This window comes from Elephantulus edwardii, unplaced genomic scaffold (assembly GCF_000299155.1).
Source record: "Elephantulus edwardii isolate Elephantulus edwardi_28Jun2011 unplaced genomic scaffold, EleEdw1.0 scaffold00076, whole genome shotgun sequence".
Classification (NCBI taxonomy): Eukaryota; Metazoa; Chordata; class Mammalia; order Macroscelidea; family Macroscelididae; genus Elephantulus; species Elephantulus edwardii.
Genome location: NW_006399826.1, coordinates 5,680,881 through 5,752,969, shown reverse-complemented (window position 1 = coordinate 5,752,969; position 72,089 = coordinate 5,680,881).

Sequence of the window (72,089 nt, the reverse complement as noted above, 5' to 3'; positions counted from 1 at the left end):
AGACGTTGCCAAGTTGACTACGACTCAGCAATCCCATGAATAATCGACCTTGTCCCATCCTATACTCAATCCCTCTTTTTTTAGGGTCGTTCTCTCTTTTGCTGACCCTCCAACTTCACAAACATGACATCTTTATCCAAGGATTGGTGTCTCCTAATAACATGTCCAAGTTATGTAGGATGGAGTTTCACCATCTCTGCCCTTAACAAGCTTCCCAATTGCACTTTCTCCTCGACATATTTGTTCTTTGGACAGTCCATGGGATATTCAGCACTCTTCTCCAACATCACAAATGAAAGGCATTGATTCTCCATCACTCTGAAAACTCTTCTCCTAAAATAATACTCTAGCCTCAGTGGACCAAAGCTTTTGTGCTGTGCAAGCTCAACTTAATTGATTGATTTGATGCACACAATCTCCAATGTTTATTCAGTTGTCAGGATGGCTTTTAAGTTTGTTCTTGTCAGGCCTGGATGCCTGTGGGCTCCCCAGAGGCAGGCATCTTGCCTTTTATGTCACCTTATAGCAAGCCCAAATAGAGAGATGAGATGAGATGAGATAGAAATAGTGGATTTTCTCTCAAGCACTATGCAAATTCAGATTATTAACGCCATCATTATTAACAGATAGTGCTGATTGTAATGGCACTGATGATGATTATAATAATCCCTTAGAAAACATTCTTCCCTTTCTCCCCTTGGAATGAACACACTGGTCCTCTCAGTGGTTGATTGCAAAATGTGCACTCGAGGAATCCTAGGTTAAAGCTCATTTGATTTCTCTGAGCTTCTAGTACAAGTGCACAAAATGAGTGCGTGTGTGTGTGCGCCTGCAAGTGTGTACACGTACACACTACTCTGTGGAGGCATGTAGTCTGATTGCCTTATGCTTCCAGCAGGAAATGACTCCAAGGTAGGGCACAGGGGGAGACTTTGCAGGTTGCAAGCTCCTGGGGTACAGCCATAACCATAAGGGCTGAGGGTTCGGGGAGAAATAGTTTGCAGTGTGGGAGATGTTTCTGCATTTGAGGGGGAGCATTTCTTCAGGCCATTGTGGACCAATAAACAGTTCAATTTTTTCATTGTTCTAATTAATTTAATTAAGTTAACTTCCAAGGTGTGTTAAGAAGCAATGCCTTGGGTGATTAACTGTTCCCATATCAAGGTGTTTTCACAAACACATTTACCCTGATTAGTGTACACATTATTATGTAATTAAATACCTCACACAGAGGAATTTATTAGTGCCTCCTTGTCTCCTAACAAATAAAGCAGCCTTCAGAATCTCTTTGAAAAAATGATTCCAGTTTCTTGGAGAGAGGGACAGGTAAATGCGAAGGTGCACAGGGACCTAGACCCAGAGAGGTTTCCTCAGTTCCATGCGGTGTACCGTGTCAGGACGCTGATGCCCTTCCCAGGAGAATACCACCTTCCAGAGATGTGCAAAGTGCCTGCTCCTGAACATGATCTCCTTCCTCTGTCTCCCCTCCCCATCCCACTACAGAAAGCTGGGATTAGGAGAGATAGGTTCTACCTTCCATCCTGTATATCTCTCTGAATTGTTGCTGTTGTTATATGCCATTGAGTCGCTTGCAACTCATAGTGACCCTATGTACAACAGCCCTATACTCTGCTCTATCCTGTGCCCATCTTATTGTCTCCTATACACCTATCCCCCAGTCATTGAATCGATCCATCTCACCGAGGGTCTTCCTCTCCTGCACTGTCCCTCCACTCTCAAGCATGGCGTCCCTCTCCAAGGACTGGTTCCTCCTTGCAACATGTCCAAAGTATGTCAGACAAAGCTTCAGAATCCTTGCCTCCAAGGAGCAGCCGGGTTTCCCTCTCTCCAGGATGAGTCTGTTTGTTCTCCTAGCAGTCCGTGGTATAATCAATACTTTTTCTCCAGCATCACAGGTCAAAAGCATCAATTATCCTTCTATCCCTAGTCATTGTCCAGCTTTCTGTTGCATAGCAAGTAATTACAAAGACCATAGCCTGTATTAGTCACACCTTAGTCTCCAGACTGACATCATTGCTCTTAAGTACTTCAGAGAGGTCTCTGTCAAGATGACTTTCCTATTGCAATTTGTCTTTTAATTTCCTGGCTACTTGTACCAAAAGTGTTGATTGCGGAGCCAAGCAAACTGAAGCTTTTAACAATCTCAGTTGTTTCATCTTTCATCATGATGCTGCCAAACAGCCCAGTGGTGAGAACCTTTGTGTTCTTGATATTGAGCTTCAATCCATATTTAAGGCTGCAGTCCTTGACCTTCTGCAGCAAGCAGAAGTTTCTCAAAGTTTCATTCTCTTTTCTTCCACTTCCTATGCCACCCACAACAGACCACATACTGTTAACACAGAATTTGTATAAGGCCACTTTTTTTGTCTCGCCGAAGGGGAGGGTTTCATGTATTGAAACAAATGAGTTATGTGGAAAACTAGTTGTGTAGTTTTTTGGTCTGGCCACTTTCTTATGACCCTTCCCCTCAAGACTGCCTATTTTGGTATATGTACATTGGGTAGGGATTGGGTTATATTCCACTCAAAAATCTATATTGTAAACCCTAACCTTCAGCCTGGGACATATCCATCTTTGATCTTTAACCAAAGATTTTCCAGTCATTTACTCCTTTCATTAAAATGCTTGTCTGTTAGATATTGTTCCAAAGCTAAGAATCCAAATTAAAACAGACTAGGAAGAAGGACTGGACATCCACTTCTGAAATATAACAGCCCTTTGAAAACCCTGAACAATAGAGCGCATATAGAGTAGAATAACAGATACGGCAACTGAGGCTGAACCCTCAGATTTGGAAACACAAAAGAGGAGAAACAGCCGTAAACATAAGCTAATGATTGGAACATGGAATGTGAGAAACATGAATGTAGGAAAACTGGACATTGTTAAAGGCGGAGGGACAGCACAGCAGAGAAGGACCACTGGATAAATAAAACAATAGTCCCACCCTAAAAATCACCTCAAAACTAATTGCCATTGAGTCAGAACCAACTCAAAGCTGACCTTCCGGTGAAGTTTTAGAGACTTTAAATTGCATGTGTGGAGATGGTACATCTTTTTCCCATGGAACAGCTTGTGGATTCGAACTACTTCCCTCTGAATTGGCAGCACACCTTCTTACTCATTAGCCCACCAGAGTTCACAATCCTGTTGTTGTTATTGTTATGTTGAGTCGCCTGCAACCTGTAATGTCTCTATGTACAGCAGCTCTGAAAGCTGCCCTGTTCTGAGCCAGTCTCATTAATTCCCACACACCAGCACCCACTGCCCTAGTTACTGCATCAATGCATCTCATCTGGGTTCTTCCTCTCCTGCACTGTCCCTCCACCCTTCCGAACATCACAATCATAGTTGTGTCTTAATAACTGCAATAGTAATACCACATATTTACTGACTCTTGATTCCTGTAACACTGCTGAGCTCTTACTTTGTAAACCTAGTTCAACTCTACAACACCTCTATGAAGTAGATGTTATTACCACTATGAATCATATGAGGAAACTGAGCTAAAAAGGAGTGAACCAGCCTGTTCGAGGCCATCAAATAGACCCTTGACATCAACCCCGGGATATTTTACTCAAAAGCCCCAGGTCCTGGCCTCTGTAATCTACCCAGGCTCTTAGTATCTCAGATGAGTATAGGGGTTTAAAAGTAGAGTCCTGATTTTCAGGTTTACTAGCACTGGGGCCAGTGCCTGTGGTGTGAGAAGTGACACGTGGCCATGTTTGCCTGGCCCTTTTTATGCAGTGAAGCCCAGGCAACTTAGCCACCTCAGTGAGGATAAATTAAGTGACATTTCTGGAGAATGTAGAAAATACTACTGAAGGCCAAGTGAATCAATGCTGAACGCAGAACAAAACAGTTCCCACCACTGGGATCAGACTGTTCAGGTTGGTGGCAGAGAGAGAGAATTATGTGAGCCGGGGGCCAGCTCCTGAGGGAGCCGAGATTGATTCTGTATGATTGATGACTCGGGGACAGAATGCCAAGTCATCAATTGCCTCGGCTCATGCCACGAACAGCATCAAGATCACTTTTCCCTGGTGCCCAGCTTGAAAGATTTCTCTTCTGTTTGTTTGTTTGGCCTGGGGCAGGCGCCTGCCAGGCTCAGCTGTGTAACTGTGCCAAGGCCTTCTGAGAAAAGACAGGTGACAACATCTGGCAGGAAGGCACAGGACGTGAAGTAGAAGCCACTGAGCTGGGAGTGGGGTGGAGACTGGGTGTTTGTGAGCGAGACAGAGAGGTGACAACTGTTCTATACTCAGAATCCTGAATTCTAATTCCACGTGTACTGTTGAATAATTCTTTGCACACTATGATGTATTGTCAGTGACTAAGTCTTTCCATGAAATGGACAGGAACAAGCAAAGCTATGTGTTCTGTCTCATCAGTATACTACAAAAATACACTCTCAACTTCAAAGCTCACACATTTGGTCTTGATATTTAATATTTGCTTCTGCGACCTTTCTCCTGCTTTCCAGGGAAAACTTAGAGTTTGATTCAAACAACCTCACACTTAAATGCACACTGTTAGATGCCCCATTCTAGCTCCCCATGGGTAGAAGTCCTATTAGACAGTTAAAATGGATGTTTCTTGAGGTTAGAGACTACAACTTTGCCCTTTTTCTCAAAGCAGGAAGTTTAATAATGGTGGAAACAATTAAAGTACTCAGTAATGGGAAGGTTGGGTTTTTTTTTCAGTTCATTCAGAGGAACCTTGCAAGAAAGGTTGACAGTCTATTTCTGGGGGGAAAAAATCAGCCATTGAAACCTTTTGGAGAAGAGTTCTTCTTTGTTATACATAGAATCACTAAGAGCTGAAATAGACTCAACAATTGTCGTTTGATGTTATTTTGGGGTGTCATTGAGGTGAATATGATTCTTAGCAACCCTAGGAACAACAGAACTGAACCCTGTCCTATTCTGTGTCATCGCCTCTAATACACTTGAGCCCACTGCTGCAGTCACTTTGCCAGTCCATCTCGTTGTGGGGGTTTCTTCCTCTCTTTTGCTGACCATCCACCTTTCCAAGCACAGTGTCCATTTGCAAGCACTCGCCCCTCTTAGCAATATGCCCTAAATAGTAGAGATGAAACTTTGCCATCTTTGTTTTCAAGGAGTACTCTGACTGCACTTTTTCTAAGACATATATGTTTGTTCATTTGGCAGTCCACGGGCTATTCAGTACTCTTTTCTAACACTACAGTTTAAAGGCATCAATTCTTCTATGATCCTTATTCACTGTCCACCTATCACATACATAACAAGTGATTGAAAAGACCATGACTTGAGTCAGGTACACCTTAGTCTTCAAACTGACATCATTCCTCTTCAGTATTTTGGAAAATGCTGGCAATGATTATAAACCTGGAACTATAACTATTACTCCTGACCAGTTCAATATATGTATATATTTGTTGTTGTTGATATATACCATCAAGTCAGAACCAACACATAGCTCACCCTCCAGTGGGTTTTCAGAGACTGCAAATCACACGAGACTGCCCATCTTTCTCCACCAGAGGAGATGATGAATTTTAGCTGTTTGCCTTCAAGAAGGCTACAGCTTTTAAGACATAAAAATTTTCCAGAAAATCAGCAAGTGTTATTTTGAAAACAGTAACTCATTTTTTATCAAATCAGTTCCAACTCATAGCTGACTCACCACTGGGTTCTGAAGGCTATAAATCACACATAAGGAGACTTGCAACCTTTCTGGGCAGACTCCAGATTCGAACTCAGAGAAGCACAGCTTTTGAGTCAGCAGCATAATTCTGTACAGACTAAACCTTTGAAAGACAGTGGTGTGGGGAAATAATAAACCTGTTGTTTGGGAAAGATAAGAGGTTAGGAGACAATCATGAGAAATGTCAGTCCTTCACTTTCTACTTTGCTCTATATCCTCTGACAATTTTAACAAACTCAAACTTGAAAGACTGAACATGGTTAAAAGAGAGTCATGGTTTAATATAAGGGAAAAGATGGTGAAAGCATTGTCCACATTGTATAAACCCCTACATTTAGTTATAAAATATCAAATTTGTATGCATGTGTGAATGGGGGAAAAGATGACAGAAAGAAGATTGAAACAAACATCCGCATCTCACCCGTCATTACGAAATATTATTAAGTACCAACCCCGTTTTTTTCCTCCGCTTCTATCATTCTCTGTGCGCATTCACCTGTATGGGTGTGGGTGTGTGTATCTAGTTAATTGGAATTTTAATATGCAGCACCTTTAAATTAGTTCAGGCCTTTGACTCAGACTTAAACTCTACCTCGGGGTGGAGAAAGCAGTTGGAATCTCTTACATAAGAAAGTAATCACAGAGTTTCAGCATGAGTTAATCAAGAAAAATGAAAAAATAGTCTCCTTTTTTCTTAACTAAACTACATTTAATTTTTATAAACTACTTAGCCCAGTGGTTTAGAATATTCTCAAAGATAAGGTCGCTAAAGTTGGCATGGCATGGAACCCTGTTATGGAAGCGGATTCACGGCTTAGTGTGTTGACCAAAGGTGCCCCACAATGAACTTCCCTGACGTCTTCATTGATTGACTACTGTATTCCCTGGTTCAATAATTTACTTACTTGGGGCTGTTCTGAACTGAAAACTTCTCTAGAGATCCAGCATGTAGCAAACAGAGTGAATCCAAAGGAGTAGACTCCTTAGGCCTTGGCCTGAAATGAATCCAGAGAGGTGAAGGAAAGGTTAAGTGACAAGATCTTAAATCACAGATACTGACCACTAATTCACAATTCTAAAATTAGCAGGTAAAAATACATCGGCTCCCATTTCAGTTTTCAAAACCATCTAGGCAAGAGGAATGAGGGAAACTAATTAAAGAGGCTATTGACTGAAGGAAAGACTTTTTTCTTTTCTTTAACATATGAGCCAAACAAAAGTTGGATGCAGACACTAGAGAAGTTAGCAAAGCATAACTGTTGAGATCGTTCCTGGAGATGTATATCCCAGTGTTCCCTGTACTAAGCCAACCTCTTATAGAGTATCTTGTTCAATTCTAGGTCTGGCACTTCAGAAGGGTCATTTACAACCTGGGATGAGAGGATCCAGACAGGTGAAGCTAGGCAGGTGAGAGATGTGGGAGTCTGGCCAAGAGAAGAAAATAGAAGTGTTTAACTAGAGTAGAAAATCCACATGGTGGGGCTTAGGGAGTAAGGGTGTATAGAATAAGGGGGAGGGCATGATAGAGATTTCTCTTAAATCCCTTGAAAACCTGGTTTTAGACAAGTGGAAAATTTATCCTGCATAGCTCCTAGGATAAAGGGTAGGAATTACTGAGATACTGAAAGTTTTAAGTCTATAAGGCTAAAGTTTCTTCTCTTAGAATGTGCTATAAATAGCTAAGTTTTGGTTGTGAGATGGTGTATCTATTTCTACCTGGAATGTATGCAGTACAAGGTTCATCATATATCAGGAAAATATAGAAAATCCTCCAAGTTAGTAAGATAGAGAGGATGCTTCAAAGGACATTTACTCTGGACATTCCAAATTCTGTGATCACTGTAATTTCACGTATTATCAAGAGCCAATAAAACTGTGAACATGCCATTTGGGCATTTTTTCATTCCTCTCCCTAGCCCCATGATATTTCCTGGCTCAAGCACTCCTGAAAAATCATGTTGTTAGTTTCAATATAACTTAAAAAAGAGGAAATACAGTTTTTATTTTCTAGATGACTACCATATAGCCTTTCCTGATAAATTCAGTGCTATTGATACAATCCAGAATACTCGTTGGAGCCAAGCATGTCAACACATCATCTTGCATACTTTCGGCATGTTGCCAGGAGAGGTATTCCTTCGAGAAGGACATCATGCTCAGAAAGCTGGAGGGACAGCAAGGGAGAGGAAGGATACATTAACAGGTGGATCAACACAGTGATTTCAGTAAGAGGCTAGAGTGTGTCAGAGATTGTGAGGTTGGCACAGGATAGGACAGGACTCATATCAGTTGTTCATAGGGTCACTATGAGTTCTATACAACTTGACAGCACCTAAGAACAACAATAATATATTCCCCTGAGTTAAAACAAAATCCATACGCCTAACTCCTACCAATAGAATGCTGACCATAGAGATACATGGTCAGTGTCAAGAGATTCATGGGAACAGTAATGGACTTCTTGAAATCACTAATATCACACAAGTTGTACTTGTGCTTTATGGGTAATGATGTTTCACACCGCATAGTTACATCTCTCTCTCTTCAGTAAGGATCTCTAAGACTGCTCCAAATCCTGATGCTTCCTCCTCAAGTCTAGCCTTACATACCACCACATGGGTTTTGCCAATGAACTCAGTTGAGGAGTGATGTCCACTTCCAAAATAGCTTGCCTCCGGAAACCCAGTGAACATGAAGAAATGATGAAAAGTTATACAAATGTTCAGGTTTTCCATTCATAGGGTCACTATGAATTGTCTACGACTCAATGGTACTTACCAACAACATAGAGAGAGAGCTCTGTTGGCCTAGTGGAGAGAAAGTTATGATACCAAGCCAAAGGTGGGTGATTTTAATCTTCTAGGTGGTATAGCACTGGTCTACACATTGCTGTACAAAGGTAATTTGTGACTGTTGTGATACAAAACACTGTGACACTGATGTCAAATGTAATAATGGTTACCCATGATGGACAGTGTTTAGTGGAGCTTCCTGATTAAAACAAGCTTGGATGCAGGAGTAACATCAGGTTCTAAAACAGCTTGCCTCTGAAAACTCTATGAACTTGGAGAAATGATGAAAGTTATACAAGTGTTCAAGTCTTTCATTCATAGGGTCACTGAGTCGTCTATGACTTGATGGCACTAACAACACAACATCTCAGAAAAGTGGTAGATCTAAGTGTCTTAGAGTTTGAAGATTTCATTGGACGGAGTAAAAGAATAGAGCAATGGGCTCAACTCTGACAGTTGTGATGAGGATGGCACAGAATTAGGACAGGGTTCAGATCGGTTGTTCATAGGGTCGCTGTGAGGTGTGGTGGGTTGGATGGCACTCAACAAAAACAATAATGAATTGTTAGCAGCACAAACAAGTCTGTGGTAGAAGAAGAGCAAGGACAATAACAAGAAGAATGGAAAATGTTAACTGTTATTGCATCATCTCTATGTAAAATGGAATTAAATTCTGCCTGGTTCTATACCATTCCCAGGATCAGTTGAGAATCAGACACTTTTGATCCTTCACTACCACTGGCTGATCTGGAAGGTGCCAATTTACAATATTTTCTTCAAATGAAATCTTAGCAAAAAGCATAATGTAATAAAACGTAAGAAAGCAAGTTTTTGCCTGAGACGGTGATTGGAGATGAAGGAGGCTCGAAGTTCCGTTCACAGAAGCCTTGTATTCTGCCCACTGTCCTCATGAAGGCATCTATGGAGGCTCTCGAATGCTTAGTTTGAAAAGCACAGCGGTCATGTTCTAGGCAAGATCAGCTGCCTACATTACCAAGCTAAGAATGACCTACCCTCAACCCAAAATGAAGAAGCACTTGCTTAACTTCTAAATGTAACTTAATTGAATCTAGAATTAGTTATATATTTTCCCCCAAGGAATGCGGCCTGTTGTGGTAAAAATGGTGGAAGGGGAAGGGAGGAAGCAGAGGAAGAGAGGAGAGAAAGCCCTGCTTTGGCAACAAAAATGTATATATTTTTTCTTTTTTTGCAAATTTGCTTCCAGGCATAAATTTGGCTCTTTTTCCCCCACACGCCGTGAAATGTCAGCATTTTCAGTCTCAAAAACAGCTTTCTCAGCAAAACAAGAGTTTTGGTCCAAAGAAGTTGCCCTTTGCTTTTGCAAAAACAGATTTCAAAAGCCAGTGAAAAATGGAGCATTAATCCCACCTCCTCCCACATTCCTGGAATTCATGACCCCAGGTGAATTGTCTTTATAATGTTTGGGGCTTCATCCAAGAGACCTTTAAGGAGACAAGAGTCTCCTCTGTACAGTCTAATCAATTGGTGTACAGGGTGAATGCCTGTCTGCCTTTGTGTTGTGTGTAATCACCAGATGTGAGTACTGGACAGACAGGTCAGACTCCTCCCTCAGGAGCTGCACTGTTCAACAACTAAGGGATGCTGCCTTGATCATTGGAGTCCTTCACTTTATTTTATCACAGTCAGGATAAAAGGAAGTTAAGTCTGGATCTTTCTGGGATCCAAAGTTCTTGCCCATCACCCAAGCGTGCAGAAGGGAGTTGAGGAGTCTAAGAAGTGGGTCCTGTGATTTGATTATGGTAGGCAAAGAGCTAGTCTTTTCTCTACCATATATAGTTTGGTTTTGACTTAACCTGGTTTGAGCTCAGTTTACCAGGAAGAGTGCACAAGACCAGGGCCATTTTGCTGCTGGATATCCACATTTATTTTGATAACACTTCCTACACAAGCCAATTCTAAGTGTGTGTCTACCCTCACAATACCTTGGAGAATACCCTGTGCCTTTTATACTCTGATTTGGAATGTGCTCAACTATCTTATGGTCAAAGGCCCATTAGCACTTTAAATTTGTAAGAGAAGTTCCAGGTCATTTTAAACAAGCTTGCTCAAAGCAAGAATCCCTGCTCTAGCATCTTTGATAAAAGGTCATTTATTCCTATCTGGCATTCCACAGGGACAAGAAGCTTATACGTTGGTGAGAAAACACTAACAAGTAACTTGGTTGTCTAGCTGCTAAAAGCTTCTCACTTCACTCTTGTTTCTTTTTAAAACTTTGTATTGCTGATCCATCCACTAGAGCTCTTTGTCCAAATTGAGATATGTTTGAGGGAATCATTTTGTTTGGATTCCTACCATCCAGATCTGGTGGATATGATTAATATTTTGACATAATAACCTCAGAGCTTTCTTTTTCCGAGAAACAGACAATGGCAAATACAACTGATGTTCCCTATGTCCCTCCCTCCCATCACATTTACCTGAATGTGTCTCCAGATGCAGCCACATCACGCGTTCCCTATGATTTTAGTTTTACTACCTAGCAATAGTCATAAAAACAGACGCATGGTTTGCAAGCTTTTCATCAGTACACCCTGCATTCTTCACAAAGCAGAAAGGTTTTTAGATGGTGTTCAGGTTGCCTAGTCTATTTGTTGTAATAATTGTGCAGGTGCTTAGCTGACATAGAAATTTAATTCTGTAATTTCTCTACTTTCACATCCCTAGACATATACATTGTCTCCAACTATTTTCTATCCCAAATTATTGGGGAAGCGAAGTTAACCTCTGTTCCCAGGGCATGAATTTGTCCAGATTATAATTAAATGGCAGATGTTTGAGATCACAAAGTATTAGTATCCTTAACTTTCATACAATTATATTTCATATTGTGAAGATGGCCAACAAAATCTTTGTTATCTATTTAAAGCCCCACCAGCATTCTATAAAGATCTTACTTCTTCAAATCTTCATCAAGACTTGGAATTTTAAAATATTTTAAATATTCAGATTATGAAAAATGTTACCTCTCAGAAATCTGACAGGTGAGAAAGGAAAGCTTATTTTAAAATTAGTTTTGTTCATTAGCAATTTGTTTGAGTTCCTTTTGATGTACATACTGGATATATGAGTTTCCTCTTCTCCTATTAGGTTGGCCACCTATTTTCATTAGCTAATTTTATTAAATTGCTTAGCTTTCTGTATTGGTTTGTAGGGCTTTTTCCACATTCTGGCAACTATAATTTTGTTGATTAAAAGTATTGCAAACATCTCCCTTCACCATAGGAATATTGCCATAAAAACATACACCCAGCCAGCAAGTGCTTCTTCCTAGGTCATCCAGTATCTGGCTTATCTTTGAACTCTCTGTGGTATCTTCACTCAGACAGAAGAGTTTAGAGTCAATGGAAGATGATGATAAGACTGTTTTTCTTTATGATGTATATGTATGAAGAAAATGTTGAGGAATCTCTCTCTGCCACAATATCATAAATCAGGGAGCTCTGGAGACCAACTTGTAAGAAGTTACACTGCCAATCCAAAGGTACGTCATTTAAATCCACTAGCAGCTTCAAAGGAGAAAGATGGATAATCTTCTCCCTTACAGTTTACAATCTCTAAAAACCCTCTGGAAGGTCAGAAATTATTTACTTCCAACTCAGTGGAACATAGCAACAACAATGCGTCATAAATCTATACTTCTATGTTCTCTGCCATAAGAATTAGCCTATTCTTTTTCATATGACTTGTAATCTATGTGAATTTGTGTGTGTGTGTGTGTGTGTGTGTGTGTGTGTGTGTGTGTGAAATTTCCATGTATTTCTATGTGGAAAAACAATTGTAACAGCTCAATTGCTTGAATAGTCTACACTTTGTTATCTATTTGATAATCTCATACACAAAATTTCCATATAAATGTATACCTTATGAGTTTTGTTTTTATTTGATCTATTTTTCAGCTCTACGTCAAATCCATGTTATTTTAATTGCTATAAATTGGCAATTTTTTTTAATATCTTGAGGGAAAGACTTGTATTTACTCCTAAAATAATCTTGATTATTATCATGTAAATTTCTATATGATTTTGAGAACACACACAGGGAAATAAGCACCAACAGTTTTTATTTGTCTCATTTAATGACATTGATCACATTTTTTTATTTAAGTAATCATTCTCACCCTTATGAGATTTTCCTCTTCTCAACATAAAGACACACCCTTTGGAAGGTTCCTATCTATCTCATCTTTTGAATGATTACTGTTAATTTTTGGAGTGCTCTTAGCCCCAGGAGGGAGCTCTGGTGGCCTAATGAGAAGCTGTGCTGCAATCCAGATGGCATGTGGTTCAAATCCACCAGTTGTTCCACAGGAGAAAGGTGGACAGTCTCCTCCTATGTGATTACCTGCCTCTGAAAACCCGCTGAATGGTCACTATTGGTTGGTTCCAGCTCGATGGTAAACAGCAACAACACTGGCCGAGAGGGTAGGGAAATGTGCTGTCAACCCTAAGGCAGCTTGAATCACCAGGTCTCTGCTGGGGAAGATGAATAATCTCCTCCCCTGTGATTTACAGCCTCAAAAATCCCACTAAAATGTCAGCTGTGAGTCAGTTGCCACTGAATGGCACTGACAACAATATAGTCAATATTATCCCATAGAGATAAATCTTTTAAAAAGTACAAAGTTCAAGGTAAACATCTACTTCTAATCTAATCTACTGTTACATTTTAAGAAGATTTCAGGAGATATTTTTGGTTGGAAGTTTAAAGATTATTCACAGGGCAATAGTTTCAAGGATTGATCCAGCATCCATGGCTCCAAAAACACTGGATTCTTCAAACATGTAAAGTAGTGGTCTGAATTTTCCAGCCTTTGTCCAGGATTATTGTACACACTCTGATCAAAGTACTTTGTAATTTACCCAGGCACCATTCATTTCTGATCTTATGCAAAAAGGGTAATGATTCATGGAGACAATAGATTCTATTAACTCCTCCTATTCCTTAATCATTGCTAATGTCCGGTGAATCTTAGATGGAAGCAAAGAATACTAGAATGAGGTTTATTGGACTCTGTGGGCGATATAAATTATGGATAACATTGAGAAGGACTGGAATTTCAGAACACTTCATTGTACTTAGAGAATCATTATAAACAAACAGATGTCAAAAAAGCACAATGGGGTACTGCATAGCTTAAAAAAAATCAGGAAAGCTGCATGTTGGGATTGTATTCTTTAATCATATCTATTCAATCTGCTTGCTGAGCAAATCATCAGAGAAGCTGGGCTGTATAAAGAATATGGCATCAAGATTGGAGGAAAATCTAAAAAAGTCATATCAACCACCTATAACGCACAGATGATACAACTGTTTTTTTTGAAAGTGAAGAAGACTTGAAACACTAAAGAATACCAAAGACATAAAAAAGTTAGTCTTCAATATGTTGTTGTTGTTGTTATTATTATTGTTGAGTACCATGAGGTTGGAACCAGTTCATAACTGACCCTCCAGTGGGAAGGAGATTGCCTTTCTTTCTCTTATAGAATAGCTGGCAATTGAAACCACAAACCTTTGGGTTGGCAGCATAATTCCTTACCACTAAATTGCCAGATCTCCCTAGCCTTCGGTAGACATTACATTAAAGCATCAATAAAAACAAAAATAGAACTGGAGCAATAAAAACATGATAAATAGAGAAAAGATTGACATTGTCTAAAAATTCCTTTTACTTGGATGCACAATTAACATCCATGGAAGCAGCAGTTAGAAAATGAAAACACTAATTCATTGAGTCACTCTGCTACCAAGGACCTCTTTTTGATGCCAAAGAGCAAGGGTTGTTGTTCTTGTTATGTGCCGTCGAGTCGTTTGCGACTCATAGCGACCCTATGCACAACAGCCCTAAACCCTGCTCTACCCTGCACCAACCACACCGCCTCTGACACACCCATCCCAATTACCCCAGTCACCGAATCAATCCACCTCATAGAGGGTCTTCCCCTCCTGCGCTGTCCCTCCACCCTCCCAAGCAAGGACCTGTCCCTCCTGGCAACATGTCCAAAGTATGTCAGACGAAGCCCCAGAATCCTTGCCTCCAAGGAGTAGCTTGGTTTAATCCTCTCCAAGATGAATCTGTTTGTTTTCCTGGCAGTCCATGGTACATTCAGTACCCTTCTCCAGCACCACAGCTCAAAAGCATCCACTCTCCTTCTGTCCTCCCTAGTCATTGTCCAACTCTCTGATGCATAACAAGCGATTGCAAAGACCATGGCCTGTATCAGGCGCACCTTAGTCTCCAGAGAGACACCGTTGCTCCTGAGTACTTTAGGGAGGTCCCAAACAGCAGACTTTCCCATCGCGATATGCTTTTTTTATTTCCTGGCTGCTGGTGCCAAGAGTGTTAACTGTGGAGCCGAGCAAACTGAAGCTGTGAACAATCTCAATCTCTTCGCCATCCATCCTGACGCTGCCAATTGGTCCAGTGGCGAGAATCTTTGTCTTCTTGACATTGAGCCTCAGTCCATATTGTAGGCTGCAGTCCTTGACCCTTTGCAGCAGGTGCTTGAGGTCCTCCTCAGTTTCAGCAAGCAGGGTTGTGTCATCTGCATAACGCAGATCTTCCACCAATCCTGTTACTACAATTCTCCTCTGCTCTGCATACATGTTGAAAAGGTATGGAGACAGGATGCATCCCTGGCGTACACCCTTCCCAATTTTGAACCATGCAGTGTTACCCTGCTCTGTTCTGACTACTGCCTCTTGGTCCAAGTATAGGTTTCGCATTAGCACAATTAAATGTTCTGGGATTCCCATTCTTCTCAGAGTCAGCCACAGTTTGTTATGATCCACACAGTCAAATGCCTTTGCATAATCAATGAAACACAGATAGACATTCTTCTGGTATTCTCTGCTTTCAGCCAAGATCCATCTAACATCAGCAACAATATCCCTAGTACCACGACCCCTTCTAAACCCAGCCTGAACTTCCAGCAGTTCTCTGCTGATGTGCTGTTCTAATAGTTTTTGGACAAGGGTATCAAGGTAAAAATTAAGGTGCACTTGACCTAAACCACAAGTATGTGAAAGTTGGACAATAAATAGGGAAGACAGAGAAATCGTGTTGTTGGTGAAGAAGAATATTGATTATGGACTACATTGAAGCTCCAGCAGCCTATTGGCAAGAAGCAGTGATCCAATCCCAATGCAGAAGGTTCGAGCTCACCAGCCGCTCTGTGGAAAAAGGATGGGCAATCTCTTCCCATGTGATTAAACTCTGAAAAACTGCAGGAGGGTCACTGTGTTTTGGTTCCGACTCTACAGCATACAAAACCACAGACTACTAACTGAACAAACAAATCTATCATGGAAGAATAGCAGAAATGCTACTTACTTACAGGTGAGATGGGGAGACTTTGTCATATACATTGAGCATGTTGCCTCCAGGAGGGACCAGTCTCCTAGAAAAGAGCATCATATTTGGAAAATTGGAAGGTCAGCAGAAGATAAGATCCTTGACAGGACCGCCACAGTGATTGCGACATTGGGTTTAAGCACAGTGGGGATTACGAGGATGCCTCAGGATCTGTCACGATTTTGTTCTCATGTACACAGGGGGCTATGAGTGGCAGCCAACTGTAGGACACCTAACAAAAACAACATTCCTGACTCTCCTTCCTGTTTTGTTCCAGGCAAAGAGAGATCAATTACTGTACCTTGAACAACTGCTTACAAGTGTTTTAAGGCCCCAGGCAATATTAAAAAAAAATAGGAGACATAATAAAAGCACTAACATATTACTAGGCCAATTAACTGGTACATCCTATGAAACTATGACCCTGAGCCTCTAACCCAAGGAATTAAATCTCCTGAGGTTTTGCTTGGACACCTTCAACAGAATAAACAATAGAGAAAATCAACAAACCTAGAAGTTGGTTTCCTGAAGAGATCAATAAAATTGACAAACTGTTAGTTAGATTGAAAAAAAGAAAAGAAAAATAAAAGGAGATGCACGTAACAAAAAGAACACATGAAAGGGAACACTACAACTGGCCTGACAGAAAAAGAAGAGATTCATAAAAAAAAAAAACAGTATGAACAATTATATGGCAGTAAACTGGATAACATAGATAAAATTAACAAATTCTTAGAAGCATGGAACCTACCCAAACTATCTTAAGAGGAAATAAAAGCATTGAGAGATCCCTAAAAAGTAAAGAGATTGAACCAGGAATCAAAAGCCAGACATTTGTTGACTTCTACAAAAAATATGTCTTATTACAGTTAAAATTGATTAAATTTATGGCATATCAGTGGGAATATTGACATCCTTTGATATACAGAGTTTCTTATTCAAGCATATTTCATTTCTCTATATTTATTTTCTTCAAATACAATTTCATAACTGCTTTTGTAAAGGTTCAAATTAGTATTTGTTTTAAATTCCCTCTTAATTGACTCAATATAAAAATTATGTTATTTACTTAAAGTTTGTTATTTAAATGAAGATATTCTCTGGAATATTATTTCTTTTTAATTTTTTCTTTAATTTTATTGTCTCTTTTAATAATTAGCTGCTACATCCAAAATACCTTGCCTCTGGAAATTCTTTTAACTTGGAGAAATGATGAAAGTTATACAAGTGTTTAGGTCTTTTGTTCGTAGAATTGCTATGAGACATCTACAACGTGATGGTACTTAACAACAATAACAACGAGAGAGAGCACGCTGTTGGCCTAGTGGATAGAAAGTGCTGCTACCAAGCCAAAGGTGGGTGATCTTAATCTGTGGCCTTCAAACCTGGTTTTAATGGGCTTTGGCCAAACATTCTTCTAAGTGATAACTTGTGGTTGCTGTGATGCTAAACACGGTGACACTGATATGTCAAATGTGATAATGGTTATCCATGGTGGACAGGGTTAGGGTTAGGGTTAGGGTTAGGGTTAGTAGTATACAATCCTGTAGTCCAGACAACTTCTCATCCTTCAGTAGGCTTGGGCTAAGTCAACAAGTCACCCTGCTGCTCCTGTGTTGGTCTCTCCTCTTTCGTTGAGGATAATTTGCTCTTACATAGCTCTTTGTCTGAGGCTCACACACCCAGCTGATGATGTTAGTGGACCCATCAAGTAAAGGTGAGGCAGCTGAATTAGATTAATGTGCTTGTAGAACAGATGGTTGAGGCAGCCAGCTAACCAAAGCTCTTAGGAAAGCCATCTTAAGCAACAGACCAATTACACCACATTAGTATGCTTTCCTTTGCATTCATCTTAAATTTGTTCTTTTAAACTGCATAATATAGAGGAGTTCTGGTGGCCTAGTGGGAAAAATAATGTGCTGCGAACACATTGGTATGCGGTTTGGACCAGCCAATTGTTCCAAGGGAGAAAGATGAACAATCTTCTCCTGTGTGATAAATAGCATCTGAAAACCTGCTAGAGGGTCAGGTATAAAAGAGTTCTGACTAGGCAGTACACACCAACAACATACATAATTACTGACAAGTTTTAGTTTATTTCTATAATTCTTATTTTTGGTTTTTTCTGTGTAACACCTGTTTTCTTTATTAATTTGGTGAGGACTTTAAAAAAATCCTCTTTTCCTACTTCTCATTTCACACTACTTATTTAAAGAATCATCTGACTTCTGTGTCCTTAAAACTGTTAGTACAAAAATCATACAATTTTATTGGTCAGGGTTTTAGGTGTTAAATAAATCTTTAATTTCTCTGATAAGCTACACTTGATCATAATGGATCATCTTTTATATGTTTTTCCATATGTCTTTTGTTAATATTTGGTCAATAATTTTTTGCATTAAGAATAATAGTTTGTAATTTCTATTTTTCTTAAGATAATAAAATTTGAAGTACTTACTGAATAAGATTAAAAAATGTAGTCTTCACTATAAATTGCATCTCAGCATCAAGAAAATAAATGTACTTACCATTTGGCCAATAGTCAATATCATGATAGATAAAGATTGAAGCTATCAAGGATTTCATTTTACTAGCATCCACCATCAACACTCTTGGTACCAGCAATCAAGAAGTCAAAAGATGTGTTGCACTGGGAAAATCTGCCATCAAGAACTTCTCCAAAGTACTGCAGAGCAGTGGTGTTGGTTTAAAGACTAGGTGCACCTGATCCAAGCAATGGTCTTTTCAATTGCTTCCTTTGCATCTGAATGTTGAACAATGAATCAGTATAAAAGAAGTAGAGTTGATCCATTTGCATTGTGGTGTTGAAAAACTGGAATTTAATAGATCATGAACTTGAAAAAAAGCAAACAAATCTGTCTTAGAGGAAATACAACCAGAGTGTTCCTTTGAGGCAAGGATGGTGAAATTTCCATTCACATACTTTGAGCATATTGTCAAGAGGAGTCAATCCTTAGAAAAAGATATTATGCAGAGAAAGGCAGAAGGTTAGAAAAAAAAAAAAAGTAAAAAACAAAAAAAACCCATGAAGACTTTTAACTAGATAGTTTGGCAGGTAACTGCAACAATAGGCTTGAATATGTCTAAGATCATGAGGTTAGTATAGGATAGGTCAATGTTCAGATCTGTCATTCATTGGGTAGCTACAAATCATCATTGACTTGATGGCACCTTACAACAACAATAAAGTTATTTCATTGGTCTTTTACCCCAATCCCATGGCTGAATGGTGTCCAAATACTAGTGCATTCTTAATTTCTATTTCCACTGTAGACTTTATCACTGAATTTTTATGTCATTCATTCCAATAACTCCTTGACATCTTTGCTGCTTAAAATATATCTTAAAACTAAATGTCTAAAACGGAATAATCTCATAAAATGTATTTTAAAATTTTCCTCAGTTAAAGATAACTTCATTGTTTTTTTATTGACCAAGTCAGAAATTTTGAGCTTATTCTTATTCATCTTTTTCCACTCACAATTTACATACAATCAGATCTTATTGCATCTACCTTCTAAGTATATATAGAACATCTTTGATTTTTTTTCATTGTTACTACCCTGGTCAATTCCACAATCTTCCCTCAATATCAGTCTCCAAACTTTCATATATTTACATTTTTTCTCTATTCTCAAAGGAAAAAAAAAAGTCTGAGTGATCTTGTTAGATTACATCACTTATTTGACTCCAGTGATTTCCCAATTACTCAGAGTAAAAGTTGATTGGTGGCCTATGAAGTCCTATCCAACCCCCAATGAGGACACTAAGCACCAGAAAGTCGACCCTTAGATTTTAGTAATTAGACAGGGTTCAAATACACGATAGCCAAACTCCAAATCCCTATATCTACTGTTGGTTTTAGATAACATCAAGTCGACCATGACTCATAACAATTCTATGAACAACAGATCTAAACCTACTCTGTTCTGTGCTGTCAAGATCTCTAAAATACTCAAGTTCATTGTGTTAGTGATTCTGTCAATGTATCTTGTTGAGGATCTTCCTTTCTTTCTCTGGCCTTCCATCTTTCCCAGCATGATGTCTTTCTCCAAAGACTGTTACCTCCTGAGAGCTTGCCCAAAATAAGTGAGTTAAAAACCTTTATTTACTAGTCTCCAAAAAAAGTCTACACATTTTTCAATCCTTGTGTGGCCTTTCTGTGCAGTGCTAGCATGTTTAGCCTCTACCAGGACAATCACTTAGCATAGTCCTGAAGTTAAAAAATAATCTTTTCTCCCCCCCCCTTTACTCCCATCCCTATCATTCTCCTACATTTCTCATTTCCTTCAGCTGTCAAACCAATACCTACTCCCTGAGGTCCTTTATTCTCCCTGATGTGCAAGGATTGATAACAGCAGAAAATTCAAACCCTCCCTTGAGAAGTATTTGACATCCATCAGAAAGTTAAGTTAGGACTAAACATATTAATGATGGACTTTCACTTCTTTTTCTCCAGTTGAATGGGAAATGTTGATGCATTTGAGCACTCCCAGGGGTACCTAAAATCACCCTCAAGGGAAATTTGGTACTGAGATGGCTCAAGAGAAGCTGTAAAAGGGCTCTCTGGTTGAGATACAGAGAGGAGAACAATGTGAGGGACAGAATATCAAGATTCTCCACTCTGTGGTTCCCAAAAGTGGCCACTTGATTGTGACACAAGGGTACTGGATATCAGACCATAAGCTTTAGTGTCAGCATCTTGGTTTCCAACTCTGATGTCGTTTAGCAGATCATTGTGAGGATTTGAAGGCAATTTCTGACACATAGTAGGCGCTCAAGAAATAGCAGCAGTAGTTAGTGGATTTTTTTTTTCTCTACATTCCCTAACTAGAATTTTTAACCCGGTAGTCCTTCCTGGTTAATAAAGTGGAGAAGCCCTTTGAATAAAAACGGTGATGGAGTATATTGCCTAATTAACTGTGCTGGTAATTAAGTTGCAACAGAAATGGCCTATATGTACTTAACTAGGCATTTATTATAGCTTAATAAGGTAACGATTGTATGATAAATATATACTGCTTGATTAGAGGAAATAAATTTTCTGAGCATTAACAGATGCTGTTGACAGGCTAAAAATATTACACTTTGTAGAGCCTCTTTGATATAAGAAAGATAAATTTACTTTCTCATAGAGACCTTTTTTTTTTTTTATCAAAGACATTCATTGGGTTAGACACTTACCTGCGTGTTCCTCTTTGCCATGATGCACCTCATTTACTAGCCTTGTGGTTAAACAGGTTGTTTTTTTGGCTAGGTGTCTTTGAGTTGAGTAAGACTCACAGTAACCCTATGAACCAGAGATCTGAACCTTGTCCTAACCTATGCTACCCTAATCGTATCTGACACACTTGAGTCCATTGCTACAGTTGCTTTGTCAATCCATCTATGTGAGGGTCCTCCTTTCCTCCACTAACCCTCCATCTATCCAACAATAATGGCCCTTTCTAAGAAATATTCCCTGCTAACAACATGCCCAAAAGTATACAAGATTCATCCTTCTTGCCTCTAAGTAGCACTCTGGATACATTTTCTTGAAGACTTACCTGTTATTCATAGGATGAGAACATGTCAGAGTTGAGTGAGTTCTTGAAAGACTAATGATTAACTCCTTCATGAGACACCTAGAACAAGAGAAGCTGTCTTACTCAAGATAACATAGGTCAGAACAAAAACCCAGCCTTCCTGATTCCTTCTCCCATGTTCTTCTAATCACACAACATGCAGATGAGGTATTGGAAGCTAGTCTCCTGAGCTTCCCTGGCATACTCTCACTGCTTATCATTGACAGGGAAAGACCCATTTCTCTTCTAGAGTGGCAAGTTAACACTTTTTGAGACAAAGGGTAATGGGTTAAAATTCATACTAAGGTACTAATGGCTGATATAAAGTTGTATTAATATGAGGAGTTTTGACAGATAAAGAATAGGACAAACTGAACATTAGGGCCAACGGTGAGTAAAAGCCATCTCTACCAGGTAGAAATGTAATATTTGATTTTGCATATCCTCGGGCTCCACAGTCACATTGTGGTCATAGCTTGAAATTACTCATGGTGAAACTATTACTACCTTGGAAATCAGTAAATGGCATATAAATAGGGTTCTTTTTCTCTCTCACTACTGGTCAGGGCTTTGTGGTTCTGAAGGGAATGATTATTACGCAATGAGTGTGTACAGTGTTAAATTCTGTTGAGTTTGATGAATGTCAATAGGATCCTTTTTCCCATTTTTGTCAAGACTTGTTCCTGGCTACAGCTTCCCTCCGTACAATCTTTATGATCCAAAGCCATGTTCAGAGATATTTTTTTTAATTAAAAAAAGGCATACAGGGCTTCGGGAGAAGATTGTTCAGAACATACTTGCTTGATTAATGTTGGTTAGCATTAAAAAAAAAAAAGTCTAAAAGATTCCCCATTGGCTGGGTATGAAATTTAATGCTTATCAAAAAAGGATTGTACGTTTTTTAAGCTTTATAAAGCTGAAGAATAGAATTTCACTAATTATGATTCTCATAATCACCTGTCACTTTATTAAAACCCAACAATTTGCCTTATTAGGTAAAAAATAAATCTTTGCAGGATGCATGCAATTGAGGAGGAGAAAGAAGCAGAAATTATAATCTTTTATTAAAATTGTGCTATTTTGTTCCTTAATATGTATTTATAAATGACTAAGGGACAACAATAATGATATTGTCCCAGGCATATGAACCAGGCCTATAAGATGGGAATTAGAAATTAAAGGGATACCGTATGAAGTGAAAAATGATAGGCTTAAGCAAATGTCTTACTGCCTTTATTACTAACAAGCCCAAAAGTCTAGACTATTCAGAGGTACCCAATCTTGTTTCTCCTTCACACTATGTTTAACCGTTTTTTAAAGTTATAGCTCTACGAGGTTGCAGCAGCCTCTACATTTTGCAATTTTACAATGAGTTTTACTTCCAATGCTGAGCTGAGACTCCGACCTTTCCCTTCTAAGGTGTGAGAGATTGTAAACAGCTATTCCAGGATCAGGGTCTTCCAGCAGGAACTCTCTGAAGAAGGTAGGTGGATGAGCAACTCCACAGATAACCTTGAACTTCCAGGTGACTTCATTATATCATCATATATACCTAAGGCTAAAGTCCACTGTTCCGGACCTTGTCAGTCCCGTTGCTTTGTGTTCTTTCTTTCAAGGTCCCACGTTTCTCCCCTTGATAATTCAATATGTGCTTATGGCCTACCCCTTTCCTCCCACAATATGCAACTGTTAAGAGTAATGACTTTTATTATTATGCCATGCTGTTATCTTCTATAATCCTCAAAGCCATTCTTCCGTGTCCAAATAAGAAAAGGAAAGCAAAAGACCCCAAACTGAGTCTATGGCTGCTAGGTTGATTTTGATGAATGGCGACTCATGTGTTACAGAGCTAAATTACTCCCCAGGGTTTCCTTTGCTGGACTCTTTATGGAAATAGATCCCTAAGCCTTTCTTCCACTTTGCCGCTCAGTGAGTGTAAGCTGTCAACCTGTTGGTTGGTAGTCAACAGAAAAGTTTGTGTCACCCAAGGTTATTTCTTAGAGATAGGTCTGGTTAAGGGACATCAACTTCATTTTTTGTTTGTTTGTTTTAACTTCATTTAACAGCAGAGAATTTCTGGAGTGGCTGGTAGATTCCAGGCATTTTCACATGATAACAGTTCCAGCAAAGGTGCTCAGATGCAACCAGTGTTGAGAGCCATTAAAGGAGTGTGTAGTTAAACTCCTGGTCACTAAAACCAAACGTGAGTGTAACAAGAGAATTCGTGGGAGAAGCAGGTGCCTAAATGCAGATCCTAGAGTTCCACCTTAAGAGATTGCAGCTCAGCAAGGATGTCACCGGTTTTAAGAAGTGGCATTTTAACATGCACACCAAGGTTATAGGGAAAGGATGTGCAATCTTCTCCTGTAAAATTAACTGTCTCTGAAAACCCACAGGAGGGTCAGCTCTGACTCGATGGTACACAACAACAACAACGCCAAGGCTAATTCAAAAGCCAGTGGTCCCAGGATGTCTTAGCCAGGGTTCATGGGAGCAGCAGATTTTAACTGCCAGGATTTAGAATGTGGATGAGAAAATCCTCTAAATGTAACTGTTTCCCTAAAGTTGACCCTCACTTCCCACCTCCTGCCTAATCTCTCAATCAGAAGGCAGCGGAGGTTCAGTGTTGGTTTAGAGTCCTTGCCTTCCATGGAGGAGATCCATGCTTGTTTGTCAGTCTATTCATTTCACATGTAGTTAATATCATCGTGGAGGCTTGCATGTTGCTGTTATGCTGTCAGGTTTCAGTGTTGCTTCCAGGCTAAGACAGACTGTTGTGTTGTTGTTATGTGTCATCGAGTCATTTGTGACTCATAGTGACCCTATGTACAACAGCCCTAAACGCTGTTCTATCCTGTGTCAACCTCGCCGTCTCAAACACACTCATTCCCACCACTCCACTCACAGAATCGATTCATCTCATCAAGGGTCCTCCTTTCCTGCACCTTCCCTCCACTCTGCCAAACATGATGTCCCTCTCCAAGGACCAGTCCCTCTTTGCAACATGCCCAAAGTATGTCAGACAAAGCTTCAGAATCCTTGACTCCAGGGAACATTCTGGCTTCACCCTCTCCAGGACAAACCTGTTTGTTCTCTTAGCAGTCCATGGCATATTCAACACTCTTCTCCAGCACCACAACTCAAAAGCATTAATTCTCCTTCTATCATCCCTATTTATTGTCCAACTCTCTGATACATAGCATGTAATTGCAAAGACTATAGCCTGGATCAGGTGCACCTTAGTCTTCAGCCTGACATCGTTGCACTTCAGTACTCTTGAGAGGTCCCTCACAGCTGACTTTCCCAATACAATTCATCTCCTGATTTCCTGGCTGCTGTTACCAAGAATGTTGACTGTGAAGCCAAGCAAACTAAAACTGTAAACGGTTTCAATCTCTTCACTATCCATACTGATGCTGCCAACTGGCCCACTGGTGAGAACCTTTGTTTTCTTGATATTGAGCTTCAATCCGTATTGAAAACTGTAGTCCTTGACCTTCTGCAGCAGGTGCTTCAGGTCCTCCTCAGTTGCAGCGAGCAGGGTTGTGTCATCTGCAAAACGCAGGTTGTTGACAATTCTTCCACAAATCCTGATGCCACATTCTTTCTCATACAGCCCAGCGTCTCGGATGAGCTGTTCTGCATACAGATTGAAAAGGCATGGATACAAAATACATCCCTGACAGACCCCTTTCTTGATTTTGAACCATCCAATGTCTCCTTGCTCTGTTCTGACGACTGCCTCTTGGTCCAAGTATAGGTTTCACATTAGCACCATCAAATGTTCTGGGACAGACTAGGAAGACAATTTTGACGATCTGCTTCCAAAAATCAGCTAGTGAATATCTTACTGACCACAAAGGTCTTGATGGCCTTGGCCATGGGATAACAGTTGAGTCAGGGACAGACCAAGGGGGGCCAACAACCATATCAATTAGAAAGTGTTCACTGATCTTCTCCTTAAAGACTCATCTCCATTCACTTGACCTCACCCCCAGGTGTCTCTTGCAGATCATTTCACTTAAGCTTCTTTGAGTCAGTTCAAAACTTAAGGCAAGGACTACCCAACTGTGTCATAGACTTCGTTTGTAAACTCCATATGGTGCTAATTGTCACAAGATTTGGTGTGAGGACTTGGTGATTTTAAAGCCGTTGAACAAACGGGTGTGCTGCTGATGTGGATACATTGAATCCTTCCCTAGATATGGACCCCAAAGAACTTTTCATTTTCATTTAGGAAGAGAGATGAAATAACCAAGCAGTAGATCAACTGAAGAAACAACCTCTTGCTTGCTGTTTTGTCAGATTTGGTTTAGCACAGGTGGGAGGTTTAAAAAAAGCTTGGAAGAAATGTAGAAGTCCTAATCCACAACATAGACAGTCTTCCAAGTGTGCTGAAAAACCTACAACCAGGAGAGGATAAAATAAATGAATGGGATCTTCTAAGAATCAAATCCCTATGCACATCCAAAAACTTCTCCAACAGGGTTAAAAGGGAAGCCACAGATTGGAAAAAAATATTTGGTAATGATATTTAAAATAAGGGACTTATATCTAGAATTTATAAAATCCTTGAGCACCACAATAAGATAAAGGTAAACAAGCCAACTGAAAAATGGGCACAGGATATGAACAGACACTTCACCAAAGAAAACATTCAGATGGCAAACAAACACATGAAAAAAAACGTTCAAAATTCTTAGCTCTAAGAAAGATGCAAATCAAAACAACTATGAGATATCATCTCACTCCAGTAAGAATAGCAAAATTTAACAGAACAACAAACAAGAAATGAAATGCCGGTGAGGTTGTGGAGGAACTGGAACACTTATTCACTGTTGGTGGGAGTGTAAAATGGTGCAACCACTATGGTAGGCAATACGGCACTTTTTCAAAAAGTTGGAAATAGAAATATCATTTAATCCAGCAATTCCAGTACTTGGGAATACACCCTAAAGAAGCCATAACTGCCATGCAAGCAGATAGATGCACACCCATGTTTATAGTGGCTTTGTTCACAATAGCAAAGTGTTGTAAACAACGCAAGGGACCATCAACAAACAAATGGGTAGAGAAGCTCTGGTATATTCACACAATATAATGCTATGCTGCATTGAAAAACAAGGAACTCATGAAATATTATACAAAGTGGATGACCCTGAGGACATTATGCTGAGTGAAATATCTCAGTCACAAAAAGACAAATACTGCATAATGCCACTGTTGTAAAGCGGGTCTGACATTGCAGTGGAGGGAAGACTGAGAAAGAGGGGATAAATAATGTATACTGCATTGAAACAGATAAGGGAGAGAACTGTTTAAAAGGGATATATGATTAGGTATTATTGTCATGACAAGAGTCCACAATGAAAGCAGCATAGTGGAGTGGACTTGCGGGAGGCAGGGATTATATGACAATGAAGGCATTTTTCTTTTACTTTTCAAAGAGAAGAGTGAATTGTGGGGGAGGGGTGGACAGGGAGAAAAGTGCAACAATGAATGAATGGAAATCTAAAGTCTCTGTAAACTTTCACTAAAATTAATTTTAAAAAAAGAAGAGAGAGTGTCAGACTGAGCCCATGGTTTATCACATGCATGTACTCTGTGCACTTGGAGTCTACATCATCTCAGACTGGAGGCTTTTTATAGATGAAAGATCATTTTTCTATTGAATTTCCTAAAAAACAAAAAATCCTCCCGTGGATTTGAAACACCAGAGAGGTGTCTCCTCTGGATTAGCAGTATAACTCCCTATCCATTTGTTGTTCTTGTTCGGTACCGTCAAGTCAAATATAGCTCACAGTGACCCCATAAACAATATATCTGAACCCTGTCCTATCCTGTGCCAACCTCACAATCTCTGACGCACTCTAACCCGTTGCTGCAATGACCATGTCAATCTACTTCCTTGAGAGTCTATCTCTCCTTCGCTGTCCTTCTACCTTTCCAAGCATGATGTCCTCAGAGAAGGAGCCCTCCAAGGAACACTCTGGCTGCATCTTCTCCAAGACATACCTGTTCTTTTGGCCGTCCATGAGATCTTCAGTACTCTTCTCCAACACATCAGTCTTCAGAGACATCAATCTTTCTTCTCTCATCCTTATTCACTGTGCAACACTCAGCAGCAGAGTAAGTGGCTGAAAACACCAAGGTCTGGATCAAGTGTACCTTAGCCATCAAACTAACATCACTACTCCTCAGTAATCTGAAGAGGTCCCTGACTGAAGACTTTCCCTATTCAAGGTGTCTCCTGATCTCCTGACTGCTGGTACCAAGTATATTGATTGTTGACAGTTTTAGTCTTTATCTATCACGATGTTATGGTAAGAATGTTTGTTTTCTTGATATTGAGATGAAACCCATATTGAAGGCTGCAGTGTTTGATCTTCTTCAGCAAGTATTTCAAGTCCAGAAAAGTGGTGCAACACAATGTGGAAATCATTGAAGAGTATTATTAATATGACATGCAAACTCTGTCCACAAGGGCCATCAGAATTCCTACATGGAATTTCCAAGACTTTAAAAATAAGGAATGGGTCTGGATTGTAGTTTGCTTTAGTGCACTTCATGTGGCATTGACTCTCCACTAGTTCAGGCAAAACCCAAAGATGGCATTATTGAGTTAAATACATGAGTGCAAAATGAAAGGTTAAAGCTTCAAATTGACCTCGAGACACCTCAGCAGAAAAGCCTGGCAATCTTCCAAAAGGTCACAGTGATGAAAACAGCGTGTGGGGTATGCCCTTCTGTCATATGACGCAGGGGCCTGCCAGGCGTCCAAGTCTAATGGTGCCCGTAACCAGACACAAGACTAAGTACGTAGCCATGGGAATTCCACAGGCTTTTCCATCCAAGGGCAAAAGTCTGTGATGGTAAAAGATTTTCCAGCCTCTGCGAAGATCTGTTGTTGTTATGTGCCGTCGAGTCGCCTGCGACTCATAGCGACCCTATGTACAAAAGCCCTAAACTCCGCTCTGTCCTGTGCCAATCGCACTGTCTCTGATACTCCCATCCCAATTATCCCAGTCACTGAATCAATCCACCTCATAGAGGGCCTTCCTCTCCTGCGCCGTCCCTCCACCCTCCCAAGCATGATGTCCCTCTCCAAGGACCGGTCTCTCCTCACTACATGTCCAAAGTAAGTTAGACGGAGCCTCAGAATCCTTGCCACCCGGTTTAACCCTCTCCAGGACAAATCTATTTGTTTTCCTAGCAGTCCATGGTATTCTCAGTACTCTTCTCCAGCACCACAGCTCAAAGGCATCAATTCTCCTTCTATCCTCCTTGGTCATTGTCCAACTCTCTGATGCATAACAGGTGATTGCGAAGACCATGTCCTGTATCAGATGCACCTTAGTCTCCAGAGAGACACCACTGCTCTTCAGCACTTTGGAGAGGTCCCTAACAGCAGACTTTCCTATGGCAATGCGCCTTTTAATTTCCTGGCTGCTGGTGCCAAGACTGTTGACTGTGGAGCCAAGCAAACTAAAGCTGTGTACAATCTCAATCTCTTCACCATCCATCCTGATGCTGCCGATTGGTCCAGTGGTGAGAATCTTTGTCTTCTTGACATTGAGCCTCAATCCATATTGTAGGCTGCAGTCCTTGACACTCTGCAGCAGGCGCTTCAGGTCCTCCTCAGTTTCAGCAAGCAGGGTTGTGTCATCCGCATAACGCAGATTGTTGATAAATCGTCCACCAATCCTGACCCCACATTTCTCCTCATAGAGCCCAGCCTCCCGGATAATCTGTTCTGCATATAGGTTGAAAAGGTATGGAGATAGGATGCATCCCTGGCGTACGCCCTTCCCAATTTTGAACCATGCAGTACTCTGTTCTGACGACTGCCTCCTGGTCCAAGTATAAGTTTCGCATTAGAACGATCAAGTGTTCTGGGAAGATCTAGCTTCTTAAATTTTAACTTCTAAAAACCCAGACAGAGAAAGCCTCACAGAATTCTTCTAAAACTTCCCTTAAAAGAGACATTAAAAAGTGCATGGTAGTCCCCAGATAAAGCAGATTGGGGCCAAGTCCTGAGCTGCAGCTTTTAAGGGTTGAACAGCCCATAATCAGACTCATAAAAGCTCGGGCCTCAGTTTCCCCTCAGACTTTAGCATGTTTACCTCAGAAACCAGTAAGTTGGTACATCATTAGACAACATTTATGCCATGAAAGTACTTTAAAAAAAAATAAAAGGCAAATGTACTGCACAAACATAAAATGTTTCCACAATTGCACTGCTTCTGTGGCTTTTCAATCCGGGCACCGCATCTCTCCTGGGGGCGGGGACGTGAGGAGTGGCATGTGGCATTTGGCAACACTTTACATCACGGTTAAATACACCCACCTTGACATTTTCAAAGCCTGGCTCAGAAAAATAGGTCCCCTTTTCCATGGAGCATTAAGAGAAAATGTGCACGATTATCATCTATCTTAAAAAAAATGGGGAAAGGAAGAGGGAGGGGGAAAGGAATACAGCTGAACTGACACCGAGAAACTCACCATTTTATTCTGCACAATTGAACTTCATTAATCATAGAAAATCAGAGATGGAAAAGACCTATTAGGTCACCCCATCTATCCCTCTGAAAGCATTAAAAGCTTTCAAATGAGACAGAAATCGGAGGTCCTGATTGCTGCTGGTCATTAAAGATGTTTTTTGCGAAGAAAAATGTTAACCTTCGTGTCCCTGACAAATTACACTCTGGGTGGTTACAGGCTGCCTTCGCCAGCGCGCCCCAGCTCTGGGGTTGGAGGTCACCACCCCTTAGCAAGAGTGCTGCTAAGTGGCTCCGTGAGGCACCCGATTAGATAACCACCCCTGGCTGACTGAGAGGTCCCAGGAGGAGGGGCCCCAGTCTAGTTCCCCTCTCTCCCTGCAGGAGAAGAAGAATATAGAGTTTCCCTCCACAGCCACCTTCCTTTCTGGTCCCATTTCTCACAGGGTGCACACTTCCCTGCTTCTCCCAAAGCTAACCGTGCTCCTCCCATGTTAAATAATTTGGGCCTCCCAGTGCACCCCTGGCCCACGGGAGAGACCACTCACCTGTTGTTTCAGGCCCTCCCTCCTCCCTCTTTCTCTTTATCTCACAAGAATGTCTACCCCATTAATTTTAGGAATTGTCTATCCCCGAGACCACGTGGCTCGGGTGGAACACACTTTCTAGTTCCTGCGAGCAGCCACACGTCCCAGGCTTGCTCATCGTTAGCCCTGTGACCAGGAATTAGCATATGACTCAAGTCAGTCCAACTCCAGAACAGAACAGCTTTCTCTTTTCTCTGACATCACCAAGACAGCGTTATGTAATCTTGAAACTGCAGAGAAGGAACTCATCTGGCCAGAGGAAAATAACAGACAGGGCGAGGCAAACAGGAAAATGTGCCTCTTAGCAGTCCTCAGGGCAACCTCCCTGTTTCTCCCAGTTACACAGACAGTGAGTTTTTTAAGTTTCACTGAGTTTTCATTTCTATCCCTGGGAATGCATGTGACCCTCACTACTAACACCCACCAGGTTGTTCTTGTTCAATGCTTTTGCATGCACGAGACTCCTGATTCCTCAGCTGCACTGACAGCGCCAAAACAGGGGGCATGCATCTGTCCTTCTTTTCAACGCCACAGCCTAAAAAGATCATTACCGAATATCAGTTCGGCAGATTGAAGCCAAGTTCTTGCTTTTACTTTTCCTTCCTGTAGTGGGCGCTAGTACCTGGCAAGTATTGTGAATCAGCCCTTAGACACTGGTGGATGCCGCACAAGAGGAACAACTGGCTCCTTCTAGAACATGACCCCTCCACCGAAGATGCGATAAGCACTCTGAGCTGGCCCACCCCCTCCTAGGACTGGCCAGGTCACGCTGGTCACACTCCGGGTCACACTGGTCTCCTTTCCTTCTGGGAACCTCAAGGCTTTGCCAAGGATTCTCTTTTTCATTTTAGGCATCTTGTGTGAACCTATTAGTCTGAGTTTTCTAGAGGTGCAATAATAAACTAACACACACACACACACACACACACACACACACACACACACAAACAGACTTTAAAAAAAAGCAGATATTTATTGTCTTGTAGTTCTACTATCTAGAGGTCCAAATTCAGGGAGCCGTTAGTAACTTACTCTCTCAATTTGTTCTAAGAAGTGACCCTTCTTTGATCTTCTAACTTCTGGTAACCAGGGTGTTTCTGGGTGTTTCTTGACTTTTAGAGGCATCTTCACATGACATTCGTCTTTCCCATGTGACTGTCTCCCTATCTATTCTGCCCTTTAATTAGACCTACACTCTTCCAATATGACATCATTAACTGATAGCATCTTCAAAGAAAGACATTATTTCCAAACAAGGTCACATTCACCAGAACTGAGGTGGCATATTTTATCGAAGGACATACTTCAATCCACAACAGTGCTCATGCCAACCAAAGACTGATCCTTTCATTTCCTTCCTATTGTATCTTCTTGGCACTGTGGTTGTCAATCAGGCCCAGTGTGGGATATTGCCCTTCGAGGCTGCAGATACAATTTGTCAAGAAGAACTTTCAATAAAAGCAAAAGAGGCAACCAGCATCAGCCACCCATCAGGCCAAAGGCTCAAGGTGACAAGAAAAATTAGTCTCACTGACACAGAGGAAGTGACTCCAGTTAAGACCTTAAACAAAATCATAAAACTTGGATGCCCTCTCTCTCCACTGCAACATCAACCCTTGACCTCACCCCTTTTCTATTACCCATTTTCCAAAGTCACTCTCAGGACTCCTTATCTCCTTGTCAGGACTCTGAGAACTTTCTGGAAGTTACTCTCAGATAGTTGTTAAGAGATTATCTAATCAAGACCAATTTCTATAAAGCATTTTGGGGCTAACTTATGTAATTTATGGAGTTTTTCTTAAAGAAATGACTGAGTGTAGTAATAACAATAATACTAGCAATGAACTCTTAGAACCTCATAGAATGGGCACTGGACATTATTCTGTTCATTTTGTTTTATCTTTGCTTTTTCAGAATCAACTTATTTATGGCACAAATCTTGAAAGAGAAGGTAAATGGTGGACTTTGCTCAATGATGATTAATTTTATAAAACACAATGAATGGGAGTGAGTGCATAAAATCTAATGCATATGAACTTTGTAAGCAAAATCAACCCATTTAATCTTTATAATAAAACTTGTAGAGAGATCTAACAGAACCATCACTATCAAGGTTCAGTAGCTCACTTATACCTACATAACCAGTAAATTAGTCCTTACTAAGGAAATAGCTAAGTTCAACACAATTGGAAAAGGGGAAGTGTGGACCAGTTGGGGTATAGCCTGCTTGTGCATAAACTAGGTAGGAGAAATGCAAAATGGATGTTGGAAGAATAAGCCAGAACTGCAGGTGGTTGAGGCCATACTTGTTTAAGTGAAGAGTAAGAGGTCCTTTGGATAGGAAGTCAGATACTGATAAGTCTACATGTTGATGTTTATAGGACCTTAGCTTTCACCATGCCTCTTAGTGAATGTACAGCCAGTAGGTGCTGCTCTAGGGAGCATCATAGATGTCAGGGGCTTCTCACAAATGGCCCTGCCTGACCACAGGTAGCTTCATGGTGTGATGGCCCCTGTGAAAAACGTTCATAAGTTCTTTGAGCAGAGATTCAGTTGACTCTACTCAGTTTCTCCTGCTCTGTGACTTTGTTCCTATAGAGAAATGTAGTTGGAGTTTAAATGATAGTTCATCTAATGATTTGTAACAATGCTTGTTTGTAACACAAGGAACTGTATATTACAATAATAAATTATCTTGATAATTTTAATTATATTCAGTAAAACAGATTATTTATATTTAATTGCTTTACTACAATAAAATAAAGTGGTTATAACTGTAATTATCACATGTAATATAGAAAGCACACTATAAAATAAAACAGCTCAATTATAATAAATAAATGCATAATTTAGTGAACAAGTATACATCCCAGATATTTCAATCTGAGTATTTGTTTTATCTGCATTTGGTTTGACCTCTAGGTTGAATCTATAGTTTCTCAGACAAAGATCTATTTGTATGAAGTTCCATAGGTTATTGCCAACTCAAGAAGTACATGTCACGTGCCTGAATGAGAATCAAAAAGAAGTTATCTCATCCCTGAGAAGGTCTTGAGAAAGGTTTACCTCTATTTTTTTTCCACGTACACCACGTAATTTATATATATGCTTATATATAGGCTTATATATATGCTTATGTATATATACTTATATATATGCTTATATATATATAGAGAGAGATTTAACTCCTATAAAAGCTGTAGTCTTTTATCTTCTTCAGTAAGTGCTTGAAATCGTCTTCACTTTCTGCAAGCAAGGTTGTATCATCTGCAAAATGAGGTTGTTGATGAGTCTTCCTCCAATCATGAAACCACATTCTTCTTCTTCACTAAGTCCACCTTCTCAAATTATTTGCTCTGCATATAGCTTGAAGAGGAATGGAGAAAAGAAGCAACCCTGTTGTGCACGTTTCCTCATTTTACACTATTTTAAACCATCAAGAAAACAAAAATCCTCACCACTGAATCAATGGGCAATCTCCATCATGATACATGGAGAGAAGGTTGGAGTTGTCAATCATTACATTTTCTTGGATCTACACTCAACACCCATGGTAACTGCAGTAAAGAAAACAAAAGGCATGCTATTTTGAGAAAAATCAACTGTCAAGGACCTCTTTAAAAGTACAAAAGATCAAGGATGCCAGTTTAAAAACTAGGGATGCTGGATACAAGCCGTAGTATTTCCAGTTGTTTCCAAGTCATCTACAAGTTGACCTATTAATAAAGAAAAATGAAGAAAAAAGTTATGTCCTTGAAGAGTATTGAATATACCATGGACTTCCAAAAATCAAATCTGTCTTGAAGAAAGTGCAAATAGAATGCTCCTTAGAGGTGAGGATCATAGAACTTTATCTCATATACTTGGGGCAAACAGCCAGGAGGAGCCAGTCCTTGGAAAGACACATCATGTTGGCAAAGGTAGAGGGTCAGAGAAAGAACAAAATGTCCTCAATGAGATGGATTGACCACTACAACAATAGTGTTGAAATCATGAGATCTCAGCAAAGTTGAGATCTGTTGGTCATAAGGTCACTATTAATCTTAGTCAACTTGATGGCATCTAACAACAAGAATAATCATATACCAGTTGTTGTTGATTCCAACTCATAATAACTCCTTGTGCCAGAATGGACCTAGGCTCCACACAATTTTCAGTAACTGATTTTTATAAGCATATCATCAGGTCTTTCTTTTGATATGCTTCTGTGTGAACTTGAATGGCCAAGTCCTCTTAGTAGTTGGTGTTTTAGTAGACCTAGACTCATAGTAACTCTATGAAAAATAGATGGGAACATCTCCCTATCTTACACCATCTCCATGATCCCTACCATGTCAAGCCCATTGTTGCAGTCATTGTGTAAATCCGTCTCCCTGAGCATCCTCATCTCTTTCACTAACACTATCTTTCTCAGTATGATGTCTTTTCCAAGGACAGGCCCTGCTGACAAATAATTCAAAGTGTATTAAGATAAAGTTAAACCTTTCCCTTTCTTGCTTCTATTGATTGTTCCAGTTAGCCTTCCTCCAAGACAAATATGTTTGCTTTATTGACAATTTGTGGTATAGTCAATGCCCTTCACCAAAACAATAGTTAGTAGTCGATTAAGTTAATCTTTTGCATTATCCAGAGATGTCAATTGTCATTTCATCTATACAGATAAATGAATGTTGATTTAAAAAGTATACCCATTTAACCACTACAACAGTGAATAAAATTTGAATTGGAGATAAACAGATTCAAACATGGATAATGTAGACAACGCAAAACCATAATGATAACCAACCAAGTTTCTTGAGAAAGAAACTCAAACCAAATCACCACAGAGATTTTCTAGATTAAAAATACTTATTACAACAACTAATGGATTCAACTTGAAGTTACTTTGTGTAAAAAGTGAAATCTCTGCTGTATGTTAGACTCTCTAAGTGTTGTGCCACAAAATTGCTTTGTTAACAGTTAGAATGGTGTTGTTGTTGCTGTTATATGCCATCCAGTCACTCGCAACTCATCGTGATCCTATGTATGATAGCTTTGAACCCTTGCCTATCCTGAGCCAGTCTCACTGACTCTGACCTATCTAAGACTATTGCCCCAGTTACCATGTCAATCCATCTCATCTGGATCTTCCTCTTTTGCATGGTCCCTCCACACTTCCAAGCATGATGTCCTTCTCCAAGAACTGCTCCCTCCTGGTCACATGTCCAAAGAACATGAGACAGAGCTTCAAAATCCTTGCTTCCAAGGAGGAACTTGGTTTCATCCTCTCGCATTATTGTAGAAATTTAAAAAAGACAAGACAAAATCTACATGAAGAAAACAGAAATAATTCCTGCTTGTATACAAGATGAGATTAGATAAATGAGCTAGCTAAAATGTAGGAATTACAATGATGGGAACAGCCCATACAAGGAATTATTTTATTCCACCAAAATCCCAAAAGTCCAATAACTTCATTTGTGTTCATTTTCTCACAAGTATATAGACATAGAAAATAGCTAATCATTAACCAATTCGCAAAGTTCTTAATTTCTGGAAGTGAGATTTTCTTTAGAAAAATAAATATACTTTTAAAATATTTCCTCCCTGATCTATATTCTCTGGTTCTTTTTTAGCTCTTCTGTGTTCTCTGAGTCCCTAAATGTGATTTTCTTTAATCTTCTGTCCTGACATGCATCTTTATTTTGCTTGTTCTTTCCTTCAATTCTTAAATACCCCTAATAGTTATAGAATGACAAAATCATTTACAATCTGATGGATATTATGCGAGGTCATACTATATTCTAGGCATTAAACTAAGACTAAAGATACTTGACTCTCTGAGATCATACCACACGTTGTTTGTTTGTGAGACTAGTAATAATACTTCTGCGAATAGTGGAAAAATAAAACTAAAATACTTGATGTAGATAACTTTCCCTTGAATTGATTGAGTAGTAACAACTCAATGCTCTAGTCTTATGCTGTGCTAAGCAAGATTAGTCTAATGATTGATGAATATATGTTTTCTGTTAAAAGTATTCTGGAATTTCTCCCCCGATTATATATGGTCAAAACCACTAAGAATAGACTTTGTGGAGTTATTTTACTAACCAGATAACCCCTTGGAGGCAGACATGTTAATAGCCCATCGTGTTAAACATAAATCTTTTCTTTCTTTTACCAGTAAATTAATAGGTCTAATCTATTTGTCAAATGACAGGAAAATGTATGTCTCTCAGATTTTCTTTCCTTCTTATTTTCCCCTCACAGATTTGCGCAAGATAGGATCTGAGATTACCCGAAAATCTTCTTAATCAGGTAGCGCCCATTCTCCCAGAACACTGTTGGCTTCATCAACAATCAGAATTTTGGGCCAGGACATTCAGTCCAAGCCCAGGTATGACCAAATATCTTGAGGCTGAATAGGAAACTCATGATTGGTGCTCATAAATGTCAACAAAAAAATGATGGCATGACTATCAGAACTGGTCATTTTATTCGTGTTGCACTAATAATTCACTGACCACATAGCCTTCAACAATGCACTCAGGATAACAATTTTATTCATTATCAAACACAAGTAAAACACACCATCTTCCCACCTGAGTGTTCTTTATAAACCAACTAGGAGAATACACATGTTTATACTTGTAAATGCTATGTCCCTTTATTTATTTGTCTTCCATCACGACAAATGTTATGCATTTCGACATTCAAGCCATAAAAACTGAACTTCAGCTTAGGATAAACAAACTTACTGAGCCAGCACAATCAAATTATTCTACTTCCCTTAGTCCTTTGTGGAATCTTTCTCATCGTTATCATTTTTCTCTATGTTAAACTTTTATCATACCTCTTATGCATGCATTACTACTAGTGTCTCCATTTGGCCCCGGGACTTCCCTGCCTCTCATTTACATTATTACCAGAGTGTCCTATCTAAAACTTATGCTATCACCCTGTACTTAACATCTTTCAATTTGTTTTCATAAAAACATTCTTAATCTTGGCTAATATCAAAAGACTCTGCTATTCCCATCCTTATTTCCATACAGTTTCCTTTGCCTGAAGCGTCTCTTTTTTTGTTTCTCTTTCCTCCTCCGACATTATCCCAACTCTGCCCACGTGCAGACTCAATTTTCCTAACATTCTCCATCCCACAATATCACTGCCACTTTACTAGCTAGGGAGCTCTGGTGGTCTAGAGGCAAGAATCTGTGCTGCAATCCTGAAGGCTTGTGGTTTGAATCCACCGACTGCTTTGCAGGAGAAGAATGTACAACCTCTTCCCATGAGGTTAGCTGCCTCTGAAAACCCTCTGAAGGGTCAGCTGTAGGTTGGTTCCAACTTGACAGTACACAACACAATGATACTAATGTAGGTGGCCCCTTTCTTCATCTTCTCATGGCAGTCTCTGAAAAGAACTCTAAAGAAATGACAGCATAGAAACATGAACAACCAGTGTCTCAGCTGCAAGACACACAGAAACTTAATATATTGACTCACACAAGAATTATTCCCCAGTATCCTAAACATCTTGTAATTGTAAGATTTATAACACCGTGTTCTTATAACTCCTTTAACTATATCTCTCTCTCACACACAGTAGACTTTTAACACTTTGAAATTGAGAATAAATATTATTTACTCTGGACTTTATATAGTGTAAGGATTCCTAGTTATGCAGTGGATTAAGTATTGGTCTGCCAATCAAATTGTTAGTGGCTCACATTCAATAACTCTTCTGGGAGGAAAATGTTGAAACAGTCTATTTCTGTAAATCTTTACAGCCATGGCGACTCTATGAGACAGTTCGACTCTCTCCTGTCAGGTCACGATGAATTAAGATCAATTTGACTGACATCCAAGCAGATATATGCACACCCATGTTTATTGCAGCTTTGTTCACAATAGCAAGGAGTTGGAAACAACCTAAGTGCCCATCAACAAACGAATGGCTAGAGAAGCTGTGGTATATTTGCACAATGGAATACTATGCTGCATTAAAAAACAAGGAACTCATGCAATATTATTCAAAATGGTTGACTCTGGAAAACATTATGCTGAGTGAAATATCCCAGTCACAAAAGGAAAAATATTACATGATGCCACTGTTGTAGAATGGGACTGTCCTTGGTGTTGGGGAGAGACTGATCAAATTTGTGTCTTCTAGGTTGCTACACCCCCATGATACATCTTCAAGGATATGAACATGTACGGCCAAGCACAATCAATAAGAGTGCATCTAAATCCCAAAATCAATCTCCATAATAGTCTATGTGTTTCCTACTGCCAAAGGGGCCCTTTAGAGTAGTGAGAGAAGATCTTCACCCTGAAACCCACAACGTCCCTTTTCAGCAGGAAGTAGCTAAGAGAATACGCCATCCCCTTTTCCTTATGAATCAGGGTGAAGTCTCTCTCAGGGAGGAGTGATAGGGAATGGCAAAGGGCACACCGACAAAGGAGATTAATCAGAACTGACTTTGACAAGCACTGTGGCAATTGGACAATTAAAACAGACATTCGGATGGCGGGGAAGAAGAACAAACTGGGGAGGAAGGTGGAGAGAATGGTGCGGCAATGAAGGAGTGAAAGCCCAGAATCCCTGTGAATGTTCATTGAAACTAATAAAATTTAATAATAATAATAAAAAAAGATATAAAAAAAAGTTTTACATGAGCACACACAAAAAAAAGATCAATTTGATAACTGTGCACTTGTTTGTTTGGCTTTTTGTTTACGGAGTGCAAGACCGATTGTTCACGTTTCAAATTTATTTGTTGAATAGGAAAGTAATAATTAATCTAGGAAAAATATTAAATAAACAAAAGAATGTGCATCTAACAGATTTCATGTAGCTGATTGGATAAAGGAATCCTGATGGTACAGTGGTTGATGCTCCCAGCTAGTAACTAAAAGTTGATAAATCTATCCAATAGTTGCTAAGTGAGTAAAAAATGTGATAATCTGCTTCCATAAAGATCTGTAGCTTTGGAAATTCTGTGAGGCAGCTCCAATCCGCCCTAGAATGTCACTGTGACTTCCAATCAATTCAACAGTCGTGAAGTTTTGATTTAATTAGATAATATATATGAAATTTTATACAAGTTTATAATGAACCTTAAAAAAATAAGACATTTTAATAAGTCTTAATAAGAATTCTAAAAGCCTTTATTTTTGAAATTGGTTAATTAAATCCAAGATACGAGTTTCATTTTCTTGAATTTCTTTCAACAGTTCCCACAGCAGACTATACCCTAAATCTACAGCTGTCTTACCAGGACAATTCCTGATAGAAATGATTGCTGTTTCTGCATTCATCTATTCTCATCAACTAGGTGAACACAAAACAGCCCTGATAGTACAAGCTGGGTAAGTATCTGGCTACTAAACAAATTACTATTAATTATTCAAATTCATTCAAGGGTTCTGTGAGAGAAATACAAGGCTATATGCGTCTATAAAGATTATGTTAGCTAGTAAGAAATATACAAAAGGGACAGGAGAGATAAAGTGTGAAAGAAAGAAGAGGAAATCACCAAGACAGCAGAGAGGAGGATAGGAAGGGCAAAGGTAAAGGTAAGATGCAACCAAGACTTGAGGAGATGGAGAAATAAATAAAAGTAATAGATCAGTAGTAATTCATTATATAAATCATAATTATTGTTGTTGTTAGGTGTCATCAAGTCGCTTGCGACTCATAGAGATTCTATGTGTACAACAACCCTAAACTCTGCTCTGTCCTGTGCCAATCGCACTGTCTCCAACACACCTATCCCAATTACCCCAGTCACTGAATCAGTCCACCTTACAGAGGGCCTTCCCCTCCTATGCTGTCTCTCCACCCTCCCAAGCATGGGGTCCTTCTCCAAGGACCAGTCCCTGCTTGCAACATGATAATGTGCAAAAATTATTGTATAAAGCAAAATGTATATGAATGATTGTATCAAAGTTAATTATGGTCTAAATAAACAACAAATTTAAAAATATTACAGGTAATAAAACCCCATGCAGCGGTACTACTCCATCACAGTGGTCCATTATGAGTTGACACTGACTCAGTGGCACTCAAAAACAGTAACAGGTGGATACAAGCATTTCTCTTGCCTTCTTCTTGAGGCTCTATCCTCCTCGGATCAAATCCTGCAGACATGATTTCTCCATCTCTTTCTGACATTCAGAGATGATCCTACCTTCCAGTGTTTTCTTCTTGCAATCTATGAAAGGGTGGCAGAGCCTCTGGTGCCTAGGCATACACATTGAGCTGGAATTCTTTGAAAATCTTGAAAGCAGTATTCTGGAAGGATCGGAGTCAGAGTAAGAAGGCTTGGACATTGTTATTAGATTAGCAAAAACCACTTCCATTGGACATTCAGAGTGTGATCTCGTCAGAATCATCTCCATTAGCAGGTTGCGCATAATTTTTTGGTAATCAAAATTATAATGCTCAGTAATCTCTTCCTTTTTAGCTTGCATTCTACAGCTCTGGCTCAAATTGTGATAGAGTAAGTACATTGTGACCAGAAAATCAAGCGAATATCACAAATATCATTTAAGAAGACAAGGAGGGACCTAGAGGGGAAAGTGCCCACCTGTTGTCCTTTCACATTTTCACACCAGTAAAAACTTTCATGAGCCTTGCTGAGTATTATTATCATTTAATGGGTGAATTTTTAATCATGTCTATTTATTGTCACAGTTCATACATTTAGCCTTTAGCATTTGATTTTATAAGCTTCCTTGACATTCTCTTAATCTTTTGTCTTTTGCTGGATTATGTTTTAGCTGCTTTTACTTTCCCTACTTATCCAGAAAGTTATAAATTCATGTTTTAATCACATTAATGGATATTTTTAAATCCTTTTCATTAAGTGTAATATACATACAGAAAAGTGTAAATCATACATATTTACTTCATCGCATTTTCAGAAATACAAATGTGCTGTGAAGCAGAACATTGCTGACACTTAATACAACTGCTCTCCTCTTCTGTTCTTGTCCTCCTGAGGTAATTGATCCTATGATTCTTATGAACAGACCTCCAGTGGCCTCCTGGGTAGAGTGGTGCACTGCCAATCCAGAGGCAGTTAGTTTGAATCCACTAGCTGCTTTGTTGGAGAAAGAGGAGAAATCTCCTCCGGTGTGAATTTTTAGTCTCTAAAGCCTTGATGACAAGAAGCTGCACTGCAACCCCAGAGGAAAGTGGTTCAAATCCACCAGATGCTCTGCTGGAGAAGGAGGGACAATCTCCTCCTGTACCATTCAGATCCAATTTGACAGTACACACAAATAGTAATTTTAAAAAAATAAATTTTTTTAAAAGCCTCGCTAAAGGATCAGCTGTGAATCAATTCTGATTCTGTGACAATGAGTGAATAATTCTTATGAGCACATTTTATTTTTGTTCTTTATATAAATGAAATTGTTTAATATATGCTTCCCTATGACTAATGTCCCTATAGCTCAACACTGTGTTTATGAGTTCTGCTCATTGTATGTAGTGATTCTCACTGCTCTAGAGCAGTGCTTTGGTGAATTCACTGCTATATATTTATTCATTCAGCTGTTTGTGGTTGATTTGGTACAGTCCAATTTGGAATTATTAAGAAGAGCATTAGTTCTGGTTTCTACTTGAGAGGTAGAAAAATAGAAAAACCATTATTCCCAATTGACAACAAATAAATGTTCAACAATCTACAAACTTACAACTTTGCTTAAAATCACAATGTATCTTGCAAAGCAATGATTCTGAAAGCTTATGACAGAGCAGTGTTCAAAAAGAAATAAGTACAACCATTTGTATCATAGATGGTGCTACCAGATACCAATAAGAATTTAAGTAATATTACTCCTTAACTGCTAAGGTAGAGTGAAAGATTTCAATAGAGGTAGGACATTCAAGAATAGAAATCTAAGAACAATTACACGTGCATGCAAACTTGGCTACTTAGACTAAAAAGAAAAGATTTTTGAGGACGTAGGGGGGGAAGAGTGAGAACACAGGGGTGAGGATGGACAGGAGGGGTTCATCACAGGGTCACACAGTTCAATGAGTGGAGAGGAAGGTGGGTTAAGGAAACAGGAATGATCCGGTGTGAAAAACAATGCATACAAACTTTGTAAGTAAACCAGTACAAAAAGACAACAGTTGATCCTGCAGGAAAAGGACCAAAAAATCCTATCCTGATTACCTTTACTTGTCTTCTTTCTCTTCTCTCTCATATCAAGAACAAGAGTCAGAAAAGGAAGAAACAAAATTAAGGAAATCTGCTCTCAAGGACTTCTTCAAAGTGCTAATAAGCAATGATGTCAGTTTAAAGACCTAAGTGTGCCTGAGCCAAGTCTGATTCGTTCAATTATTTCCTATGTATGCATCACAGAGCTGGACAATGACTAGGGATGATAGAAGGCAAATTGATGCCTTTGAGCATTGGTGCTGGAGAAGAGTATTGAATAGACCATGGACTGCTAGGAGAACAAACAAGTTCATCCTGGAGAGGGTGAAGCCAGGCTGCTTCTTGGAGGTAAGGATTCTGAGGCTTCATCTGGCATACTTTGGACATGTTACAAGGAGGGATCAGTCCTTGGAGAGGGTTGTCATGTTTGGAAGGGTGGCGGGACAGAGCAGGAGAGAAAACCCTCGATGAAATAGATTGATTCAGTCACTGGGGTAATGTGGATAGGTGTGCTGGAGACAATAAGATCAGCACGAGATAGAGCAGGGTTTAGGGCTGTTATGCATAGGGTTGTTATGAGTCGTAAGTGACTCGATGGCACATAACAACAACAATCCAAAAGTTAGACAGTAAGAGTGACAGGAGAATAAGGATAACTTAAGAAGATTAATGCCTCTGAGTTGCAGTGTTGAGGAAGAGTACTGAATATGTCATGTTGTTGTTTACTGTCAAGAACTGATCTTCGGCTGATCTTCTTGCCTGTTTGTGTTGTTGTTGTTGTTATGTGCTGTCGAGTCGCCTGCGATTCATAGCGACCCTATGTACAACAGCCCTAAACTCTGCTCTGTCCTGTGCCAATCGCACTGTCTCTGACACTCGCATCCCGATTACCCCAGTCACTGAATCAATCCACCTCATAGAGGGCCTTCCCCTCCTGCGCCGTCCCTCCACCCTCCCAAGCATGATGTCCTTCTCCAAGGGCCTGCTTGTAGAGGCAGTTAATCGTACAGGAGGAGAGGGTCCACTTTTCTCTTGTGGAGCAGCTGGTGGATTCCAACTGCTTACCTTTAGGTTGCCAGTACAACTTCTTACCACTAGGCCACCACTAGAATATCTCATAGAATGCCAAGGAACAAATACATCTTAGAGGCGGTGTAACTAGAGTGCTCCTTAGAGAAACTTTTGATGTTCTGTCAGGAGGAGACAATCATTGGAAAAAGGATCAGAGGAGGAGAGGAAGACCCCCAACACGATGGCTGAATGACTGCAACAATGAGATAGCTCATGAGGATAATGTGTGATAGGGCGAAGTTCAGACCTGATGTTCTGACTCAGATCGCTGTGAGTCACAGGTACCGCAATGACATCTAATAATAACAATCTTTTCTTCATCACAAAAGTGGGTTTTTTATAAAATTTTTTATTTTCATTGTCATTTTAACAAAAGTTTACAGAAAAGTTAGATTTCCATTCATTTATTGTTGCACATTTTACCCCCACTCCCTCCCTACCACTCCCCAGGCTGACTTTGTATAACTTTCATTGTTTCTCCACATTCATAGACTTTCCGGATGCAAGCTGTTTGGAAAGTGGATGCCATTCCTGCTTCCAGGCTTGTTTCAATGGGGGAACTCCACCAAACACTGTCTGTCTATCATGGGTAACCATTCTCGCATTTGATGCACCAGTGTCACAGTGTTTAGCATCACAGCAACCACAGGTTACCTCTGTACAAGAAATGGACAGACCAGTGTTATTGCGCTTAGAAGAATGTTTGAGCAAAAATAATTAAAAATGACGCCTGAGTGCCGCAGATTAAAATCACCCACCTTTGGCTTGGTAGCATAACTTTCTGTCCACGGGCCCACAGAGCTCTCTTTATGATCAAAAGACTGTAGTTAGCCAAAAAAAAGTTTTTCAAAGTAAATGAGGAACAAACAATAATAAAGAAATAAAATAAATGAGAAAGAAACTTTTTCAAACAAACCAGAAGAGATCATTATTAGAATACCTGAATGAGAAAAAATAATAAAGAAACATTTAAAGACAGAAGGAATCTATTAACAAGCTCAATCAAACCAAAACTTTATCTACATAAAAGATAAAGATATGGAATTAATAAAATAAACCAAAATTATCTTTTATTATATTTTCAACAGCTGAAAGCATAAACCATCAACAATGTGTAGGAATATAGGATATGGAAAAAGCACAATTTGGAGTATAAATAGCACAAAGGATTTGGAAAAGAAAATGGGACGAGCAATGTCTGTCAGATTTACCCAAAAAGATTTAATTCAGTGCTTTCAGCTTTCTTCCCTCTAGCAACCCCATCCTCAGGCATATACGGCACCACTCACTATGTGTCCAGAGGTACATCTAACACAGGGAAAAAGATTGCTCTCCGTGTTCAGGTTAGACAAGGTGGAACCCTGATCAGCCTTCAGGAATAGAAGGTTACAGAGTCCTTTGTAAAGCAAGTCTACTGAGAATGGAAACCCAACTATTATTTTATGTACTTCTTTTCCTGAAGCTCTGACTGACTCTTTCAAACATTCAGAGTATACCCTTGTTTTCTGGCTACATTCAACTTCTAATCCACAGCCCCAGATCTTGGGACAAAAGCTTCTCTCTGCAGAGATGGAAGTCTTTGACTTGGTCAAAGTCTCAGAGTCTATAGCATTTTCTCTCCTTTCTTACTCTCTCTTCTGCCATACCAGAGTAGTCCACTTAGAACTCAATTTACAACAGAAGCTGGAAATTCAATCTCTCTGGCAAGAAGAAGAAGGATTTCATAATAACTCAGGAAGGTAGAATTTGAGAAAGGAAAAGCTGCGGTTTTGATGGTGTGTCAAACCTGCCACGGCTGAGCAATTTCTAGGAGCTGCTTGGTGCTGCCCAGCTCTGAGGGCTTGGAGCTGAACTGAAGAGGTTGGCAGGTGGTGATGGGGACAGGGCAGGACTGGCGTGGGCAGCTTCTGAAGGGGAGTCAAGGGGCAGGCTGAGGATATGACACAGGCTGATTTTACCTCCAGAGTTGCCTACACAATTCTATCATGATCCAATAAAGCATGAACCTGGCAGAGCCACCATTTATAAGCTAACAAGCAGCTACTTGTGTGAGGCTCAGCCTCAAACATACAGCAGCAAGCCAGAAACCTCTGGCGGTGAGCAGCTCAGCCTATGGAACAAAAGTGTTTGGCACCGTGAAGTGTCTCTACTAATGCCTGCTTTGCATGAGGGGCTGAGAAACAGACAAGAATAAGTAGTCCACGCACGGAGTCCCAAAGCTGCTGCCAATGTGCTTCTGAGGTGGCGCCATATGCCACCTTCCAGGTGTCCAAGTGCAGGTGGATTTCACAGCACTATGCTAACTCTCTTCTCCACCTCTTAAGGCTATACTGGGTCTTCATCCACAAATGGCAGATCTTCTAAACCTTAGACCTCAGGAGCGTCACTGCAATAAACAAGCATTAAAAGGCTTCTGCATGCAACTCAATAGATTAGAAGACACAAGACTGCCTAGGACACTACTGCTTTGGTTCATGTGTCTGTATCCGACTTTAAAAATATAGTCTCATTGAACACAACCTAACCATTTTTCAATTGACGTCTTCTTCCACATGGACACTTTTCCTGGACTTTAGCTCTCACTGCTGTCAAGTGGAAACTAATCCTCCAGCGGGATTTTGGAGATTGTAAATCACACAGAGAAGATTGTCCAACTTTCTTCTGCAGAGTCAATGACTTGATCAAATACATTATGCTAAAACTATACAATTGAATACTGTGTACATTTTTTTTAGATTAAAAGCTGTGTAGGGAGCACTGGTGGCTTAGTGGCAAGAAGCTGTGCTGCAATCCCAAAGGCATGTGGTTCGAGGCCACCTTGCTCCATGGGAGAAGGAAGGGCAATCTCCTCTTATGCAATTAACTGTCTCCGAAAACCCGCTGGAGGGTCAGCTATGGTTTGGTGCCAACTCAAAAGTACATAACAATAACAGTAACAAAAGCTATATATATGTCCACGTTACTAGATGTTAATGCATGCTGGAGGAGTGTGCATCTGCAGCATCAATGTTGGACTCCTCTGTGTGCATGAATTGGGGTGTGTGTGTGTGTGTGTGTGTGTGTGTCTGTGTGTGTGTGTGGTCTCTGTTTGTCTGCAGTGTGCATGCATATGTGTGCGGGTAAGGTGTATGCATCTTCTGTGTGTGAAAAGCTCTCTGCATGTACAGTTTGGACAAGGATGCATGTGTGTACCTGGAGTATATAGTCACATGAATTCTCTCTGTGTGTGCAGTTTGTCTGTGTGAGTTACATTTTCTGCATTAGTTGTGTCTATGTGCAGTGTGTGTGAGAGAGAGAGAGACAGAATTCTACGTACATCTGTAATGTATTTGTATGAGTCCTCTCTCTCTCTCTCTCTCTCTCTCTCTCTCTCTCTGTGTGTGTGTGTGTGTGTCTGTGACTATGGGTGTGTGTTAGTTCAGTGAGACAGGAGTTGGAAATGAATGCGTGGGGGAGTGTGTCTGTGTTCATAGCCAGTAACAGAAGGTGGATACGAACTTGGCTCTGAACTGAGAGAAACCTGAGTTGGTTCACTGCCCTGTTACACAGCATTTCATCCTGAACAAGGTATTCAACCCTTCTGGTTCTCATTTCTTTATCCTTAAAAAAACAAAAACAAAAACGCAGCCTCTCTTTCCTATGAACCATGCAAATTAGATGACAGAATGCATGGGAGGCAGCACAGTGTCTGGCAAATAGCAGGTGCTCAGCAAAGGTTAGCAATTGTTAATCACTGTCATATTCATAGAGAGGTGTCTGGACAGATGTTCCCTAAAATCTTAAACCAGCTGGGTGATAGGAATTGCTGTATTTTTTAATTTTCTCTTTATAATTTCCTATAGGGCCTGCATACTCTCTGTATGAAAGAAAATAATATTTGTGACAAAAATAACGCCTCAGTATGTCCTCTCTTGAACACAACAAAGACTTGAAACTGGTGCCCACTGCCCCCACAGCCCCCACAGCATTGGTAAAAGAACACACAACCTCTGCCCCTCCAAACAGAGCCCTCTCTTTTTTCCTTGAATTTCCCATTTTTTATTGTAGACTTTCTGGATTAAAAGCTGAGGCTGTGTTGTTAAATCCAGAAAACCCTACTTTAAATTCCCATGACACCTAGGATTGGCCAGTTGTTGGGGCAACGTTCTATCTTAATCCCGCTAGAATTGATTTTTTTAAAATCAGATTAACTTGTTGTCACTTTGGAAGGCATGGCAGTAAAGGGCAGCTGAGTGTCAGTCCACGTTAGAGTTCAAGACGTGGCAGCCAGGTGAGATGCAGGAAAGCCCTGGACTAGAGGAAGATTCCAGAGGTAGGCAGTTGGCGCCATGGGGCAGGGCCGGGGCTGACCAGAAGCCCTGCGTGAGTGGGGAAGGCATAGTAATAAGAGACAAAAGAAAAAGGAAAAAAAAAAATCCCTCACTTCCTTTAGGGTTTGTTTGGTTCAAGTGAGGTGCACAGTACAGCTTTCTCTTCAACATGCTTATTAGAATCACCTGGGAATGTCTTAAAAATGCAGAGTCCTGTCCAGAAAGCACACACGAACAGGAGAGATTTAGTGTGTGTAAAGTGGGGCCAATCACCCATTCCCCAAATGAGAAAAGACCTAGTGAATCATTGTGGGGCAATAAGGAATATCCTTCAGGTCAGATCTCATGAAAAGTTGAACAGCTTCTGCAGCTTTGAAGTTTTGCTTTAGTCACACAACCTCTCTGGGCTCTTCATTGCTAAACAGATAGGGCTGATGGTCCAAAACAAAATGATGATGAGGCTCTTAAGGTCCAGCAGTTTCTGTGTAAAGACAGAGCCAGATTGGTTTGAAGCTCATGCAGGGTTCTCCTATTCTCTGGGAGTGTGACCTCAGTCACCTGCCTCAGTGTGTGTTTCCTTTACTTCCTCGGACCTTTTACTGGTCAGGCTGCAGCAGGCAGCCTGCGAGTGTGCTCTCCTGCCCCCTGGTGGTCGCATCTGGGAAAGTGAATGAGTCTCCTTCCTCGTGCAGCCTCATCCAGAGCCCTGAGCAAAGATAAATGGAGAAATGAGTGGCTTTGTTGTTATGGTGGTCGTGGTGCCCTGCTGCGTCAAACTGACCCAAAGCAGACCCTCCAGCGGGTTTTCAGAGGCAGTAAATCACACAGGAGGAGACTGCCCATCTGTCTCTTCAAGAGCATCTGGTGGATTTGAACACATCTTACTAATCGCTAGGGACCAGTGGCTTAGGGAACCAAAACAGAAGAAGGGAGGTAGCACTGTCAGAGGGAAAGCAGATAAACCCGAAAATGTCCACGAACCTCCCTGCTTGCTAATGCTGCAACTGGAGCCGTGGGACATGCCCACATTAGTGCAGAGGTTCCATCAGGCCTGGAAGGCTCCCTGGACCCTGGGTCAGGCTCTTGCTCAATGAAGACAATGAGGAGACAAGCCTAGCGAGACATACCTGTGGCTTCTGGAGTTTGCCACGGTGAATTTGACCCATGTGTGCGTGGCCAGCCCATGCAGAATTGCACATTAGAAGGGGTGCAAAGGCCAGTCCCCAGGGGAACATAGGCCAGGATCTCAGCTGTCATCCAGGTGTCAGTGAAGAAGGCTCTGAATGTGAATGGAGCCCAGCACCTGGGGAGGCCTGAACTGAGCGTGGTCCAGCAACGTCTGCACCCCAGCACCTGGCAGAGGCTCTGTGGTCAGAAAGGCTCTCACTGGCCAGAGACTGATGTCAGCAAAAAATCGACCTCAGCTCCCTCTCTCCCTTATTCAGGTCTACCAGGGCCCTTTATGTCCATCCCTCTCAGGCCTGAGGCTGTCCAGACTCTGAGGCAGTGGGCAGTGCCCACTACCCAGCTGTTTTTCCTGCTCCACAGTGAGAATCCCTGCCATACCCTGACCCCCAGAAAGTCATTCCTCTGAGCCAATGAGAGTCCAGCTTGACCTTCCTTGAACGCCACACTGGTTGTCGGCTGCCTTAGTGACTCGGTGGGTATCAAGTGGAGACCACTGGATGGACTAGCAGACCATTAGATGGATCGCTAGGGATGGCTAGATACCATCCCTAACACAACCCTATTACATCATCTAACTGTAAGGAACAGGCACTTGGAAGCATCAGTCAGGTCCCTGATTCCTTTTCCAGGGCATGTGCTCAAAGGTACTGAAGACTGACTCACCTCAGGCTGAAGGCTGGGTTCTCAGGTTGTATCTGCAGGGTGGGAGAACGAGACCGAAGTCCCAGCCTTCAGTGCTATCACGAAGGAATGAGGGACAGTGGTTCCTGGGCAATCCACTTCAACACAGGGACTGAACTAAATATCTGTTCAGGAAGACGTTCTGGCTTCAGATCCCACCGTTGTTCAACAGGCTTCTAGAAGGGCAGATTCGGGTTGATCTTCCGGAATAAGAAAATATGTCAGGGAGCTGTTGTTAACCACCAAGCTTCATCTGAACAGGAAGTCCAGTCCTTCAGGTCCCCATCCTCCTTGCACTTTAACAGAGATATTAGAGTTACAATTGCTTTTGCTTTTTTGCCCTGATAATCCCCAAACAGCTACCAACTAAAAACTGCTGATTCTTTTCCTTGTCCCTCCTAGAAAGAAGTCTCAAGTCTACATCATTTCATAAACGCAAGGAGGTAGCAAAAGAATGAACAAAACTAACGTCGTGTATCTCTATACTACATTGAATCTACGTGAAATAGTTTAGCATAATTTCGTTTAGTTACCTTTTGAATTACACAAATAAATCGTCCTTTTAAGTTACTCAAATGTGGTAGAGGTTTACCAATGTTTAGATACATGAGCACAAAGGTTTAGAGAGGCTAAATTAGATAGCAGCAAAAGATGGACCTGACCCAGGAATTCTGACCCCAGATCCTGTTTGCTTTAAAAGAAGGTCCAGATCAGGGCACTTGGTCCATGGTTCCCAGTATGTGCCTTTGACTCCCTAGAGACCCTGACATTATTTCCATCTGCTCTTTTATTCCTGAAAGATATGTCCACCGTACCCACCACTTCCAACAACCAGATGACCACTTGACCTCTTCCACACAGGTGCCCGTGGATGCATTAATGGCCTGCAGAGAAAGGAGCATTCTCCTTGGGTTGCCCAGATGGTCCGGATGGTTGGTTGCTGCTCCCAAGGAGGGGTTAGCTCTGGGAATTTCTTCACATCACCCTCTGCTCCCCACCCACCCACTCACCCACCCCAGCCTCATCCCACATAGCTTATGACATAACAGCCCTATCTTCACAAGAACACGTCCTCAGCTCAGGACTCAGATCTGACGTCTCACTAGTTCCCTCTTCCCCCACTAAATCCTGCTCCAAGTTATTATCCTACTGAGAAAATCCTAAATGAATGCTGTCGACTTGATTCTGATTCATGGTGATGTTATGCATTTCAGAATGGAACTCGTAGAGCTTGTAAAGGCCAGATAACCTGCCTGCCTTTTGGGGTGAGTGTCTCTGGTGGATTTGAGCCATCACACTTCAGTTAGTAGCCATGACCTTCACTGTTTGTCCCACCCAGAGACTCCAATCAGTGTGACTGACCCTTGAAATGTTTTCCTTCCTTGACTTTAGGACACCTGTCCAGACATTCCTGTAGGTTGTATAGCCCTGGTGTACAAGTTGCCGTACAGTGGTCACTTGTGGTTGCCATGGAGCTGAACACTGTGACACTGATGTGTCAAACGTGTTAATGGTTGGCTACTCAATGCGGACAGCGTGGGGTGGAGCTCCCCGATTAAAACAAGCTTGGAAGGAGGAGTGGCATCCACTTCTGTAATAGCTTGCTTCCGGAATCCCTATGAACCTGGAGAGAGGATGAGACACCCAAGCGTTGAGGACTCTCCTTCATAGGGTCGCTATGAGTCGCCTGAGACTCGACGGCACTTAAACAACAACAACAACAACAACATTCTCATTCTTCACTCCCACCTCTTCCTTTTCAATCTTCCTTTCTCATATGTTCTCTTCCTTCTAAGCTGCAAACTTTGCAGATCCCCAAGGCCTCCACCTCCCTCTTCTCTCTTCTTTGTCTCTAAGCACTTTCTCGGTGGTCTTATCCAATTGAGATTTGAATGTCATACATATATCTTTCTTTTTCTAACTCCTTAACACTATCTCTTCTTGGATATGAAATAAGATCTTCAAAGATGGTGTAGATCAAACCAACTCTTAATGTCTTCTCAAACTTGATTTTACCAATAGTCTTCTTCCAACTCACGAAAAGAAATTCTGTCCTCCAGTTGCTCAAATCATGGAGTCATCCTTGGCTCTCTTATTCTCACACTCTCCATCCAATCTACCAATCATTCTTGTCAGATCCACCAGGAGTACACATCCGAAATCCAGCCACTTCCCCTTACCTCTACAATCCCCACCTCATGCAAGCCATGACATCTCCTGGTAGAATTATGGCAACCACTTCTAATTTTTGGTTTGTCTTTGGTCCACCTCAATCTATTGTCAAGATAACAGCAAGAGAGATTCCACTGAAAGCTAAGTGAGATCTTAACATAATGAATGAACTGTGAGAGCATCACATTCCAGCTTTGCTGGCTCCTTATTAGAACATAGCACTGACTGGCATAGCAAATAGCAAAATGTTCCCATCGTTCCAAACCATATAGTTTACTTTTGTTGTTGTTGTTGATTGCCGTCCAGTCAAACACAACTCATAGAGAGCCTATGAAGAAAAGGCCTGAAGCCCTTCCACAGCCATCGCCACTTATCAAAGTTCACAGAGTTTCCAAAGGCTTGCTGTTAAGGAAGTGGATGCCACTCCTGCTTGTCGTGGTCCAATTAATGAAAGTATTCCCTTTAACTAGAAAAATGTCCTGTTGCTGTTATTAGATGTTCTGTTGACTAGAACTCACAGTGACTCCATGAACGATGGGTCTGTCCCTGTCCTGTCCTGTGTCACCCTCATCATCTTGGATACATTTGAGCCCATTGTTACAGTCACAGTGTCAATCCATCTTGCAGAATGTCTTCCTCTCTTTCACTGTCCCTCCACCTTTCCTCCTCCAATTGGTCTCTTCTGACAACATGCTCAACCATCCTTGCCTCCAACGAGAACCCTGGTTGCACTTTATCCAAAAAATATTTATTTGTTCTTTTTGCAATCCATGGGATAAAATGCCCTGACTTTATAATCAATTTCCACCCTTCTGAGATGAACTTACACAACCTAGTCTTTCTTTTGTCCTTCTCTCTCCTTGCTCACTGGCTCTCTTGCAGCATCGTTGGCCCTACCTGGATCATTCTTTGTCTAGATGGTCTTGTATCCTATATCTCACTTCCTCCTGAACATTTTTCAACTATCGTATTATCTTCTTCCAAATCTCCCACCCAACCTTCTCTCGATAAGGTTTTGACAACATCTCATCCTCCTTATCTTTCCGTCCTTTCTCAGAACAGTGACCCCATCTGGCAGTTGTGTGTTTATCCTCTCACTGGACTTGCTAGAATGTAGGCTTTCTGAGCCTACTTGTCCTTGTGTTTAGAGCACCATTCCCAGTGCTTAACGCAGCTTCTCAATAAATATACTTTTTAGAAGAGGGAATGATGGAATCGTCACGTTAGTTAGTTAGTTAGTTAGTTAGTTAGTTAGTTAGTTAGTTAGTTGGTTGGTTTTAAAAAAGCCCACACAATGTTGAGTTTTTAACTTTCAATGAACAATTTTATTTTTTTTATTATTATTATTATCAAATTTTATTAGTTTCAATGAACACTCACAGGGATTCTGGGCTTTCACTCCTTCATTGCCGCACCCTTCTCTCCACCCTCCTCCCCAGTTTGTTCTTCTTCCCCGCCATCCGAATGTCTGTTATAATTGTCCAATTGCCACTGTGCTTGTCAAAGTCAGTTCTAATTAATCTCCTTTGTTGGTGTGTCCTTTGCCATTCCCTATCACTCCTCCCTGAGAGAGACTTCACCCTGATTCATAAGGAAAAGGGGATGGCGTGTTCTCTTAGCTACTTCCTGCTGAAAAGGGACGCTGTGGGTTTCAGGGTGAAGATCTTCTCTCACTACTCTAAAGGGCCCCTTTGGCAGTAGGAAACACATAGACTATTATGGAGATTGATTTTGGAATTTAGATGCACTCTTATTGATTGTGCTTGGCCGTACATGTTCATATCCTTGAAGATGTATCATGGGGGGGTTGCAACCTAGAAGACACAAATTTGATTAACAAGTTATAAGTACATGAGTCAAAAATTATGGAAAAGTAAAAGAAAAGATTCTTTCATTGTTTTACAAACCCTCCCCCAGTTCCCCTCCACCATGGAGCCATCGCTCTAGACTCCTGTCATGACAGAAATACCTAGTCACATATCTCTTTTAAACAGTTTTCTCCCGCCTCTGTTTCAGTGCAGTATACATTATTGAACCCATCTTACTCAGTCTCTCCCCAACCCCAAGGACAGTCCCATTCTACAACAGTGGCATCATGTAATATTTGTCCTTTTGTGACTGGGATATTTCACTCAGCATAATGTTCTCCAGAGTCAACCATTTTGAATAATATTGCATGAGTTCCTTGTTTTTTAATGCAACATAGTATTCCATTGTGCAAATATACCACAGCTTCTCTAGCCATTCGTTTGTTGATGGGCACTTAGGTTGTTTCCAACTCCTTGCTATTGTGAACAAAGCTGCAATAAACATGGGTGTGCATATATCTGCTTGGATGTCAGCTATGGTCTCTTCAGGGTATATTCCCAGTAGTGGAATTGCTGGGTCAAATGGTATCTCTATTTGCAACTTTTTGAGAAAGCGCCATACTGCTTTCCACAGGGGTTTCACCATTTTACACTCCCACCAACAGTGAATCAGGGTTCCAGTTTCTCCACAACCTCGCCAGCATTTGTTGCTCACTGTTCTGTTAAATTTTGCTATTTTGACTGGGGTGAGATGATATCTTATAGTTGTTTTAACCAACTAAGTCTACTTAGAATGCACACAGAAAGTATGTTGAATAGGTAGAAACTAAACCATCTTTTGGAAGTGCTGTCAGTAACTCCTGCCCTGGTCTGAGATCCAGAAGACTTGACATTTAGTTTAGACTGTGTTACCTTAATAATATTTAGGATTCTCTTGGCCCTCAGTCTCTTTATTTCTAGATAATGTCTGCATTGGTTTCCTTCATCAGAATTCTGTAATTCCAAATGTTTGTTCCCAGGAAAAATTATGACAACATAGCAATCTGGATGAATGGAATCATCAGGGTAGTGAGTAGAGACTCTCAGCTTCGGCCATGAGCTACACTGCCTTTTCGTGCCCTCCTGGGCCTCTAGCATTATCTTTGTTATCTCCAAAGATGCTGACCCAGCATCCTGCTTTGAAAGTTCTAGAGTCTGGACTTACAAACTTACAAAAAAGTACCAATATCCTCTAGAAAGAGATGGTCCTCTCCAGAGGATACTGACCTTTAAATACTAATGTGTGCCTTCCTTTTTTGTCATGTGAAAGTGAAGCAATGAAAAAAGAAGACAGAGGCAGAACTGATGCATTCAAATTGTGGTGACGAATGTTGAGTATACCATGGGTTCCCAGCAAACAAAGACATTATCTTAGAAGAAATCTAAGCAAAATGACAAGACTTCTGTTTGCCACCTGGGGACAAGTAATTAGGAAAGTCCAAATAGCTAGTAATAGACATGATTGGTAAGGTCAACAAAAATTAATTCATCTTAGGGAGCTCTGGTAGCCTAGTGGCAAGGAGCTGCACTGCAATCCTTAAGGCGCATGGTTCAAATACACCAGATTTTCTACTGGAGAAGGAGGGAAAATTTCCTCCTGTGCCAGTTGGATCTGATTCGCTGGTACACAACAAGAGAAATAAAAAATAAAATAAAATAAAATTTTTAAAAAAGAAATTAAAAAATTAATGCATCCTTCTATGAGATCGATTGACCACCGCATGAACTCAAAACATACCAACAATCATGAAAAGGGCACAAGATTGAACATATTTCATTATTAGATTAATGTTGTGATAACTCAGAGTCGACTTGACCGCACCTAACAGCCACCACCTTATTTGTAAGCAATACGCATTAGTCCCTTTGTGTATATTAACCACTCACCAAGAAATTCACTCTAAGTCATGGCCTTGGAAATACAGATGAGATAGTCTTGAGGGATCAGAAAATGGAAAGTGTGCTTTTTGGAAGCACAGTGGTCCAAATATCCCAAGTGTCATGTGTCACAGAGAGAGAGTTGAATCAGGGGTTTCTATACCAGAAGGAGAGAAAAGAGAACTGCTCCCAATGCCTGCCAATATCACTGCCCCTTCCATAGCTTTACTGGAGGCCTTCCCTGGTTCTCTGTTCTCAGAAACCCAATGGAAATGCATCGAACTCATTAGACTCAAAAGTAGTCTTATATTGGTTTCCCAAGGCTCTAAATCTTTAATAAGTTTCCCATGGGGTAGCTGGTAAATTTGAACTACTGAAGTTTAGGTCAGCAGCACAATATCTAATACAATACACCACTGGAGCTCCTGGACTGGGGAGTTAAGGGAGTTACTCATTCCATAGGGAGTTTTGGTGGCCTCATGGTAAGAAGCTGTGCAGTAATCCCAAAGGCATACAATTTGAATCTACTTGATACTCTGCAGGAGAAGGATGGGCAATCTCTTCCTGTGTGATTATTTGTCTCTGAAAACCCACTGGAGGGTCCTCTTTGGTCAGTTCTGACTCGATGGTATACAAGACAACAACAACCGTTTACTTTAAAAGTTACCATAAATACCATCTCCTTGATAGAATTAGGAAGCCCTGGTTGCCTAAAGAGTAGGTAGTTGTGCTGCCAACAAAGACCCAAGGTTTAAATCTACCAGCTGCTCCACAGGAGAAAGATAGTGTGAAAATCTGCTGAGGGATCAACTATTAGTTAGACCCTAGTCAAAGGCAATGAGTTGAGTTGTTGATTGTGTTGATGGTGTTGATGGTATGACTGTTTACAGCTTGTTTGCTATGCTGCTGAGTGGTGAGTGAGAGTGTTAAAGTACAGTAATCCTAAATGATCTATCACAAATAAAATGAAGTATCGCAGAATTACATTTTAAATCAGGGAAAAATTAACTTATTTTTAAAAGAACAAAAACAGTCTTCACAACATATTTGTAAGGAGAACAAACTGATTTTTAAGTAAGACACCAATGTTAAAGAACTAACTCAAATTCAAACCATTGTGGTCAGTGGGGACTAATTCATAGCTGATCCTTCAGCTGATTTTCCGAGGCTGTAAATCGCAAGGGGAGAATATGTGCATCTTGCTTCTTTGGAGTCACTGTGAAGTCACACTGCTAGAGAGTCCTGGCCTTTGGCTTATAGCATTAACTCCCTATGGATTACTCCAGCAGATTAGAAAAATCAGCCATTCTGGAGACCAGCACTGTGGCTCTTGTTTATGATAATGTTTTTGTTATTGTGGCTGTTATTACTGTTAGTTGCCTGAAAATTGTTTTCCATGGTGACCCCATGTGCAACTGAACAAGTTACCCAGTCGGGCTTTCATTACTAAACATCAGAAGTATATCACCAGATTTCTTCCCAAACCACCTTAAGTCAGAAACTCCACTAAAAGCTGTTTCAATCTCACACTAGCACAGCCAGCTCCGTTGGTCATGCACTGACAGGGAACCAAACCCAGATCTCCTATATGGAAGGAGAGAATCGTATCATTGGACCACAATGATTTTCCAACCCGTTGCTCTCCACTCAGTCATTGTAAACACTCAGATTGTATGCATTCACTCCACACCTGTGCTCTTGTTCTTCCTCCACTCACTTTAAGTAACTTCCAGAACCCAGTCCATCCCTAACAGCCCAGGTTCAAATGTCCCCTTCACCAGTCTCCAGGAACCAGCCTTTTTCTACTCACTTCCTTACACTTTTCTTTAGGGTTAATAGATCAGCACCCTCTGTAAGCTGTGTGGGAGCAAGAAGACGTGTTCAGTTCAACCTGTTCCTATCACTCCTGCATTAAAAAGCACCTTCTATGTAGAAACAATTCTGCCAGCAATGAACAGACCAGCTTATGGAATCGGGGGCTCTGGCGGTGTAGTCTGTAGGAAGATGTGCTACCAAATTAAAGGTGTAGTTTTCTAACAATTTGAATCCACCAGTGATTCCATGAAAGAGAGATGGACAATCTCCTCCAATGGAATTTACAGTCGCTGAAACTCCTTGAAAGAGTAAGCTATTAGCCAATTTTAACTAGATGGCAAAGAGTTTGAGTTACTCATTCCATAGGGAGTTTTGGTGGCCTCATGGTAAGAAGCTGTGCAGTAATCCCAAAAGCATACAGTTTGAGGGCATGTTTTGGTTTTGGTTTTGGTTTACTGGAATTAGATGGGAATGTCTAAGATCAGCCTCAGGTTTGGTAATCTCGAATTCATGTCTTGGGCTTCCTAAAGGAAACGACCCTCATTCTCAGGCTGGGCTTTGTTCTCAGCAGTCAGCTCCAGCTACAGTGCCTGGAATACATTTTTTAGCTTGTTTTATGCCATGGAGTTAGACTATAATAGGCAATTAGAAAATGAGTGCTGAGCCAATGAGATAACCACTGGGTAACAAAAACAGTTAACATGCTCCACAATCACTGAAAGGTTTCAGGTTCAAGTCCAATTAGAAGTACTTCAGAAGAAAAATCTGGCCATCTGCATCCAAAAAATCACCCATTGAAAACCCTATGCAGCATGACTCCATTCAGACACATATGGAGGTCACCATGAATTGGAATCAACTCTATGGCAACTGATTTTACAGGAGCCAGTGAAGAAATAAAAAAAAGAACACATGAATGGAAATACATTTTTTTTCTTGACATCTTGTTCCCTGGGATCCTCAGTGTTGGATGACTGACTCTCAGTTTATCTGTTTCCAAAAGCTCTGTTTGGTGCCAGGCTGTGGAAACAATCATGAAGCCAGTGTTCTGTTCAAAAATTACATCTCCCTGGCCCTGCTTTCCCCCTCAGCCAGTGGCACACTCAATTGTCAAGCCCTTGGTCCACAACGTTATATGTACATTGAGTTTGTAATGAGAATCTAGCAGAATCTATTTTAAATACATGGGGACTACAGTACATATGAATATGCTAATCAACTAAGCTTAATAGTTCTCGTTTGTATTAGTGCAAATTAGGCAGCTGCATTCCCCACCAAATATTTTCCTTGGTATTTACTGACGAAATCAAGGTCCTTCTAATAAGTTCTAATATTTAATCTAAAAGCTCTAAAGAAGGTGCTTTAGTTGAGTATAATCTAATTTCACTGAACAAAATTGCATCTAAAAGCAATATAAAGTTACAATTTGTTCCTTGTCAAATAGTAAAAATGGCCTTTAAATTTTACATGGTTTTGACCTTTGGTTTTTGCATTTCAATTAAACTTCCCTCTGAGCCCAGAGGATCAAATGTTCCCTGAGTGTGAATTAGATCCTGGTGAGAGGTGGCTACTGACCTGCTGTTTCCTTCCTTTTCAAACTGATGTCTGTCTCCCTTTTGACACAGAGCTGAAATTTTCTCACTCAATGCCTGGAGCAGAGGGAAACAGAAATATCAGGTTCGGCCACTATCTTATCTCTAGACACTATGGGTCAATCATCAAAATGAATGGTTTCTGGGCCACAATCATTATGCCACCTCCCTGGACTGTAGTACCAGATCTGATCAATCATCTAACAGTCCATCAGCTTCTCTAAGTCACATTTGAAGTAAGATTACCTTTACCACACCTGGTAACCTCTATTACTTTATTCAGGCTTCATAAGAGCCCAAGAAACCCTAGAGGAGGTCAATTTTTGGCTTCTGACAGAATATATACTCAGGTCAGAGAGGCTGTGACACTACCCAAAATGTGCTCCTTTCTTTTTCTCAAGAGAGTTCTAGAGGCCTGAAGGGTAAAGAGTTGTACTATCAACCTAAAGAAAGGCAGTTCAAATCCACCAGCTGATCTGTAGAAGAAAGATGGACAATCTTGTCGCATTTTATTTACAGCCTCTGAAAACCTGCTGGAAGAAGATAGAACATAGAACATAGAACATAGAACATAGAACATAGAACATAGCACATAGAAGAAGATCGCCTACCTTTTGGCTACACAAGCAGCTGGTAGATTTTAATCATGTGCCTTTGGGACTGCAGTACAGCTTCTTATCACTAGGCCACCAAAGATCCCTTTTCTGAAAAATAGAAAGCCAATTTTGCCCAGAGTAGACATCTCCCTGACTTAAGCACTACAATCCCCTGCTTTCCTTGAAGCTGGAAAGGGAAAAGCTAGAAAAAGTCATGGGTTCCTAAAGGCATCATGGAATAATCATTTTGTCCCTGAATGGCAAATCTAGGCATTTTTTACATGTTAGACCAAGCTCGGGTGTGTTTTCTATGCTTTCTGTTGCTAAATCTAATTCTTATCTGTAAAATCAGAACCTGTAACACAATCTCTAGCACATAAATGCACAATACATTGAATAGTAACTAGTCAAGTGTTAGAAAGATGGTTAGGCAGTCTAGCGGACACATCAGAGAACCCAACCAAATACTCACTGAGTGATACTCAGAGAGAGTGCACAAGCTATTAAACATAATAACTGCATACCTAGAAAAGTGAAGCACAACTGAGACCCTTATGTGTCACTCAATAATTATTGCTGCTGTTACTTGCCATTAAGCCAATTCTAATTTTTTATAATCCCATTTGTACAGGATAGAACTGCTCTGTGGAGTTTTCAAGGCTGTAACCTTATGGAAGTAGATTGTTAGGTGTGTCTCTGGATGGCTTTGGACTGCTAAAGTTTCAGCTGATAAGTGAGTGCTTAACAATTTGTACTACCCAAGGACTCTCAAGTACTAATAACAATAGAAAATATATATTAACTTAAGAGTAACACTCTTATATATGGTTGTACATAGGGTTTTCAGAGGCCTGCTATTTCAGAAGTGGATGGCCAATCCTTCTTCCTAGTCTGTCTTAATCTGAATGTTCAGATTTAGAGAAGTATCAGACAGACCAGCATTTTATAGAAAAAGTGAAAGGTATATCCCTTATTGTGAGGTAGATTGATTCAGTGACTGGGATAATCAGGATGGGAGTGTCAGAGACAGTGCAATTGGCACAGGACAGAGCAGAGTTTAGGGTTGTTGTACATAGGGTCGCTATGAGTCGCAAGCGACTTGACGGCACATAACAACAACAACATTATGGATGGCTCACAACTAACACCATTCCAAACATTTTACAAATATTAACTCCTCCGTATCCATAGCACTTAATGAAGAGCCAATAAAATTATAAGACCTATGTATCAGTAGTGACAATTAGGCCAGGTGCTGATTGTGGAACAGATCAAATGCTCATATGGAAGTTCAAATTAAAACTAAAGAAGTTTAAATCATATCCACAGGAATCGAAATTTGACTTAAGTCTATCTCCCATGAATTTAAAAAAGCAACTCAGGAATAGGTTTGAGGTCTTGAACATGAAAGAATGAAGACCAGATAAGCGGTGGGATGAAACTAAGTAATATCATTCATGGAGAATGAAAAGTCACTACAAAAAAGTAAGAAGAAAAAATCAAAATGCATGTCAGAAGAGACTCTGAATATTGCACTAGAGTGCTGAGAAGCCAAAGCAAAGGAAAGAAATAAAGAAGTTAAGGAGCTGAATAGAAGATTTCAAAACGCCTCTCAGGAAGAAAAGGCAAAATAGTATATAAAGTGTGCAAGGAGCTGGAGTCGGAAAATCAAAAGAGCCAAACTCATTCAGCATTTATTAAGCTGAAAGAACTACAGGATAAATTCAAGTCACTAGTTTCAATGCTTAAGGAAGCTATAGGCAGAATATTGAATGATTCAGGATTAAAAGCAGATGGAAGGAGTATGCAGAGTTATTGTACCAAAAAAGAGTCATTGTACAAAAAAGAATTGGCTGACACAGAAGAACTTCAAGAAACAACATACGATCAAGAGGCAATGGTGATGAAGGAGGAAGTGCAGGCTGCTCTGAAGCACTTGGGGAAAAAAAATAAAGCCCCAGGAATTGATGGAATACCAATTGATGTATTTCAGCAAACAGATGCAGCCCTATATGTGCTTACCAAGTTGTGCCAAGAAATCTGGAGGAAAACTACTTGGCCAATTGACTGGAAGAGATTTGTATTTATTCTCATTCCAAATAAAAAGTTGACCCACCAGAGTGTGGAAATTATTGAACAATAACACTAACATCACACACTAGCAAAATCCTGCTGACTATTATCCAGAAAAGACTTAAACAGAACATTGACAGAGGACTTCCAGAAATACAGGCTAGATTTAGAAGATGTCGTGGCACTAGGAAAATTATTGCCAATGTCAGATGGATCTTGGCAGAAAGCAAAGAGTACCAGAAGAATGTCTACCTGTGTCTCTTGACTATGCAAAGGCATTTGACTATATGGATCACAAGAAATTGTGGCTAACCTTGAGGGAAATGGGAATCCCAGATCACTTAATTGTGCTTATGCAAAACCTATTCTTGGACCAAAAAGCAGTCCTCAGGAAAGAGTAAGGAAATACTGCATGGTTCAAAATCATGAAAGGAGTGCATCAGGTATGCATCCTGTCCCCATACCTTTTAAATCTGTATGCAGAACAGATAATTCAGAAAACAGGGCTTTATGAGGAGGAATGTGGCATCAAGATTGAAGAAAGACTCATTAACAATCTATGATATGGCAGATGACACAAGCTTGCTTGCTGAAATTGAAGATTTGAAGCACTTGCTACAAAAAGTCAAGGACTGTAGTCTTCACTATCGAATGAAGCTCAACATCAAGAACACAAATTCTAAAATAAAAAAAAAAGAAGAAGACAGATTCTCACCACTGAGCCAACTGGCAGCACCATAAAAGATGGAGAAGAGATTGAGGTTGTTGGCAATTACAGCTTGCTCAGATCCACAATCAACACTCTTAACAACAGCAGTCAAGAAATCAAAAGATTAGTTACATTGGAAAAATCTGCTCTCATGGACCTCTCCGGAATGCTGAAGAGCAATGATATCAGTCTAGATACAGAGGTGCACCTAATTCAGGCCATAGTCTTCTTAATTACTTATTATGTTTCAGAGAGTTGGACAATGACTAAGGATGACAGAAGAAGAATAGATGCCTTCGAGTTATGGTGCTAGAGAAGAGTCTTGAATACACCTTGTACTGCCAAGAAAACAAATCAGTCTGTGTTGGAGAAAGTGAAACCAAGTCTCTCACTAGAGGCTAGGATATTGAAGCTTTGCCTCACTTACTTTGAGCACATGGCCAGTAGAGACCGGTCCTTGGAGAAGGACATCATACTCGGAAGGGTGGGCAAAATGTGAAGGAGAGGAAGAGCCTGGATGAGATGGATTGTTACAGTAACTTGGACAATGGGGGTTGGTGTGTCAGAATTAGTGAGACTGGCTCCAGATAGGGAAGTGTTCAGAGCTATTGTACATAGGGTACTATACATTGCAGGCAACTCAACAACACACAACAACAATAACATAATATGACAGGTTTGGAAACAGGAATATAGCATCCACTTCCTAAACAGCATGCTCTATGAACTTTAAAAAATGTCAGTGGTTGCGGAGTGGCTTCAGGCCTTTTGTTCATACGGTCACTATGAGTCATGCTCGACTTGAAGGCAATCAACAATCAACAACTAAAACCAAATATTGGATAAATGAATTGAAAGAACCTTTTATTGTCCTGGATCTCAGCCTGGCTTGAGCACTTTCCTGAGAGTAATCTAGGTCAAGTGACCAGCTAACCCTTCAGGTCCATAGACCACAAAGCTAATGACTGTGGATTTTATTTTATCTGCACTTAGTTCCAGAATCCTTGTATCCAAGGACCATTAATCTATCATAGAAAGAAAGGAGAAGGAAGGAGGGAAGGAGGGAGGGAGGGAGAGAGGGAGGGAGGGAAGGAGGAAAGAAAGAATTTCAGTAGTGTGTCTCTTTCCTAACCTTTGCAAACATATAATAAATATCCTTTTCTTCTTAATCAAATTTGCTCCATGATGATGACTTTCACAGGACACTGATTTTGTGGGTTGTGTTTGTTAGATGCTGCCGGACCTACTACAAATCAGACAATAGATCAAAACCATGCCCTATCCTGTGCCATCTTCACAATTTCTGCTATATTCAAGGCCATTTTAAAATGGGTTTGAACATAACTCTATCTAATGGAATTCTTTCTCTCTTTCTATGATTCTACAGTTCTCTAGGCTTGATGTTTTTCCTCAAGAACTGATGCCTCCTAACAGTATTGCCAATGTTAGGCCCAACAAGTCTAACAACATGCGAGATGAACTTTCATCATCGTTGCCTCTAAGAAGCATTTCAGTTGCACTTCCTCCAAGACAAATTTGTTCATTATTTTGACACTTCATGTTATATTTTATACTCTTCACCAACACCACAATTCAAAGGCATTGGTTCTTCTTCAATCTTTTTTAATTTTTGTCCAAATTTCACACATATATGAAACAATTGGAAATAACATGGCTAGAGTCAGCTACACCTTAATCTTCTTTGATCTTTTTTATTTATTGTTCAACTTTCACATGCATAGCAGTCATCTACCACACAAGAAGAATTCCAAATGGAAAATACTAGAGCTTCTATAAGAACCTATTACAAATGAGGTATATATATATGTGTGTGTGTATGTGTGTGTGTGCGTGTGTGTGTGTATATATAAAACACAATACAATTCTTTTTCACAATGGTTTTGTGTGCAAAACACTGTTTTATCCACCTACCAAGATCAATAGATACTGTGACTTCTCTCATTCAGGCAGCACTTACTGCAGACATGTGCCAGCCATTAACTTCTGGGGATCTAGGAGAAAATATGGCATATTGCCATCATTAAGTATTTTCAAGCCCAGTAGAGAAGATAGGTACATTCCTATCATGGAATGAATAGTGCCCTCCCCTAAATATAGATAAATAGATAGATATAATGTGAAAGCTGTATAATGATTCCCCATGATCTGATAAACCAAGTAGCTGTATAAAGATTAAGGGTGGAATGCTATAGCCCTTGTTCCTGCTACACCCCTGATATAAGGGGAGTTTCTCTAGGATTTGGTCTCTTAAAATGTTTATTTCACAGTAGATAATAGGTCAAGAAAGTAAACAGAGAGGGAAAACCATAGCTCAAAGAGAAAGGATCCCTAGAAGTAGAGCGTATGTTTTTGGACTCAAGCTTCCATTCGAGGAAGCACCTTGACATCCAGGAAAATCAAGATGCATAGAGATCTCCAAGGAACAAAATGTTCCCCCATAACCAAGAAAGAGAGAGAACCTTCTCCTAAAGTTGGCACACTGGATTTAGACTTCTAGCCTCCTGAAAGGTAAGAGGAGCTCACAGATTTCCATTTGTTGAGCCTTCCATTTGTGATGTCTTTGTTATTACAATACTACATAACTAAGACACCATACAAATAGAATTCATACATTATTGCTTGTGCTTCAGTGGAAGTACCAGATATCATGAGGACGACTGAGATGCTTCACAGAGAGGTGTTGTTAGAGCTGAGGCATTGGTTGGGTCAGAGATAAAAGAAAATATTCCAGAAAAATAACTCAACTATGCAAGGACATCCAGTAATCTATAGTTGATGTGACTGGAACATAGGTTTTGATAGGTTTGGCTTGTGTCAACTGAGTTCAGCTGAACGAAATTTCCCATCATTTCCTCTCTTATATGTTTCTGGTTAGGTTGAGCCACAAGGGAGATTCTCATGAGATTAGGAGAAGGAGGGGTAGAAAAGAAGTTGCAGCCATTTTGTACTTTAGATCTACTGTTGCTAGGTTACTAATACATTGCAATGGCGCGAAGCAACAGCTGGATTAGTAATATCTTCGTCTTCTTCTGGATCTTAGTGCCTTTGATTCCTGGGCCGTGTGTGTGTGTCCTTGATAGAGGACTTGAGGTTCTGTATGAAAACCTGAGCATCAAGATCAGAAACACAATTACCCTCACACATTCCAGCCAGTGTTGGTGCATTCTCAGCATGTGCTTGCATTCAGTTATTCATAATCTTTCTATCCAAACTGTCCAACCTTCCTAGCATCAATTCACATAAACCAATTTGCTGTAACAAATCTTTGAATACTACTTGTTGGATGGCCTGGAGTCAGCCCCAGATTCATGATAATTACCTGATCAGGTACGGATCAGAGTGTGTAGTTTGATAAGGCTCAACAGCTGATTCTTGGAGGTAGATTTCCAGCATTTTCTTCTTATTTCATCTTAGTCCAGAAGCTCCTCTGTTCAACATTATAGCAACATGCAGACAGTTGAATTTTGGGAGCGATATCACTGGAATTTCAAATACTGGCCAAATTACTATTATGGATTGTATTGTGTCCTGCCAAAATATGTGCCATAACTTACATCTTAACATCAAAGGAAAAAATCCTCTCATCACTGGACCAATAAGCAACATCATGATAGATGGAGAAAAGATTGAAACTGTCAATGAATTCATCTTAAATGGATCCACAGTCAACACACTTGGTAGCAGCAGTCAGGAGATCAGGAAATGTATTACACTGGAAAATTCTGCAATTAGGGACCTCTCTAAATTATTGAGGGCCAATGAATGATGTCGGTTTGAAGACCAAGAATTGCCTGATTGGGGCCATGGTCTTTTCAATCACTTGCAATGCTATTAAGAGCTGGACAATGATAAGGATAACAGAAGAATTGATGCCTTTGAACAGTGGTATTAGAAAAGAATACTGACTATCTTACGGACTGCTGAAAGAACAAACAGATACGTGTTGAGGAAAGTGCAGCCAGAGTGCTTCCTTGCATGCAAGGATGGGGAAGCTTCATGTTCGTAGTGGGCATGTTGCTAGGATAGACTCTTCCTTAGAGAGGGGCATCATGCTTGGAAAGGTGGTGGGTTGTAGAAATAGAGGAATATCCTAAACTAGGTGGCTTGACACAGTGACTGCAGCAATGGGCTCTAGTATGTCTGAGATTGTGAGGTTGGCACAGGGTTCAGATATGTTGTTCATAGGATTGCAATGAGTCATACAGGACTCAATGGCATTTAACAATAACAGCATGCTTGTTGGTAGAATCCCATTTGAGGACTAGATGTTTGTTATGGCAATGAAGTGACATGAGTGTAAGGTGTGTCTTAAATCATTCTCTTTTCAGATATCAGACTAGCAAATGAATAAGCAGAGATGGGGATGATACAAGACAAGACACATGGAGATCTTCAAGAAAGTTGCAAACAGAAGTGAAGGGACAAAGGCCTTCCTTCAGTGCCAATGGGAAGAAAAATTTCCCCTCAAGCTATTGCACCAAATTCAGACTTCTAGCCTCCTAAACTGGTAGAACATAAACTTCTGTTTGCTATAGCAACCCATTTGTGGCACTTTTATTATAGTAGCACTAGATAACTAAGAAGGAAGAAGGATTGGCGGTCCACTTCTGAAATATAACAGGCCTTTGAAAGCCCTATGTACAATAAAGCACACTTAGAGTAAACGAAAAGGTATTGCAACTGAGGTTGAACCCTCAAATTTGGAGTCACAAAGGAGGAGGAATAGTTGTAAAACTGTGGCAATGGGCGTAGGTGTGTAAGAGGCAGTAAGACTGTCTCAGGACAGGGCAGCCTTCAGAGCTGTTGTACATAGGATCACTATGAGTCGCAGGTTACTCGATGGCACATAACAATAACAACAACAGACAAGTAAAACAAAATTTGATACTGATAGGTGAAAGTACTTCAGTAACAAATGTTTATAAGTGTAGAAGTAGTTTTGAAGTTGAGTAATAGGTAGATGCTCACAAAAATGTTATGGGGTTTATAGTAACATAAAATATAAAAATATGAGTTTCAATAGCCTGAAAGAGACCATTTGGGAGAATTATGTAAATCAAAGATGATTCTGATGAGGACTCAAAAGAAAGTGAGGGAAGTCCTAAAGAAAGTCCCTATAACCTTAGAAAATGCTAATGGTACCAGCAACAAAATGTTGCTGGGAGTATGAACTCCAAATGTGCTTCTCAGGAGGCTTTAAAAGAAAATGATGGACATATGATTAGACAATGGAGGAAGAAGAATGTGTTTTACTGAGCGGCAAATAACTTGTCTGAATTATGTTCAAATGTTTGATGGAAAGGAGAACTTTTAAGTGATGACTTGTATAGTTAGTTGAGAAATTTCTGAGTGAGATCTCAAAGGAACCAAATGCCCCTTACAGCAAATTGTAAAAGCAAAGAGGAAAGTTTAAAAATGAACTGTGCAAAATGAAAGCAAGTTGTAAAGATTTGGAAAGTTCTGTCATACAGACTAAGGACCATGTCCTAGAACTTTAGCCAGGGTCATGACTGTGCATTGTTTTGTTAAAGAGATGAAGCCTCTGACTGATGTTTATAACCAGACACCAAAGCATAAAATCCATCAGCTTACACTGAAGTGGACGGAAAGCATGATAGAAAAGAACCTTGTCTGCGTCTTTGAATTCAACTGACAAGAAATAAGCTATGTATCTTGTCCTCTAAGAAAAAAACATAATTCCCCAGGAGCTCCTGAGAAATAAGAATTGTTGGAAGCAGTAAGGGACACAGAGCTGTCTCCATTTCAAAGAGTAGGTCGACAGTCTCAACAGTCAAAAAGGGCAGAGCTATGGTCACCTAGATATCAAATCTTAGTTCTCACCATCTTAGTTCTTGTTGTGTGAAGCACTCATGAGGATGACAAGACTACCATGTTCAAGGAATAGAAGCAGGGCAGGGACTCACAGACCCTAAGGGTCTCCAATGGATCAGAGAATGGGGCTCCCAAAGCCACGGGAGCAAAGTTGCTGGACAGAGAAACTGAAGGCCAGGCTGAACGGTATCCAGAATCCACAAGATGTGGAATACCTAGGATCTACAAGTTGTGGTCAATACCCAGCATTTGGATCTGGAGGACAGGGTCATTGCACAGATGGTCCCGAAGAATTCATTCAAAGCCTTGAGCGTGAATATAAATTGTTCTGCTGAGTTTGGGAATTGTTTTGCGTGTGTTACCCTTTGTCTCGCTCTAATATCTCCCACTTGTAATGAAAATGTCTATCTTGTGCCTATTCCACCATTATATGTTTGAAATACAGAACACACAGTCTCAATTTCACAGTTTCACAGATGACTCAGCACTAAGAGACTGCACTCAAAGTCTTACCCTATGAATCCTGGAATATTATTTGGCATAATGTTGGAAGAGCCAAAACCAGTAATTGCTACTTATAGCAATTCCAACTTATAATGACTCTTTATTTGGGTTCCCAAAGCTGTAAATATTGTAAAAGGAGATAGCCCATCTTTCTCCCATAGGGAAGCCGATAGATTCAGATAGCTGACATTTTGGTAGCATCATACATGGTACTGTTCTGCCCACAAAATGCCCGTCAAAGGATATCCAATCATCACACATCTTAAAATTCAAGAGTGTTTATTAAATTCCACATGTGGAGACTTTCTCCCTCAGCAGGAAGGTGGTAAGGGAAAAAGCCCCGAGTCCCCCTTCACAATTGCTTTTATGACTTTCCTGGGGGCCACTGTCAGTCAGGGCAGGGAGATTGAGATCATGGTTGGTGGATCAGGGGATCAGTCATGTGGGTTGGCTTTTGACGGGCTGCCTACTTTGCCCACCTTTACTCTTTTTGTGTCACGTAGACACTAGTTAATTCTTTACTTTGCAAGGACAGGTAAGACTTTACCCAGGGCATTCGGATTTGCCTTAAGCTAAGAATTTTTTGGCCCACTTCTGCTTCTGGTATTAATGGGAGTTTATAAAAAAGTGGGGTTTATGCTGTCCTCTCAGTATCCTGCACCACTATATCCACAATCATGGTATTGATTCTGTACCAGAACACATCTCATCCTGTTATACATAAAGTTGCTACACGTCAGAGGAAAGTCATTGGTAACTAAGACAAGCAGCCCATTAGTTATTGTGAACATAAAAAGCGTTGCATACTTAATGCTTAGAACAATGCCTAGCACTTACTAGAATCTCTAAAAACGTTAGCTTTTAATATTGTTATTATCTTGATGAATTGCACAACCCCAAAATCTGAGGAACTCTTGAAGTCTCCTATGTCTTTGAGACTTACACCTTTCCAATTACTCATCAAACTCATCGATCCTCCCTTCTTAACATTTTCTAAATCCACTCCTTTCCATACCCACTGCCTCCTCTTTAGTGTCAGCTCTTCATTCTTTGTCATCAATCAGCAGCAGTGGTTAATTGGCACAGTTGAGTATTATATAGCCTGTAACCAAGCGTTTCCACATCACAGTATCCAAGTCCAAATCCTTCTTCGCACTGTATCCACAAAATCTTTCTAAGCTATAACTCTCCTCACATCTGTATCTCTTCTTTTTAAGAAGCTGTAAGGATAAAACACTAACTTTTTCAAAAACATAGTTTCATACAATAGCTTAGCTTCTGTGTTCAATCTCTTCAGGGTTCACTGTCACCAGCACCACTCCTATCCTTTGCCACCTATGGTACAATCATTTTGAACTATTGGCAAATTATGAACTGTTTGAACTCTTACTATCGGCATCACCTTTCTACTAGGGTCTTTAATAGTGCAAAACTGAGGATCTTTACCTCATCGAATATTTCCGTGATCCTGAGAGTTCCGAGCTTGGTTGCAGATGAATGAAAAAGTGTTTGTGATTGGGGTACTGGGTGCATAGGGTTAGGATGAAGATTAGCTTGAGCAGAGCACACAGTACTCTAGCCCTGGTCTGCCCTGTTCCCACTTCAGAGGGTAGTTCTTGATTGAATAAGAACGTAAACTTTGCTTTGCTTCCCAAAAAAACTGCTCTCTTACTGCCTAGTAACTAACCCAGCCTGAGCAAAGGTTAGGAAGCTGTAAGAATAGTAAGACGGCCTACAACTGTAGAGTTCTCCATTGCAGAAGTCAAACTCTGAACCTCTGAACACTCTGGATATCTTTTACGTTATAAACGTTGTGTTTCTTTTTCCTTTTTTGTTTTTAACCTTCCTAAAAATTTAAAAAATAAAAAAGTAGTAGAGAGGCTGTCAGGCAGCTCAGCGTCTCCATTAGAATTCAGAGTATTCCACGGTAATTACAAAACAGCTGTAATGGAAAATTGGTAGTCAAACCCATTTTCCAGCGACTAGAACGGTGAATGGGCTCCATTATGTTCCTAATTCTCATTAACTTAATTTGCATAGGAAACAATGAAGGAATACGTAATGAGGTACAGTGGGAGAGCAGCCCAGCCCTTGCCCCTCAGGGCTGGGTTCAATCCTCAGTGACCTGCCCTGAGAGAGGCGAGACTTCTCTCATCTGGCACATACAGAGCAACCTGGGGCTTTGGGACCCAAATGGGGAGCCCAGCCAGGCAAGGTGCGGGGTGGCAGCCTGCATGCACTAGTCCAGGATCGCTTTGAATCAACACACATGGTGCAAACCCAGTTTCTTCTTGCCATCCCCACCCCCGCTCTTGGTAAGGGCTGAGGAACTAGAGCAGAAGGAGGAGGGAAGTCGGGTTTGTTTGTGGTTTTGTGTGTGTGGTTTTTTTTTTCAGGGGAAGCGATTCCAGGCTATGGCTGTGTGAATGTGTGCACGCGTGTTTTCCCCTACAAATCTGGTTTTAATTATAATTGGTCCTGGAAAAAAGATGAGATCAGCAGCCAGAGAGAAAGGGAGAGTTGATGGGGAAGCGTGTGTAGAGTAGAGCCGCAGATTGGTGTGCTTTAAGAGGTAGAGGAGAAGGGGCTACTCCCAGGTTTGTCAATGTCTCAGACCAGAACTTCTCTGGGTGGAACAAATGGAGGTTAAGACAAGGCACAAATTACAGCCTGACGTCAAAGCTCAAAGAGCTGAATTCTCTCTTGGCTCAGCCTACCAACTTACAAGAGGGATGAAAAGCTAGAAGTTCTATCTTTTACTTCAACAAATGCAACCACAAACCAAAAAAGAACTGACACATACAAGTCACTATTACTGAGCCTCTATGGTCTTTCAGACATACATTGAACTGTGTCAATTAACAATTAACCCTTATAGCAGCAAATATGGAGAATTACATTCATTTCCCTACTGAGGAAAATGGGCTCAAATATTGTAAGATCATTATAAAAACCGAAGTTATGTTCTATGAACGTTACTGTTGTTATGTACCTGTCCTGTGGGTTGAAACTGACCTATAGCTGACCCTCCAGTGGGTTTTCCGAGGCTGTAAATTGCACAGGAGGAGACCGCATCTT